Raw genomic sequence first — 70,750 nt, forward strand, 5'->3', positions numbered from 1 at the left:
GCCCCCTTTATTCTTCCCCACAGACCCACCCTTACCCCCCGCACACTCCCCCTAGACACCCATCCCCTCTCCGTCCCCCAGATACCCATGCCCTCTCCCCACTGTGCTCCCCTCCAAAGACCCACCATCCCTCTGTGCCCCACCCAAAACTCATCCCCCTACCCTCCCTCCCCATGGCAGACATGCCCAGCACCTATGCCTCCCAACCCCCAGGGACCCCCTCCGCACTCACCCCGCACTGCCTTGCACCATAGTCACACTGAGAACATCACCAGCTGCTCCAGGAGACAAGACAGCAACTCCAGCCACAGGGCTTTGAGCTTCAGGGTCCCTCTGGTGACCCTGAGCAGAAGGTAGGGAGCCCACCCGCAGGCAGGAGGCTGGGGTAAGCTGGTCTTGGACAAGCACCCCTCAGACGTGGCTACGTCACTCTCCTGGGGGGTCCCCATGCGGGGCACTGGACACTGCCGCTGCCTGAGCCCAGGGGAGGCATGAGCAGTCGAGTTGGCAGTGGAGTCAAAGATCCTGGCCAGCACGGCCAAATTGCACATTCTGCCCAGTTTGGCCCTGAAACTACAGAGCTACAATAAAAACAAGTTCAGGAGCGTGACTTGCTCAGGCAGCCAGACCAGAGGAACGTGGGCCCCGCCGGGCGGCCACTGTGGGCGAGGGTAGAGCAGGGATGCCCAGACAGGCAGGCAGGCGGACATCCACCGGGAGCATCACGCCTGCCTCAAGGGACTCCCAGCTGGTCGGCAGGGATCAGCAGCAGGAGACCAGGAGGAGGGTCCTGCCTCCTCCGGATGGCACCCCAAGGTGCCGGGGCTGCGGACCATGCAGTGTGGTGCGGTGCCACCCAGGGAAGGCAAGGAACAGGGCTGGGGCATGAGGGAGCAAGAGGGAGCAAGTGTGAGCAGGCGGCTTCTGCCGCCCTTCCCTTGTTACCTGGGCTCGGCTTGCACCGCATCCCCTCAGGTCAGCCGGGGCCGCACCAGGGAGCCGGCCACCTCTTGCCACTGCTGCTGAAGCAAAGGGAGAGGAGCTGCTCAGAGAGAGGGATGCTGGAGGGCGGGAGGAGGCTGGGCGGGGGGGGGCCCTGGTGCGCTGCACCCCAACAGGCACTACAGCTATGGCAGGGCAGTCTCTGACCCGCAGCGGCTGGGGTGCCCTGTCCCTGTGGTGTCCCCTATCCCTGTGGTGTCCCCCTGCTGATTAAGCCCGGCAGAGCCATCCACGAGCCCTGCAGTGATGGACCATGTGAACCAAAGATGAGCCACGGAGGGGAACCATCCTGCAGCTACTACTGGCCCCGCTCCCTAAGGAAGATCCCAGAGATGAAGACAATTGATGCGCGCACAAGAACGGGAAGAACAGTGGTGCAGCACAGTCCCTCCCCGTGTCCTGGCAGGGGAGGACAGGGAAGGGCTACCCAGGAATGAGGCGTGAGTGCCCCAGACCCCTCCTGCCAGGGGTGCACATGGACCCCCCAAAACAGGACTGTGCCCCAGCTGCCGAGGGAGCAGGGATGCTCAGGAAAGCGCCCAGGAATCCCCCTCTGGGGAGCCCCTTGAGGGGTGAGGGAGTCCTCTCCCCACCGCATGCACAGCGTAGCCCCACTTGGGTACCCTGCAAGGAAGCCAAGGATGCCAGGGCAGTGGGGACCTGCTGGGGAGACCGGTTGACCTTTGACAATGGAAGAGAAAGCTGGATCCCGTGAGAGTGGCCCTGTGGCCTAAGGGCAGCGGGAGTCCAGCGGGCAGGGGCTCGGTGGCCCCCGGTGTGACCCTGAGACAAAGCTCCTCCTCACAAAGGCAATGGTGGCTTAGAGGCGGATGGGACGGAGGTCGAAGGCATGGCACAGCCGGCCTCATGGGCATCCCCTGCCCTGGAGGAGGCACAAGGAGATGGGCTGAGACACCACAGCCGATGACGACCTCCCTGCCAGCAGAGTTGGACTGAGGGCTTCTCCGGACCCAGCCGGTCCCTTCACTGGGGCCTTCCCCGGACCATGCCAGTCCCTTGACTGGGGGCTTTCCCATCCCTCCTCCACCTGCCGGGCACAGGGCCACCACCAGGGAACCCCCTCCCCCCAAAGCAGACCCCACCTATGGCACCAGGCAGTCCCTAGGGACCCTGCAGCTTGTGGGCACAGTGACAACGTTCAGAAAGAGATCCAGGCTGAAAAATAGCAAAGTCCCTACAGTCCGGCTAGGATGCTGCCTCTCTCTTCCAGCTCCCCAGCTGCTGTTTCAGGGACTGGTCACATCTCTATTTACAATATAGAACATGAGTGTGGGCCGGACGCTGCGCTCCTGCGGGCTCTTCCACGCAGCAAACCATTCAAAGCTGGAACTTGCTCCCTGTGGTTTGTTTCTGTTTTCTTTTTTTTTTGTTTTGTTTGCTTTTCCTTTTTTTTTTTCCTTTTTTTTTTTTGTGTTTTTTGTTTTTGTTTAAACGTCTTTCGTTTCAAGGACAATAAAAAGTTTCGATCAGGCAGGACTTGAATGTCATTCCTAAGATTCGTATTTACAGGAGTCTACAGCAAAGAGACAGGCAGCTCGCTCCCCGTGCGTGGAGACACCCCTTGTCCTATGCCCCAGGAACTCCACCAGCTCTGCGTGGACCTTTGGTACGTAAGCCCTTCTCCCCAGCCATGCCCTCCACACCAGGAGCCTGCCCAGCCCTCCCCAGTAACGCAGCAGTTCGGAGACACGCACCCGCAAGTGCTCAGAAATAGGGGTTCGGATGCTTTCATCCTTCCCACCCACCCCCGGCCCCAGGAAACAATGGGTTAAAAAGACGCTCCTCTCATCCCTGCCTTGCCCTGCTCTGCTGTCCACAGAGCCCACTGCCTGGAGAACTGGCCGCAGGAGTGATAAAGCATTGAAGTTTAAAATGTTCCTCTGGACACTGGCCTCAGAAGCGCATCTGCTCCCTGTCCCTCACACCCAGCCTCACAGGTAAATCTCCCTCTTGGTGGTCTGGGACGAGGGGGTGGTGGCTGGCTGGAAGTCCGAGGTCTGGGTGAGAGGAATTTCCTCCATGGGAGAGTCCTTGCAGGGCTCATGGCTACTATTGGAGAAGGCACTGTACGTGGGGAGCAGGCGGAGGTTGGCCATTTTGGTGCTGCGCTCTTCTGAGAGTCTGGGGCTGCCATTCCCGACTTGCTCTTGACTCCCTCTGTCTTGGTAAGGCACAAAAGTGGAGAGTTTGAGGGCGTTCTTGGGCCTGCGGCTAGGGGAGGACTGGCCGGGCATCCAGCAGGTATCGGAGTGGCCGAACTCTGTGCACTCCCGGGTACAGGTCCCAGTCATGGCTACATCGGGCAGAGGCCGGAGATCTGCAGGGAACCAAGCAAGAGCATCGTTACACACACACAGATACCACCAGCTGGATGGAGCACAAGGACGAGCAGCAAAGCCTGGACACCTCTGTCCTACCCACACCCTCCCACAGTGGGAGGGCACAGCCAGACCCACAGCCACCCAGGGAGCGAAGGCAGATCTGGGAGGGGTACGCAAGGCTCCTGGCAACTGATGCCTCCTGTCCCAGGTCCCCCTGGACAAGCATCCTCCCTGAGGCAGGAGCATGCAGGGAAATGGAAGTCAGAACACAGGGCAGAGCTTGCTGAGCCCACCCCCCCTGGAGACAAGCATTGCACAGGAGGGGCTCCATAGCCTGGATTTGCACAGCAGAAAACAGGCTGTCGCTAGACGCATCAGCCCACAGCTATGGGCACCACCTGGACCCTGCTAGGCTCCATGAACTCCCTTTGTCCAATGCTTCTGGGCACCACTGACAGCTTCACCATGCAGAGATGGGGAAATGCCCTAAATACAGTCAGGTTCCTCACTGCCCTGAGGTACAACCATATTTCCGGAGCACCATCCTTGGGCAGTCCTGCCCTGCTCACCATCAGGCATGCCAGGCCACCTGCAAGCCTCCCCAAGCACCCCATCAGCAGGAACCCCAAAACCAGCCAGAAGTCCTCAGACATCAGCTAGTCTCCCACAGAGCCTGAAATCCCCAAGCGCAGCAAAACACACATGGGCAAAGCCACGTCTAGCCCCAGAGAGGCTGGACGTACCTGATGCTCACGAGTCCCTGCCCCAGGAGCGCCCAAGCCTCTCTGTGCACCAAACACCTGCCCCTGAGAGAACCAGGAATCTGAGGGCATCGATAGCTCCCTGCTCCTGGGGGAAACTGACCACCAGCTACACCAGTTCATGGTCTGGTGTCCTCACACACCAACCACCCTCTACCCTGGACACTACAAGGCCTTCTTGAACCTTGGCCATGTGTCCTTTACACAGGGAGTACCTGTCACAAGTCTTCAAGGGCCAAAATTTGGCATTTCCATGCAGAGGTGAGTGTCCCCCCAAAAGCCATCCCAGACACAAGCCACTCCTTGCCATCTACCCCAGCTTGGGGCACACCACAGCCCCTCCCCCCCCCCCCCCCCCCCCCGCCTGGGATGTATCACTGCCCACTACCACAAGCACCTGCTGGCAGATCAAGCCTGGTGCTGATGCTGAGATGAAAGGAGGGACTGCTCATGACCTTGAGACTGTTCTGACTTGCAGACATCCCTTCTGGTTCACAGAAGTCCCCTCCATCACACAGAAGCTCATTCCACTGCACTGCTGACAAACTGCAGGCTAAAGGAGGGAGATACTGAGGACCTCTGGGCATCTGAGACTTACAGGGCTTTCACCAGCTCAGGGCTTGCCCCTTCCCACCAGATACACACTGGTGCACGTAATCCCTTCCTCCCAAAGGACAGACCCATTGGCAGTCCCTCAGCCCTGGGAAGAAGCAAAGCAGAGCCATTCACACCATGCTGGGGGCTCTGACCTCATCAGCACGACCCTCCTGCCACCACTTTGGGGCTCTCAGACACAGGCATCCCTGAGTCACCCTAGCACAGCTTTCACACACAGGTAAACCCAGGATGGGAGGAAGGTCTCTGCAGGAGAAGGCTCCATACAATGCCGGGAATGGCTAAAGAGACGGGCATGGAAGAAGGGGCAAAGTTAGCAGCAAACCAGTGTGTAAGCATATCTTGCCCTAAAACAGCCCCAGGGACTGTATCCCAAATTCTCAGCTCCTCCAGGTGCTGAGGCACCCTGGGTGTTCCCCGGGGTTCCTGCAGAGGCTCTGGCACCCACACTGCTCCCCATGCTGGGAGCTGCCTTCTGTGTCCCGTCCCCTGGCGCATATGTATGCTGTGATATCCTGGCAGAAGCCATAAGGACATACCTCAGCGCAGACCCCCTTCACAGCCTGCTCCGCTCAGGGGACTCTAATGAGGAGCAGAAAAAGGACGAGAGGGTCACATCATTGCACAGCCCCCAGCCTCCACACCCACCCTTAGGATCCTCCTGGACCCTTCAGCCTCTGCCAGCCCTCCCCATCGCATTGCACTGAGCCCCACAGCATCCCTCTGATACCCGCTCCCTTCAGGAGTCCCTTGGCCTCTCCTAGCTCTGCTCCAGCCTCCTTCAGGCTGCTTGGCCACCACTGCTGATCTCTCACTAGTTTCTCCAGCCTTAACAAAGCCTCACTGGAGCCTACTGGTCCTCACAGGACTCACAAGGGAACTAGAGGCAAAGCCTGAAGCCACCTGGCTTGTGGCACCCTGAGCCCCTCTGTGCAGAGGGGCTGGGGCTGTGCATCACAAGACAACGCGCGCACACACACACGGATACAGCCCGGCTGGATGCATCCTGACGTGCTCATGCACCACAAACGGGCACGCTCCAAGGAACCATGCGCAGGGGACAGCCATGCTCACGCTGCAGGGTGCAAAAGCAGGAGCCCAAGCATCACAGGGGACAAGATGCCCACATAGGCCAGTGTGAGAGCATAGCCTGCAGTGTGTGTCCTTGGGGTCATTCTCAGGGCTGGCCACAGACCAACTGTCCTATTTCCTGAGCACGTGGAAAGTCGCCTTGTTTCTTTCTCCTAGCTACAGATAGAAAGCAAGATACAAAACCAGAGGCAAGACAGTTCAGTTTCCATCTCTGCTCTGTGCAAGTCAAAGTAGAGACTGGAGCCTGTGTCCCAGATGATCCGCCAGGTCTTCCTCCGAGGACAACAGGATGCCCCGGTGGCCACCGGCTCAGTCAGTTTGAGATCGTGTTTCGCTTCATCTGTTCAAGAGCCTGTATTGCTGTCTGTCTCTCATCCACTTTCCTACTGGACAAACGGGACAGCTCATCATCGTTTCCACTTCCAGAAACGCCTTGGTGCTGTGCACTTCCAGGGTGGGGAGTGGATGAGTGCCATCACTTCTTGCTCTGGCAAAAGTGATGCTGAGTCTATGGAGAGTACTGGCAGGACTGAAATAAAAGCTACCTCTCCAGTAAAAAAAGCTATGGTGATTTCCTTGTGCCAATGGCAGCTTAGAAATCGCAGGATCAAGCAGGAACTCTGTGTTCAGGGTCTTTTATTCTGTTTTTCCCATTGTCTGTTTCTGGCACTAAAGTCTTTTTCCAGTGTTGTCCCTTCACTTGCAGTGAGATGCTGGCATCGGAGCTCTGCTGCTAAAGAGCGTATTATGTGCCATGAGCACAACCCACTCCGCTTTAAGAGCCCAGGAACGGGGCAGGGTGTAATTTGTGAATAGCTGTGATTTAGAGCAAACACAACCCTATGGCCTAATTCTCAGCACATGCCGGTGGTTCAGAGACTTCGATGTGCCACCACAGACAAGCAGAAATCTTTCTTTGGGCGTAAACACTGGTGGAAATTTTCCCCACAAAGTGCTGATCCTGAATGCCCTGCAGTGTGGGGAGGAGGCAGACTCCAAGCCTCACCTCAGGGTCACGGTGTCCACTTCACCTTACAAAGTATACTCAGGATTTTGGATCCCTCCTCCACCCCAGGAATGCAGTTTTGTGACTCTGAACCCCTGGAATCTGACAAAGTTCCCAGGTGATGAAGAGGATGGCCATGCCCTCTCCAGCACCTCATGCCTCCACAGCATCCTAGCTGTGCAAAGGAAAAGCGATGTCTGTGCAGCTGCCATGTTTTCCTGAGCTTTGCCCTCTCACTGCGTTCCTTTGGAGGGCTGGCCCATCCTCTTACCAGCATTCCCATGCCAGAAGGCTGTACTTCTCAGCCAGGAGGGTTGCTGTGGCTGTTTGGGCATTCACAGTCCTCACAGTCTTCTAGCTCTCTCCTTCCTACAGCTTTCCATTTCTCTGGCATCCTCTTGTTAGCTGCCTCCAGGCTGCTCTGCCTCAGCACATTGCATGGGAATGAATCCGGGGTAGTAAAAGTCACATCCCTTTGAATATTTCAGATCAAAAGGGGGCACAGCTGGGGCTTTACACCGAGATGCATTCAGAGGTGCATCCTGGGCCCTTGTTCTGGCTGGAGGAAGGGAGCTCTCTCGAGCCATGGCTCTGTTCTCATGCTGGTGTGGCTGTTCTCATCTCCTGACATCCAGGGCACCTCTGCTCTTTGTGAAGGAGACTGTGCCAGGCCGTCTCCTCCGGGAAGAGGCACATATTGGTGCTGCTGCTAATTATTTCTCTCTATAGATCCCCATGCAGGGCAGAAACACATCCTGTTGCAGCCACTTACAAGGGCTCCTCTAATAGTATTATTGCTCTGAGTGGGGGATTTCAACAGTGCACTTGAGTACTGTTAGACAGGAGACAAAAGCAGGCAGCCTCATTCAGCAGACACTTCCATCTCCTGCAGGAGATGTGCAGAGGTTCGCTGCAAGCCAGGTAGCTTCAAGCAGAGGCTGAGAGCCAGCCTTAACCACTGGGTTTTTTTGCCACCATCTGCAACATCCACAGTTTGGTTTGGTTCTCTCCTGTCTTCCATTTGCATTAGGTATCAACACTGTATGTGTGGTGCCGGGTGAGCAGGGATGATGCAGCACAGGAGGCCAGATCTTGTGGGAGAGGGGATGTACTGGAGCAGCTCTGGGAGGAGAGACAGTGGGACTGTGGGGACGTGACACAGCAGAGCATGGCAGAGGATGCAGAGAAGCCTGGAAGGGAGGAAGGGGGAAGCACAGCATGCTAGGAGGGACTGGAGAGGTTCAGTGGTACAAAGAAATGGGGCATAAGATGGTGTGGGGAGAGCAGCTTGGAGGAAAAGCAGGATGCTTTCCCAAAGCATTAGATCAGAATGACTCATCTTTACCCGGTGAAAAAGAGAACATTGGGCACTAATTTCAATCAGCTACCCCCATTCAGAGCCCAAAAGCACTGTACCTCTTCTAGCCTCAGTCAGGGGGTACAAGGGTGGAACATGCCCCACACTGCAAACTGAGGGCTGGGGTACAAGGTATTTCTTTTAAAATGTCAGGCAAGGATGCGGTGTTTCCAGTACAGGCAGCTTCATCACCTCTGTTGTCCTGGTGTGGGCACCTGGAAGCACCCCTTCTCCCACACCGAGCCCTCAGGCTCTGCAGACCACCTCTTGGACATCCCTTATGGTGGTGACCTCCCATGACATCATATCCCAGCAGCAGCGTCCTCTCTGCCTGCCCCTACAGCATCTTTGCAATGGAAACAGCCTTCTCAGTGCTGCTCTTTCCAATGGCTGCCTTCCTGGGGCACAACTCCTGAAAGTAGGCACCATTGCCCCACTCCACCACAGCTTACTAGTGCTGTTCTCCTGCACCACCACCCCCTCCAGGTACCACTCCCCGGAGTGCTCACACCTACAGGTACCATTGCCTACAGCACTGTTCTCTACAGGCACCATTCCCCTACCGCGGTACTGCTGACAGGTACCATTCTCCCATGCCACTGTTCTCTATAGGTACCAGTCCCCTACAGCGCAACTACCTACAGGTATCATTTCCCTACAGCGCTGTTCCCTACAGGTACTGGCCCCCATGGCGCAGTTACCGAAGGTACCACTCTCTCACAGTGTTGCTCTTTATAGGTGCCATTCCCCCGCAGTGCCGTTCCCAGGAAGCACCAGTCCCTCGCAGCGCTGCTACCTACAGGTACTGGTCTCCCATGGTGCCATGTCCTCCAGGTGCCATGTTCTATGCTGCTGCTCCCTCCAGGTATTGCCTTCCCCCGCACCCCCCTCCCCCCCATTGTCTTCCCCCCAGGCACTGCTGCTCTAATGGTGCCATTTCCTCCAGGTACCATGCTTTACAGCACTGTTCCCTCCAGATACCACTCCCCTGCGGTGCTGCTTCCTCCAGGCACTGTTGTTTCATGGTCTGTTCCTTCTTCACTACCCCCTAACAGTACAGCTGTTTGGATAGCATGCCCCAGCATCCTGTTATACCAGCAGCCCCATGGCTATGCAATGCTATGCTGTACTATTCTTCTTTGCATCCTTTGCATCACCTTTGCATCCTGTCACTACTTGCATGAGCGCCTTGCACTATCCAACCCCCCAATTCACTCCTCTCCATGCCTTCCCTGCCCCACAGCAGCATGCCCGACCCAGTAGCCTGGAGAAGTCCCCCTACACTGGCAGCAAGAAATGCTCAACAGTCCATCCCCATGTGGCCAGCTCAGCATGAGGTTCCTTTGGTGGAGAGGAGCTCAGTGGCTCCTTCCCAACACATCATCCCCTTGCAAGGGCTTTTGGGAGAGGGCAGTTGTGCTGTAGGTAGCTGTGGAGCCATGATCTCCTTTGCAAAGCCCAGACACAAGGTCGCCCTTCAAGGTCCCCAGATGAGGTAGCCACGACCACCACATTATCCCCAGCAGGGAACGCCTACCCTCTGGACACTGGGGACCAGAGTGGCAAGCTTGCCTTCTGCACCTCTTCAGTCCATCTTTCCGGCCCCTTTCTTGAGCAGAGCCCTCTACCTCCAGAGCAGCACAAGCACAACACCAATTTAACTTTCCAGGCCTTGGGGAAGGCTGCTGGACTGTTGCCCATTTCCACAGTGATGCTCCAGCGATCAATGAGTACAGAAATACCAGGAGCTGAAAGCACAAGCAGAGAGCTCCCTGCAGTCCACGTCAGTCCCTATTTTTCCTAGACTGAGCTAACATCATCCCTACAACACCCAGGCAGACGGTTTGCAGGACCATTCCTAGCACTACAACACCCAGACAGACGGCTTTGGGGACCAATTCTAGCACTACAACACCCAGACAGATGGCTTTCCAAACTTAACACTGTCACTACAGCACGCAGACAGATGGCTTCTGGTATCTGAGACCAACCCAACACTGCCCATAAAGGTGGTTACTGCAGTTCAACGCCACACCTACAGCTCTCAGGGCAATAACGAGCAACACCCGCTCTTACAATAAATACTGAGAAAGATCCTCAGACTGATGCCAGCACACAGATGGATTTCTCCTAGGCACCAAAGTCAAGAGCTATAACATGCACAGCCTTCTCCCCCAGACCCTACAGCACTGAGCATCTCTCCCTTCATGCTAAACAATAGTATCTAAACACCAGTACAGACAGCTTGCTCCAAAGTTAATGGCCTGTCAGCCCCCAGATGCACACACGGATCAAACCATGGCCTCTGGAGTATATTACAACAGCACACACTAACTGCAGCACCAAAGCAAATGACTTCCCAGATCCTGCTAAGGGTATCACAGCAGAACCAGCACGTAATTAATGTGGACTGATGCACCCACCAGCCTCAGCCTCACCAGGACAGGTAGTGCTAAACCACTTTGTCGGCAGCGAGGGTCTGAGCCCAGGCTCCCAGAGGACATGTTCTTTCCTTGCTTGACATAGCTGGAGCTTGAGGGACCACTTCCCCACTGCCGTTCCTCCTGCAAAGTGCAGGCAGCTGTGCGACAGTGGCAGGCTGGCTGGGACAGTGGCAGGCTGGCTGGGACAGTGGCAGGCTGGCTGGGAAGCGGCAGGCATTCCACCACCACATCACCAGAGTGACAGAAGGCAATCCATACTCCATGCCAGCGGCAGGAGCACCCAGACGGATGGCTCTGAACACTGACCGTGATCCTGCAGGGACCAGGCAGAGGTCACAGGGTTTAGCAACAGACAACAGCACCCACGGGACTCCCAAAACCACCATCTGCCCCCCAGCTTCTCAGCAATATCTGCAATACCCAGTGAAACAAATTCAATCCCTCTATAACAGACTTTGTGCTTGTGGTGCCACTTACATGACCTCCTACCCTGGCACAGTTACATTAAATTACTGAATAATTATGTTAAGAACTATCCTAATAGGATTACAGGGTTCAAAGGTTATGAAATGCCAAAATTAGGATTGCCCATGCAGTCTTAATTTGCTTCATGAAAGTCTGCTTCGTGATGCAGACCAGAATGACGGTCTGCTGTAAAACCTTTTCCTTGGGGTCCCTTTGTGCCTCTGGGGAAGAGGACAGAACCCCCTGGGAGATACATCAGGCTTTTGGGGAAGATGAAGCTTTGCCAGTGAGACTCTGCCCCACAGGCTACAGAAATTGGGAAGGTACAATGAAAGGGTCAAGAGATCACTGAAAATTACTTCTCTAAAGCTTAGGGCTGGAGGACAACAGGATTGCTTTACTACTGAGAAAAACTTAGCAATTTCCTTTCCTACCTCCTTTTGGAAGTGAAATACCTGGACACATTCCACTGCCACTTTTCAAAATATTTGGTAAGTGGCACGTCCAGTGTGAAAAACTGTGTGCTTGCGTTCAAGTTCACCAGAACTTCAAGCAACTGAAAACAAAGTCAGGTAATGAGCATTACTGGGCAATTCTCTTCACCCACGTTGTATAAAATACAGTAACAAGTCTAGCTCCAAAATGAAATCCCAGTTCCTATAATATCCAAACACTATCCTCTGGCCAACCAAGAACTTAAACAAATAACCACCAGAAAGTCACACAATAACCAAACCAAACCATGCAATAACCCAATCACCTTCCCAGCCTCATTACTTGCTGCTGCAATATCAAGCCCCGGTGAGTAACAACTCGGCGGTACCTTCAGTAGCACACAAGAAACAGTGGGCAGCAGAGCTACTGCCCTACTACCTCCCCTGGCCAAGGAGGAGGGGCAGGGAGCACAGGGCTTTTCTGGCTTTGGAGTCCTCCTTTGCAAGGGCTAATGATGATTATGTAAATAGGCAGAGGAACACCACCTGCTATCCCCGGGGCTGTCAGCTCATGCATGCCTTGTATGCGCATTCCTGCTACCCAAATACCTACACAATTGCTCCTTCCACATTCCCACCTTGCCTTTGCTGATGCCCTCCTCCCTGCCCCTCCCCCCCCCCCCCCCCCCCCCCCCCCCCCCCCCCCGTGCACAGGACTCCTCCCAGGCCCTCCCAGTGGGGGTCCCAGCCTGGCTCTCCCTGGGGACACATGCAGAGCCTCCTGCCATGTTCCGGCTACCGGTGTGCTGCCAGTAGATGGGAGGGGGTGACCAGAAGGCGCCAAGCCACCAAGGACCAGCAGTGCCACCCATGGCAGTGAGAGCTCCAGCTACCTCCCAACCTGGATACAGGGTGCCCACAGCCGAGGTGCCCTTGCCCGGCCCTCAGGTGCAATGCACCCTGCAGCCTGGGTCTGCTGCGTCTGGGTGAACAACAGCAGCAGAGCTAAGGTTGGGGCCCTTGTGGCACCAGGTCCTGAGGAGCTCCTGGTCTGTATTATTATGGGTTGCTGACATACAGTGGTCCTCTTACCCTATCTCCCTCCTCCCCTCACCAAGCATCACTGAGACAAATCATGGGTTCTGGAGGGGACTGGAGACCTGTCCCACGGACCCTGCACGAGGACTGTGCCCTGCACTCCTGCCACTGTTCCAGAGGCTGAGGACACTTGTCTACTTGCACTGAAAGCCTTGGGTCAGCAGTGGGGGCAAGTGCCCCAGGCCACCCCACAGCTGCCAGGCGATGTGTTAAAGAAGCAAGGCTTCTTACAGAAGGAACCAAAGCGGCTAATCCTTGAGCTTTACCTTGGCCTGAGCCTGTGGAAGGCAGGGCTCTAATCCTCTGACTCAGCCTCTCTGCCCAGGCCCAGGGAGTTGGGGGGAGCACACGGAGGGGTCCCCTCCAGCCCATGTCCCACACACACTTCTAGGCGAATTGCAGCGCCCCCCGCCCCCCCCCCCCCCCGGGGCTGGCCTCAGCACTCTCCATCTGCTGCAGCCCACCACTCCAGTCAGCCTTCCTGCAAGGGTTAATCTTCCTCTCTAGAGCTTCCCAAAGCTAATTAGAAAGAGCCCGGGCAAGTGTGGTAGTGTGGTGGCAGACACCGCTGCACTTATCTCCCCACTTCTGGGGCTCTGCCCTTATCATTTAATTAAAGCTGCAGCCGTGCTTCCCACCCTGGCAGCAACTAATCAGGGAGGGCACTGGAGCTTGAGGCAGCCTTTGCCAGTTTGCCAGGGAAGAAGCAGGAGAAGGGCAGGGAACATGCCCCAGGAAGGACAGTAAAAGGGAGAAGAAGATAAAGAAAGAGCCCCTTTGTGCTGTCAGCCCGTGGATGGGAGGGCAGTGAGGGATGGAGCCCCAGCCCTAGTCTGCCAGCTGCAGTGCTGTGGGAGGGGGAGATGCAGGGTCCTCTCGTCTCTGGATGGACAACTGCCATGTCAGCCTGGGAGCAAGCCAAGAAAGTGACCTTCACCACAGGCTGGCTGGGAGACACTACAGGCTAGCTCCATCTCCCAGGAGGAACAGAACCCTGGGTCCCCCACCCCGCCCCAAAGCAGCTCTCCCAGCAAGGCACGCTCAGAGGCACCTTGACACCAGAGCCCATGCATGCTACATGCCCCAGTGGCACAGAAAACCAGGCTCAGTCCTCCCACAGGCAAGGAACAACCTATGCCATGCAGTACCCAGCACACCAAAGAAAACTGGGGACCCCCAGAGTACTGGGGAAGGGGCATGTCCAGGAGGGATGACATCAAGCAACAGCAACTGCATCAAGCTCCTGCATCAGGTCTCTGCAGGAGGGCGAGGATGCATAAGCCCTAAGAAATGCTGCTGTTTGAAGGCCACACAACAGTGTGTGGGCACAGGTACACAGGGGTGCATGCTGTCATACGTTCAAAGAGAGACTCAGATATTTTGGGGCAAACAACCCCTAGCCAATGCTGACAGCTTCCGTGCCAAATTCCACACCTCTCTTGCAAAGCATAGTTAAGCTAATGGGTCTTGAAAAGAAACTCTTATAACCACTTTGTTTAGCAGGGCTGAGACAGCATGTCTTGTTCTCAAAAAACAGCTGGAGCACCTCTGCTAAAACTTAAGAAAAAAAGAAATCAACCTGAGGGAAACCCAGCATGGAAAATTTAAGCTTTAGTGTTGGAAATCTGCTGAAGTGATAAGCAATCGAAAATAAGTCTGTATAATACAAAATGTCAAGCAACCTGAGGCTGCGCAGTCTATATAACGATCCCCATTGCAGGTTCCAAAAGCTGCTCTGAAAGTGCAGCTCGGCTGGGAGATGTATGCAAGTGTTTGGCATGCTCCAAGCAGGAGGAATAGAGCAATTGTTTTAGCCTTATGCCATTGCTGTACAGACCTTCCACTGCTCCTGAGAAGGGTGGACCTCTCCCACCACCACTCACCTGCTAGTCACTCAAGTCTCCTAGCATCCTAACCACAGGAGCGAGAACTAATGCACGATACTTTAAATTTTTTAAAATTCATTTTCAGCAAGATCAGTTTTCTCACCTCACCCACAGGCTTGTGTTGGACAGGAGCGAATGGGCAGCCACAGGCGCAGCCTAGGAGTGCGTTGCAAGGTGCACCAGTTCATGTGCACAGGGACTTGGGGATACTGGTCTGGTTTTATGAGCACTCCCTGTGTTTGCTCCTTGGTGGCTGCCTTTCATTGTGTGCTTCTATTAAAGCTCTTGTGTCAAGGAGAAAAGAACTGGCATACGCATGTCTGCCTTTGAACAAAACCATTGTTAAGCTCCATCAACAATTTAATAATCTTTCACCAGCAGGACAATGAATCGGGGGAAATTACTCTTGCAGGGGGGGGCCGGTAGCCACACAGCAAAGCATTGTTCAAGGCCTTTGAAGCCACATAGGTGTTTAACTGACAAAAGAAATCACAACTTTATGAAAAGGGCTTGCCTCAACAAGGGGATCTGGAAACAAAGAAAACCAAGACCACTCAGAGAGAAGCAGAGCAGGGGAGACGGAAGAGCCTTTGGAAGAGAGTCAAGGCAGACCCCAAGGAAACTGGGAGAGGAAATGGCAGCGTGGATGTGCATGCATACGCTTTGTTTTCTTTCCACAGATTTTTCCTGGGCTGTTTAAGAGTAACGTGAGCACATTCCATTGTCATTTCAAATTTTTTTCAGTCTGTTCTGACTGCAGAAACTTGCTGGTTGCCTGAACCATAGCATAGACACTGAGGAAGAAAAGGCCAGATCCTTGCCAGAATTTGTGGTGGATATTTGAAGAATCGGGGGGCCTGCACTAAACTCAGGGCTGATACACTTGGGCTGCCCTGAGGAGGAAAGGTTTGTCTGCTGATGGAGACAGACCACCACACACTGACCCGGCTGCCACACCCAGCCACGGAGAACCAAAGGCAGATGAAATCCAGCACACAGCAGTTTTGTGAGCATTAGACCAGGGGTACAGTCACGAAAATTTGGAGGAATGATCTGACACCAAATGAGGGTGCCTTGACTGCTGATTGCTTAAGATCAAGAGTAGCCCACGCAGGAGAACCTGAACTTCTGAACTACCCAGCCCATTTCTCTGCAGTGAAGAGACGTGCCATAAACACAGCTCCGAATGCATGTTATTGATGCCTCAAACTCCTACAGACTCAGAGGTTGAAAATCCACACTGGAAGCTAGATGGGGAGAGATTTTGTGGCTGGCACATGGCAGAAACAGCATACGCACTGGTCAAACCCTCCTGTGGTGCAGCCAAAACACACACGAAGAAATCAACCCAGGTGGCTAACATTTCTGAATTGAACCACTTGCCATCTTGCTGGCACACGATTCCCCACTGAGGCACTGAAAGGATTCGCAGTGTTGATAGCCACGGCTGGAGAGAAGTCACCTCCTCGTGTAAAAATAGGACATATCAACACCAATGCAGCTTGCTAAAGGTGCAGCTCTGAGCAAACAGGAGGATATCAGCATGCTGATGCAAATGAGGAGGTTTAGGAACGAGGCAAACTGGTTGTGGTTTGTTTGGGAAAACCCAGGGGAAAAAACCCAACCATATCCTGATGAACACTAATCTGCCCCATGTTTGTTATTAGGATGGCAGAAAGACAATCTTGTGGAAGAATAAGAGAAAGAAGGATAATCACTTCCGAGAGGGAATATCAACCTCCAGCTACCCCTGGGTGCTGCGGTTTACAGACTGCTGGAGGTTAGATGCAATAAAGTTTGCACCACTCGAGGGAAACCGGCCAGAGGCAGTCCTAAAGGCACAGAATGAATAAAACACACTTTTAAAAAGGAGTGAGGTTTAAACCTGCTGCCTAATGTCCTAGCAGGACAATGGGGATACATCATCACCTTGCATTAGAAGCAGATTGGCAAAGGGGATTTGCCAGCTCTGTCACCCCCAAAGCACAGCACAAGGGAACAGCAGGATGATCATGAGAAGATTTTGATTTCACGGTCCAACAGAGCTGTATGAAAAACTTCCAGATTCAGTCCAAGGGCATAATTTTTACAGATTGTTTTTCAAAAGGAAGAAGATGGTACTAGCAGGTCTGCTTCTTATGCATAGTCCATAGCAATAGAAAAAATGCGTGTGGCATTGAGCAAAGCAGCAGTGTACCTGTTTGAGAGAGCAGCCCAGAACTGTACAGGTAGAGAGCTCAAAAGAATCTGTGATTTGAGAGGTCTAGGATCAGCAATTGACCCTTTGAAAGAAGCCATTAATCATCATTAAGGAGGTTTATGTCCTAAGGGAACAAGAGGCGAAACAACAGGAGTCCTGTGTCTTATGGTGTGGGTTATCAAAGAGAGAAAACAGGGCTTGGAGAATGAAAAACAAAATGCATGTGGGCAGCAGGGTTTACCTGCGGCGGGGAGCTGCCTGAACATGGGAAATGTTTGGGATTTGGCTGCTGAGGGAAACTGATAGGGTGAACAATAACACCAAAGCAGCATTGTTTTCAGGAAAGACAAGATATTTGCCTTCTCTCACTGATTTATCTGCATCTCTGTGGGTGCCCCTTCCTGTGTGGCTAATAAGCAGCAAGATGCTAGACACAGAATACACAATTTATTTTGCTTTTACTCATTTGCTTTCCAGATATAATAAGTCTTGCTTTTGTCAAGATCCCTGTTGTCTGAGTAATTTCATCTAAAGATCCTTAAGGAACAGAGATCTCTATAGCCCTCAAAGTTTAATATCTTGATTTTAGCTGGCATATTTTCAAGCAATAACTTACACAGCCGAAGAAGAAGAAGAAGAAAAAGATTACTTCTGTCTAATTGGCATTATACTAATTACCAGCAAAATACATCAGGCAAATATCACATCTACTCGCTCTCTGTCATTTTACATTCCCTACTCCATCTTCTCTTTCCTCAGCAGCTATAAAACAACACAACACGCTGTTCTGACACATCCCTGAACAAAGATCATATCCTAACCCTCTCCTCCTCCCTCTTGCTGCCTCTTTGTTTTTTCACTTCCGAGTAAGATTGTTTAAACCAGACACAGACATATAACCGATCAGAACTGCTGGTTTTATGAACTCGTGCCCATGTACGCCAGCATCGTGCTCTTCACTGCCGGACCCCTTCCCCAGCCCCAGCCAGTGTTTCTTGTACAGAGGTTTTATGGCTGCCCATGTAAGAACATTTTACCTTTTATTCCCAAATAAGCATATGAACACAGGTAGACTAAAACAGTGGCACACATCCTCTCACACATGGGCCATCTGAGCTGATTTATTCCCAACTCTTGCCGGTTTACCCTAAATGATTTTTAAAGTTAAATCAGTTAAACCTGATAATGCCAGTCTTAGGCTGGAGTAAGGGTCCTGAGTGTAAATCTAAGCATCTCCAAAATCTGCCACAAGCACTGTCCTCATCGTCCAGCTCGTTTTGAGGTTAGCCTGCTTTCACCTGGTTCAGAGCAGTCCTCTGCCAGACAAGAGCCCTGGTGCAGTTTTGGTGGGGGTGAGTACTGTGGAGGAACCCTTCCCAATGGACAGGATGGATGAAGCAACACTGACTGAAACAGTTTAGCCTAGCAGACATGAGCTGTGCTGGGGCAGTTGGCCTCAAAGCCCAAGAACAAGATCTGGCTCTTATTTTCTAGTGATACAGCAGTGGAAGAAGCACCCATGCAGGACTCAGTATTCATCAGACCCTGGGTGGTCCTGTCCTTCCATCAGTGAGGTGCAGCCCTCCTTTCCCACGAGGAAATCATCCCACAGGGATGAAGCCCGTTGCAGGGATTATCTGGGAAGCCTTGTGCCCGGTGCAAAGGCACAGGCCCCTTCTCCTGTGGTCTGCAGCACCAACAAACATGGACAACTTCTCACTGCATGCCTCTGAGATCTGTCTAGATGTGCCTGTTGGGAAAACAGAGCCCTCCAGCCATGAAGTACTTATACTTCCCCCATTTCTGCTTGTTGAAATCTTCTTGTCCTGTTCAGACCTGATAGAGGGCTGAGGTGTTGGAAAAGGGAGCCCAGGTCCACCCACACTACCCAGGGAAGAGGGAGCTAACCACCACGTGGCTTCTCTACACCGCTGTTGTGTCAGCCCTGGCCCTGAGCAGACTGCATGGTTGCATCAGTTCACATGAAATGAGGCCTGGTTCCTGCTGGGGAACCTCAGCTTTCTGAAAGGCAAGGCAAACGCCGGGGCTGATACGGTTAGATAACCTCTGAGTCAAAGCAGCCTATCCTTGGTATCTCTCGCCAGATGCCATGACTAATGTTAGATTTATGGAGTGTCCTCTCTGCAAGTAAAGCAAAGAGCTAGCGTTACAACCACTTAATGGAGGTGACTTCAAATCAGGATGGATGAGAGCTTCTGGGAAGGAGACAGGAAGAGAGATTCATTAATAGTGAGAGCAGAAAGGATAAAATACTGGGGAAGAGCGAACATCTGAGACTGACATTTGACCTGTCTCAATAGCAAAGCCCGCATTGATTTCACTGGGGATAGGAATGAATCCCTTATCCTCTATCTCATGCCTGTGAGAGGGATTTTCCACCTGAGGGATCTACACCTGACCGATCCTTCAAACTCAGGCACATGCTATTTTTATGAGAAAGAAAATGCAGTGTGAAGTCCTCAAGAAGCTCAAATAGGAAACTTCATAAGCTTCTCTAGCATTAAGTTTAAATCCAACACTAAAGCAGTACCTTTACATGTGAAGATGTACTGCCAAGCAGGAAGTTTTATAGAGACATTCAGGAGCATTCAGAGGCAGATAAAGGGGAAATAACTGAGTTAGATCACACACGAGCTGGAAATGGCATGTCAAATTACTTCAAAAGAAGCTTTCTAAGGAAACAGGTCTTTGAAAACAACAAATTGTCTGGCACTGCTGAGGGATCTTAGTTGTCTACTGCTTTTACACTTGGTCGCTTTTTCTGGTTTAGATGTATTCTAAACCTGAATGCCGACCTCATCTGGCTGCTCACTGCCTTTCTGCAAAATCCCTGCTTTCAACAAGTTCAGCTCTTTGTGGAGCCACAGAGCAGCCAGGTTAGGAAAATTGCTCTGACTGAAGAGTAATATGGCCAAAAAAAGTGATCCAGCAAAACTTCAGCCTGATCAGCTCCCCAGTCCAGTTCATCATGCAGCCAGACAAACAGCTGCGTTGGCACAACAGAGCCTGTGGCACAGGACAAGGATGAGCCAACCAAGACAGAGAGGAGGGGAGTTGCTCATTTTGGCATTCTTGCTAGCAAAATACATGGGGTGCTGGCTGTGGTTAACAGGTTCATCAACAGAAATGCTCATCACTCAGCTGCTGGCTCTCCCCCATGGATGTCACATGGAGCACCTGCAACTGCTCCAGAGCACCTGTCCCAAAGGCAGGACACCAGCTTTCAAGCCCTGTTCAAATGCATATTTTGAATTGTTACAGAAAACACAAAAGAAGAATCCAAAGGAACTTCATCCAGCCCCTCATTCTGAGGAAATGCTCTCTCTGGAGAGCAACATGGTACAAAGAAGGGACCCACCCTCTTGTTCCTGTCGCAGATCTGATCCTGAAAGCTTCTTCCTGTAACACAGTATAGCAAACTTGAGTTGAACGCATGAATAGTTTGAGGATGACAAAAACTATTCTTTGGAAAATAGACTTTATACCAAAGAAGGGGTGTTTAGATTTGGTCCAGATAAGAATACCGTGCATGACCATTTACATGGGCATTTGCAACCATCACAGGCAAAAGCAAAAAAAACCTAAGTCCTGTGAAGACTGAGTGGCAGTAACCTGCACCTCACTTTGCAGCCACCCTATGAAGGTGAAGAGTTCCCTGTTTTAATGTCACTAGGGCTGCAGGAATGCATGTCCTGCCAGGTGAGAGCTATGGTATTGAGGTGAAATGGTGGTGGAAAGTGTTCCTACCCTGGACTGGAGGAGGTATCTGACATTGTTTGGTCTCCCTGGTCTGGGACACTGGGAAATCCTCCTTTCCCTGGGGCAGTAGAAGTCGCCTTCCCTGCATAAGCTCATTTATAGTTCTTAGATAAAAATTCTACTGTCCCATCTGTTTGCAGTTGGATCCTATAAAAGTCTCAAAGTTTGCTGTGGAGCTGACAAAGCCTAGTGAACAGGGAAGAGTGGTTCCAAAAAGCAAGGTGAGTTTTGGGCTAGCTTTCAGCACACTCTCCAAGCCTGGGGTCTCTGCAGTACTGCCCAGTAAATCAGCAAATTTAGAGCAGGGTCACTCCTGGAGATGTGCACTCACGATAGTGCAGGATGAGGATCAAGTTGGGTAGGGCTTTCAAAGGAAGAAAGAATAAAGATCAAGAAAAATGACAGGATTTTCTCCACCCAGTAGGTTCAGAGCAGGAAGAATGTGAAGGACGTAAAAGAAGGGAGATGACACTCGCTAATTTCCATCATCTTGCTACAGAGAGCAAGAGGGAATGGAAGACATCACAGCTCAGACCAGGATCACAAGGAATAGCAGAAAACTCCAAAATCCAATCTCAAATGCAGGAGGCACACATACAACCATAGGGACCTATATATTCTACAAGAGAAGGCACCTTCCTGCTGAAATATGAAGCCTTTTGTCTCTCGAGCATTGACTCAGAATGACTGCCCTGCCTAGATTTTTCATAATCACATAATGCAACCACAGTTCAGGGACAGAAAGAGTGAAAAAAGTAATCAGAATCCAACAGGGAAATCTGGTTCCTTCAAATAACTCCTCTAGAGATGTCCAGGATCTGCCACAGATCTTTGGAGAACTTGAGGACAGTCTTACATGTGCAAGACCACATAATCCTATGAGACAAGAAAGACACTGTCAAATAAGTTATTAAAGCTATTTTGGACAACATCTGAAGCAAGTAGCATCCTTCTTAGAAGGTCTTGAGAGGATTAAAGACATCTCTGTAGCTAGTAGTAATGTACTTGTTACTCAGTCTGGAAAAGAAAAAACAGCTGTACCCTGTTTACCCTGGGATCTTTGGTACAATTAAGGAAGGTGACCTGGTTGATGTGGCATGTCACAACTGCTCTGACCTGAATGGCTCTTTCGTAAGAGACAGTTTACCCAGACACGGGTGCTGGAAAATACGGAAAAGAAGAAATAGTGTGAGAACAAGTTTGAAATTACTGCTCAGGCAGAAATGGCATGTTGAAACCAAGATGGTGTAATCCATGAGCATTTGCAATCTGCTGGATGTTGTCTCTCACGATACAAATCTTTTCCCACATCTCTCTTCAGTAGTGATTAGGAAAATCAGAAGCTGTCTTTGGAGATGAACCAACATTAAGTGAAGAAAGTAGAGAAGCTTACAATTTATTATGAATAAATGCATGCCTGTAGAGCTGAAGACCACTGAGAAACCCAGATGTGATCTGTAGAACTAGATGAGATGCAGAAGATGGTCAGGGAGAGTATGCGTATGCTAAACAAGAGCAGGACTTGGAAACTACTAGTAATGACAAAACATCTGCAACAAGTAATTCCAGCCCTGATGTCAACAGTCATGTTAAAAAAAGAAAGGGTGGCAGATCAGCTAAAAAAAACCGCACAAGATCTCAGCTAGAGAGGAGTCCAGGCACCAGTCAGACCCAAGCCAATGGTCCTCAGCTGGTCAGATGTGTGACTTGCTTGTCCTCAGTCAGCAAAAAAAGGGGAGACTGTGCACAGCACCAGCCAGAGACCATATCTCTTTACTTCACAGGCAGCAGCATTTATCCTGTCCTATGCTATACCCTCCGTTTTCTCCTACAAGGTGTGAGATCTTTAAGCAACAGAAGAGGTCTGTGTACCAGACAACCTATCTGGGCTCACCGTGGTGTTTGAGCAGGAACGGCACAGAGCTAGTTCGAAACCCACATCCCAGACTGGAGCCCAGTAAAAAGCATTCCTCAGCGCTCTGCAACAAAGCAAAAATGCTGCAGGGTATGTTTGAAAAAAAAAAATCTGCAGACTGAACATGTGCCTGGAACACTTTCTGCAAGACAAAAGGGACATTTAAAGATAATGAAAAAAAAAACCCCAACAAAAAAAAAACAAAAAAGAAGAATAGGTTTTAAGATCTAGAGACTTCACTCTGCCAGAGAAAAGACACAAAGTAATTTTTTTTGTCCCATCTGCTGGCTGGAAGGAACTGAACAATAGCACTGAGAACCTTAAAAGGAAGCTAATGGTTGGACTGATACTAAACAGAAGACAGGAGCTAGTAGCTTCCCAGTGCTGCAAATCCATCTCATCACCACGAGTATGAGAAGGGACCGCTGGCTTGGGAGTCCCCTTCTGAGCCACTTGCCTTCTCAAGGTGCTGTGCTATTGCAGGGTGCACACACAGCCCAGTGCTAGCCGGAAGCACCTCTGTTTGCATACGACGGACACACATGCTTGTCATGAGACTATAAAGACAAATCCTAGCAGTCACGTTATCTCTGTGCCTGGTGCTGCTATGGATGCCACTGAGTGCTTCTGCAGAGCTGTGGGCTATCATCTGGACACATCCACACTGCTAAAAGCTTGTTGGCAAATGGGTGATCACGCAGAGAAAAAAATTATATGAAGGAACAGAAGAATTCCAACTATAATCAGGAGTGTAGCAAAGGGGAGCAGGAGGAAAAAATCTCCCCAGGCTGCCTTCACAAGGGTTGCCAAAAAATAGCACATACATCCAAGATGTGCCAGATGTTGCTGCTGCCCAGGAATGGGGCTGCAGGTCTGTGGTGGTGTCATGAGCACATGGCAATGGCTGGGAGGAGCGTGAGGAAGGGTGGGAGGAAAGGAAGAGAGACCCAGCTGCCAAAATGTCTTGCCTTGGCTCTGCTCACAGTAAGGGACTTGACTCAGTTTTTGAGTGTATCAAAAAGAACTTTAGTTGTTGACTTGCTTGCATGTGATCTACAAGCATGCATCAAGCGAGGTGTATTCTAATATCATAAGCTTCAATGGAAAGAAACGGGAGCTAGAGAAGGTCAAGCAGAATTTAAGCATAGGCTTGTGAAACCAGGGGCAGGGAGGATCTACCATTGGCAAGGCTCATCAGAGGCTTCACGTACTTGCCACCATTTGCAATCTGCTGTCAGAATGGGCTCTTTCCAAAGAAGTGCTTCCGTACAGCCATGGTGAGATGAAGAAATCACAGGGTGAAATTTTATGGCCTGTGTCATGCGGGGGGTTAGACAAGCTGCTCCTTCTGGCTTCACAATGCATCAGCCTAGCAGTCTCTCTTGAAACAAAGAAAAATCTGGACCAAAAGGGTTTTATTAAGTCCAGCAGTCAAACCCTGGAAGTGGTATCTCAATTCAGTTGTTCAAGCTGTGCTGAGGTGTACAGAGAAAGTAGGAGTCCGTAAGAAAAAGGCTGGTCTTGTCAGAAAAGCCTATGGCCGTGAACCAGGCAAGAGGGTTTTATATCTAGCGTTGCCACAAAGTCCCAAAACCATGCTGCTCGCATCTCGTACATCACAGCTGCCCGGAGGCAGACGATGCAGCCTTGGCTTCGCCGTCCAGGAGCAGCTGGAGACCTGCCTCATGACTCAGGAGTACTGAGATGCTATGGTGGCTCTCACCTTCCAAGAAGAGCAGACCGAGAAGCTGCCAGCTCTTCCGGGGGTCACCCAAAGCTAGCAGACATCTCAGAAATGCAGATTATAATTTTCTATTTCATTCCCTACCTATGGTGGAATTTCTTCCCTGGAAGGAGAGCTATGAGGATAAACTCATTAACATCTGTGAAGTACAGATACTACTGCATCAAGTGCATTGCAAAAGCTCATGAGATGATTGTTAATTACATATTCAGTGTGGGGTTGTAACGGCATGCATTAAAAATGGCATGGGGTCCTCATTTCAAATAACAGGGATAAAACAGATTAAACATTTGCCCCTGTCCTCTGGGCTGAAGAACATAATTCCGAAATATTTCATCCAATATATCATCATCTCAGGTACCTTTGTACCACACAGGGACAGAGTGAAATGCCTTCATGTAGCATTTCCTAAATTGCACATATTTGGTCCTGTAATCTTACTAAATTCTCTCCATCGTCAACTGAGAGAGACTGGCACTTTCACGATCCAAGCTCTGCATGCATTATGGCAGGGCAGATCCTCTGAAGAGCAGAATCACTCCCAGGTTCCTTCCAACTAAAGCAAATCTGTGATACAGGGGGAGCAGATGTCTTTAGCAAAAGCAACGGGTGGCCTAGTGGGAGACTGAGCTTAGTTCCCAGCTCAGTGTACCCCACAAAAGTAGATAACAGCATGGCAAAATGTTGGGGAGGAAACAGTGGGCAGCTAGGTAAAATACCAGGGATGACAAATGCCTGGGATGACTGAGGAGCTGGCACATCAGTGCCAAGATACTGGAGAAGTCTTCATCAGAAACATCGTAATTCCTCCTGAAAAGGACCTGGCTCAGCCCCTGCAATACAGCATTTTACTGCAGTCTGCACAGTAAAAAGTGTCCAAAAAAGGAGGACACTGATATGTGTGTTAATCAAGTGAAGAACCATCTACAAAGAAAAGGCATGGATCTGTCTTCCAGTTGAAAAGCTATAAATAGCCTTCCATAGTTGCTTATCAGATTGGTTCGGCTGCAGGGATAATCTCCTGGAGAAAGCAATGGAAGCCCTGTTATGTTGGATATTTATAACTAGATGAAAGCCTAGAAAATGCACAGTCGTGTCAGTCTTGCGCTCATGCCGTGAGATAGGGTGTGTGGGATCCAATTCGTCTCTTCGGTTTAATATAAGGTCAAGAATGGCTTAGTCTTCCCAGCTTCACAAAAAACCAAAATCTGATCTCTTTGAGGGGATCGTGCTGCTTGAGCAGCTGCAGAAGCCAAGACAAGGGCATGGTGAGACAGTCCCCAAAAAGGTCATGATGGTCCCACATCACTGGAGACTCTTTGCAGGAAGCAAGACGTGACCCTTCTCTGGACAAACAAGACAGAGAGGTCTTGTTTGCACCACGGAGCGATCTGATGTGCCACATCTCAGGCAGGCAGACCGTGGGAAACACAACTCTGATGAACTGACCTAACACGATCAGTACCTCCTAATCTCCAAATCACCTGGCCTGGTGCCAGTGTCCCCTAATAGTCTGCTTAACAGATCATGACCCTGACCCCAGCCCCTCAAGTTCATTGAACTGCCTTTGCCAGATTATCTGCAGAGCACCAGGACCAACTAGGGTTAATGCCAGTAGATTCCCCAGAGCCTTGGCCTGCCGTGGCCTCTGCACTGCACCTGGTTTATACAGGCCAGGATGACTGCTGGAAGCATTGGAGCCTGACTGCCCAACGACCACCACGTGAAGGGAGTCAGGCCAGGCTGGGGGATAGCGAGCAGAAGAGGGTTATGGTTATCCCCTGCAAACCTCTGTAGAGCTTCGGAAGCTCATGGATGGGTGTGTGGTGAGTTCTGTCCTTCTGGGTTGTGAACATACACAGGGTCTCTTGTGCAAAGGTAGGGAGCTGCCTGATCTATAGGGCAGGTTGGGTTTTGGTGATGCCGTGCCTGGGTGCTCTGTCCCTGTGGGAGCTACTGCTCCAGGCAGTGTCCCCTAGCCTTCCTCAGGTCTGCTCATCCCCACCAGGCAGACAATGAAGATTCCAAGGACTACAGGCAGCCCCCTCTGTCTTCCATCTCCTGCTGCAGATGCTCCAGGTCCTCCTCCTTCTACTTTTAGCCCTGCTCCTCCCTCATCATCTCTGGGTTGCTTGTCACCTTCAGGGGATCAAACTTTCTTATTCCAGGTGTATCATCATCATTGCCCTGCCATATCCTTTAGCACAGCCATGTGGCATCTCCTCACCCACGTGTCCTTCCAGCCTTCCTTGCAGGCACTTGGGAAGTCCAGTACTGTCCATCCTGTGCCAGAACTCCAGGAACCTCTCCATACTACTTTTCCCAGTTGACTGACTAGTACTTTCGGGAAGAAAATGATGTGCACAACAGGGGGATGCCTCATATTGCAAGAGCAACAAATGGATTTGGGAACCCTGCCAGACCTGGCACCACCATGCCTTGCTTCAATGGTTGTAGCATTGTGAACTCCAGTGTCACTCCAGGAACTAACCTGGGAAGAAGGAAGAGATGCTCCACCAGACCTTCAAGACCACAAATCTCCCTGGGACCCATTCGCTCCTTAATAGGGGGACCCAGCAGCTAGACCAGCTCCCTAGACCAGCTGAACACACTCTCAGTCATTTTCACACCACACACAGACCTGCCTCCAAGTCAAGGATGCTCCCAGAAGCAGGAGGAGACTTCAGGAGAACCCTTTGCACCTCTTTTTTTTCCCTCCCAGAGTTTTCTTTGAATTTGCCAGCTCCATGCAACCTCCCCTCAGTACACGAGCACAGAAGGCAGCAGGTACAGGAAAGTAGATGTTATGTGCACAGCCAGAGCCAAGTCCAAGGAAGCAACTTAAGCTGGCCAGAAAAGATAGCTTGGGGAGTGGGCTCATTGAGGGTAGTCAGGCAGGCAGCACAGAGGCAGCACAAGGAGCAGAACTGGGGTTGAAGCTGCGCCAGGGCGGGGGAAAACCAGCTCTCCCACAGTGAGATCACAGACACCTCCGGTGAGGTTCTCAGGTAAAGGTGGACCCGAGCAGGAGGTGACCTGAAGGGCCCAATGAAGGCAAGACACGTCACTCTCGGGTTTGCCACCACCACACTCTCTGACCCTCGACTCCATCTCTCTCCTTGCCCCAGTCTGTGCCACTAAACCTGCTCTCCGGCTCTGCTCCCCGGGCAACTCCCACGGCTCCAACACCCACCACAGCACCAAGAGCTGCATCACGCTCCACCTGCCTCTGCACCCCTGTCCTGCCACAGGGGCAGGTACCCATGGGACCACCTGACTGCGGCATGCAAGCTCTTCATCGGCTGGGCTGCAATGCCCTCCCCATGACCCCTGCACTGCCATCTTGGACCATCCTGCTGGGCCCCCTGGCTACATCATGCCAAACCTACCTGCCCCCTGCCAAACCCATCTGCCTCCTTGACTCTTCCCACTCCCACATCTCCTAGCCTCTCCCAGACCTCCCCTCCCTCACTCCCATCTGCCCTCCCCACCATGTCCTTGCAGCTCTCTTGCTTTGAGCCTCCCCTCTTCTCCAGCCCCCCAGCCCCACCAGACTTAAGCATGACAAGCCTGTCCCAACCAAACTCCTCGCCCCATCTCACCTGCACCAGGGGAGGTGCAGCATTGGGGATGAAGAGCCTCAGGCACAGGGTCCCTGGGGAGGGGGCAGGCACACATGCCGCAAGCACATACCGTTCTCAGGGTGCTCCATCTCCCCGATGCTGCCATCGGGCGTGGTGCGTTCATAGTGATCCTCAGGCAGGGCTAGTGGCCCGATGCGGGGCCCTGATGATGATTTGCTGCTTGGAGTCTCTGATTCCTCCAGCCCGCTGTCGTAGTAGCTGTGCTGGGAGGGATCCTGCAGGTCCTGAGCCTGGCTGGCTGCAGAGAACGTCACTCGGCGATGAGGTAACTGGGAGAGAAGAGAAAAGCTGTTGTATCACCCACCCAGCAGATGAAGGCAAAGGCAGAGGGTCATCAAACCTGATCCCTAAACAGAGGCAGAGGGCTCCTGCCCAGTGCTCCCAACACGAGCAGGGTCCATCATCAGCCCCCTGCAGCCAGACCAACAGACGTGGTGCTGGGCTCTACCCCAACCATAGCACCCTATCAGGCATCACCTCACACAGGGAGCACACCTTGCACAGTCCCTGCGCTCCCTGATCCAGCAGCTCCCTCCATAGCTCATGCTCCAGCCTCCCCTTCCACCCAGAGACAGCCCTGGGCAGGTGGCCCTCTCCCATGACAGGCAGGCTCCAGAAAGGCCACCCATTAGCACAGCATCCTGAATCACCGGCTCACAGCCCACCCTTCATCTGGGGTCTTCACTTTGCACTCAGACACTGCATGCACCCTTGCTGCTCTCAGAGACCTACCTCGCCAAGCCCACCCAATAACCTCTCTAATGGGATCACTGCCCAGCACAGAGCTAAGATGACATCATCCTTCACCTTCCAGCCTCTCACCTGACACCATCTCTCATCCTAAGAGGTTCTGCATCAAGGGTCACCATTGCTCCTTTTGTCTGCTTGTTAAACATTTCAGAGACCCTACCTCACACTTTCTCTCCCCAGCTTTGCCTCGTGCTTGGGAGGAGCTCCCTGCAAACAGCCATTAAGCTACATCATTATCCTCCTCCAAATCCTTCCATAAAATCCTTCTTTGTTGTGATTACCAAGGAGTGGAAAGGGTAGCACAAGTTCACAGGGCAAGAGCAGGCTGATGCGTGCAGAGAATGAAACGCACACACCAAAAGAAGCAAAAGACACAAAATCACCCATAAATGTAGTAAGGAGCCTAAGAAAGGAACTATTCGATGGGGATCTGAAGGTGATCAGTAGAGAGAGGAACCAACGCACCATTTAAGCTTTTTTGCTGATGTCTTTACTAAAACTGAGTGGCAATCAGGCATCCCACACAGCTAGCACCGATGAGGAAGGGGAAGGAATTGAGCCTAACTGAGGGTAAGAACACACAGGGAGCATTTAGATGAGCTAGCTGCTTTTAGGTTGGTTGGACCTGATTAAATTCACCCCAGGTGCTTAGAGACCTGATTTAAGTAACTTCAGAGCTGTTAGGGTTTTTTTTTTTCTTCTTCTTCTTCTTCTTTTTTAATATGTTTTTAAAGAATTTGTAGAGAATCAGGCAGCTTCCAGAAGACTGGAAGTAAGCTAAAATAGCGCCTGTCTCTAAAGATGAGAAAAAAGAAGAGCTAGAGAATTATAAAACAGTTAGCTTAATTTCAGTTCCTGGAAAAATACTGAAACAGATAAAAGATCTCTTTGTAAGTACCTATAAGATAACAAGAAAATGAGTAACAGTCACTGTAGGTTTCTCACAAACAAACATGTCAAGCCATTGAACTTCTTCCTTTGAAAAGGCATCAGGCCTTGTGGATGGAGGAGGAGCAGTAAATGTTATATCTTGACTTTAGGAAGATTTTTGACACTATTCTAGATTATTTTCTCATAAGTAAAACAGGAAAACAGTGTAGGTGGAGCACAGTACTTCTCTGCTCAGGTAATACAGTGCAATCCACTGCAGGGCATTTGGAAAGTTGTATTCAGAAAGTAATTACTGAAGACAGGCCTTTCAGCCAGGACAATGTATCAAATGAAATTCTTTGGTTGTGTCCTGAGTCCATCACTAGCCTGTATTTTCATTAACTGCTTGGATGACAGATGTGGAATATATCTGTCACATTTGCACACTTGCGAAAAATAATCACCGCGCAAGCAGCAGGCTGGCTGAAGGATTGGGGGTTACAGCAGATCACGGGTCGACTATCCATCAGCCGTGTCAATCTCTCACCGAAAAATGCGTCTATATTGGGATGCGTAAACAGGCATTTTGTCTTTAAGTCACTCTGGGATCTGTCTGTGGCTGGGCTCAGCCAGGAATTCGTCAGGAATTCGGAAGCAGAGCTGTGTCCAGTCTGGCCACTGCTTTCAAGAACGTGTGCACCAGTTCAGCAGAGGGGAACAGAAACAGCTGTCAGAAGCCATGACAAAACATAAAAAGACTGAAGAAACTGGTCTGGGGAAGAAAAGGCTAAGGGTGGCAAAGGCAAGCCCCTAAAAGCCTTCTGCAAAGAGAAAGCTGCTGCTTTTGACCATGGACAGGCAAGAGGGATGGCCTTCAGCTGCAGCAGGCAAGACAGAGGTTAGCCGCTATGGAAAAAAACAGTGCTAGATTTAGGCAAGTGCGATAGAATGCCAAAGCGGAAGGTGCAATGTGTGTCATGAAGGGATAGGCAGGCACCTCTCAGGTCTTCATGTGTCTGGAGGAGCTGAGGTGAGGGCAGCCCTGCCTCAGCACAGCTGTGTGCAGATGACTCTCCAGAGTCACTCCCAGCCCACTCTGCAGGCTGTGTCGCTGTGTAAATCTGCAGCAGCCTCCACCGCACAGGTGTCTGCCCACCAGGCCAGGTAATGTGTCCCACAGCTTGCTCCTGCACCCTGCCTGCCTGCCTGAAACCGCTTTCCTCCACCACTGCAGCTTATCCCTAGCTAGAAGCTTCTGCTTTCTCTCTGCATTTGTAAAAACCCCGAAACAACTAGGGCTCCTTGGGGTGCCTGTAATAATACAAACAGCCTCAGAAACCCAGTCTGTGACAGCTACTATCCCTCCCCTGAGTGGTCTCCTTCCAAACAGCATCGGTTTTACCTAAAAAACACCTCCTTTAAATGTCAGATCCTGCCTGGCAGCCCTTGAAAGGGCTCTCCTCACTGCAGGGCAAAGGCAACCCACATTTAACCCCACTCCCCTCCAACCCAGCACGGCACTGGCAGGGGTTAGTGCCCCCCTTGCACCCCGTGCAGTGCTAGTAGCTTGTGCCTGGCTGAAGCTCTCCACCCAAAGAGCCTTGTTCTGGAGTCAGGGAAAGACACTGAAACAATTTGTCTGGCACTGACTTACAGAAATTGGGGTTTGTTTGACCTTTCTCTGCTAGGTTAAAGAGCCTTTCAGCACGCAGTGTTTTCTACACAAGAAGTTGCTTGTACATCAAGGCACACCTCAATCTTTTTTAAGAAGTTAAACAAACTGGGTTCCTTAAGTCTCAGCCTACAAGCCACCAAGTCAGTTTTGTGGTCCTCATCTTTACTTGCCCGTTTTCCCCCATTCCTCAGCAGAGGCAATGCCTGCAGAACTGCTAGTGCCATCTCACCAGGGCTTTCTGCAGAGCCTTGCTTCTCCTCCTGCCTCTCAGTTTTTTTCGTCTGAGGACTGTATTAGCCCTTTGGTGGAAGCACCGCAAGTGCTCACACTGAGCTACTCATGCAGTGTGACCCTTAAATCCATTTTAAAGTCAGTGCTTTCCAGGATATAAACCAGCATTCCCTATTTCTCAATGTACAGCCTTGCATTTGGCTCTGTTAAAATGCACTTTGTTTAAATGGGCCCAGTTTACCAAGCAATCTGGATTGCTCTGCATGACTGCTCTATCCTCATCATGATCTCCCACTCCACCAATCTCCGTGTCAGCTGCAAATTTTATCAGCGGTGATTTTATATTTACTTCCAGATCGTTGATTACAACATTGAATGGCAGCGGGCACAGCACTGCTGCTGAAGAGCTCCTCCGGGAGAACCTCATTCCACGAGGACTCCCAACCAGCGACTGCTTTTCTTTGCTAAGCTCTTGATAAACCAGATCTTCATCTATCTAACAGTGTTTTACTTATAATGAGTAGTGTTAAATAATAATAATAACAACAACAACAACACCACATTATTAACTCAGCATCTTTATCAAACTCCAAGTTGATCAGCTGCATGCTGTAACCTCACACCAACATACAACCAGTTCTGCTGCTTCAGACCCACAGCTATGCCTGGAGCAGATCCTGTTCCCCACAGTGGCAAGGAGCAGATGCATAAGGAAAGGTTTAAGAGCTGGACCTGTCATGTAATGACACTGCCCAGTATCCCTTCCCATCAAAACACATTGACTGACGTCAATGCTATTTCCATCATTGAGTTTCCTGCCTCAGCTATTAATCCAGTTGTTCCCCGGGGCTGGCGAGGACAGCCTGCTCTGCACCCAGCATCCCCATCACTATTCCAGCTGCTCTCCCACTCCTCCTAGCCCATCCTGGGGTCCCCAGCTCCATTAACACCCCTGGATCAGAGAGCTCCTACTCCAGGCCTTTGAAGACTCTTTGGCACAAATTATTTTATTTGATTATTTCAAATATGACTATTTCAAGGAGATGGTATTTTGAATGTCTTTGCTGGTTACCAATGCATTGGCAGGTACTGCATTCTATGTTGTTATGTCTCAGTCCAAATTAGTAGACCTATTTATTGAATACTTTTGCATTTTTCTACATAATTAACAATTTTGCAATTTCCATTTGGAAATTACAGTTACTGGATTCCACCTCTTGCTAGCACATTTTTTAAAGTGCTCCTTATTGTGTTTGGCTTGTCAAAATTGATTTTCCTCCAATGTCTTTGGCTTTCCTTGTCAATGTTCTGCACTCCATAACTACTCATTTCTACTAATTGCTATACACTGCCTCCCTTTCCCCCCCCACTATTTACTGTTTTTCTATTTCTAACTGCTGTCTCCACCTTGCCACTGCACTAGAATGGGATCTGGGGCAACGCTGTCTATTTTCTTAGCTGAGGAACTGTGGCTCTGAAAAATCTCCTTCCAAGGGCTCCCCAGTACTTGCTCTGATACTCCTGATGGGGAGACCCGTGTGTGCCAGCGGGCATACCAGAGGGGCATGCTGAGCCCCCGTCCCCCGCTTTCCGCAGCGAGCACTGGCCCCGGCGGCTTCCCCAGCACACCGCGGTGTATGCTCTGATGAAAACATTCGTCCCCTGCTAAGTCCTGCGGGTTTCTGTGGTACTGCAGCTCAGGTTTTTTTCCTGAGCAAGGAATCGTTTGTAGCTCATACGTTTAATGACCCCCATCCTCTGTGAAGTGCTCTCACACCTTTTTGAGTCCACACCTGCTTCTGGCCTCCATGGCATCCTGCAGCAATGAACTCTACATGGAAAAAGCACTTCCCTTTGGTTTTACATCTGCTGCCTGGTAATTTTTCCTTGAACTTCTCCTACCTGCAGGGTTATGAGAAAACATGAGTAATTGCTTCTCGCTCTACCCCTTTCCAATTTCACAGATCCGCACTGCATCCTGCTCCACTGTGTCCTCTGCGAGCTGCAGCGTGCGAGTACGTGCAGCCTGTCCTCCTGCAGACACTGGGCAGGTCAGACCAGCTTTGCTGCCCTTCTTTCCACCCAGGCCAGCTCTGCCACTGCCTTTCTGCAATGGGGAAGTCAGGGTCACACCCACGGTTCCAGTTTTGGGGTTCATCTGACAGTAGCAGGGACTTGTTTTAATGAGAAATTCTCTCAGGCTTTCCCCAGCAGCCTTCCCCAGCCTGCCTGGTCCTGGCAGCACACCCCAAACCCCCCCAATACCAGCCCCTGCCAAGGGGCTTCTCTATCCTGATGTCCTTTACCATGAGGGTCCTCACCCACAGATGCTGGAGGGGGACTAAGGAGACCCCCTCCCTTCTCAGTCCCACTCTGCTCCCTCCTGCCTGTTCCCTTCATCACAAACCTCTCATTTGGACCCTGCTCCAAGCTGATTCTCCTGGCTAAACCTGGGGAAAACAAACCCAGCCAAAGTGAGAGCAGTGCTACGAGGGAAGAGGGCTGCAGGGTGCTACACCAGCTCCCCGCAAATGTGCAGCATCACCCCCTGCACAGAAGGCATGGACCAAGCGGCAGGAGATGCGGTCCCATCTGACAGACCAGAAATTGCACTGTTCACAAAGGAAACCTTAAAATCCACCCCAGGCACCCTTTTCCTGCCAACAGGAATGGTGCAGTGCAACAGCCCCCACAGAGGTGAGCCACCCTGCTCCCCCTCCCTTCCCCAAGCGCCGAGTAATGCTGGAGTGGTGGAAATATCAAAATTGTTAACTACCTCGCTGCTGATCCAAAAGCAGGATCCGCGGCTAATGGGCTCATCTGGCAGCCTCCAATTGCTCCTGCGCCTCCCCACATGCCAGAAGCCTCAACGGCCTTTCAGCCAGCTGCCAAAGGAGCTTGCTTCCCCAACAGCCACCACAATGCAGCAACTCACAGGGCTGAAAGTGAAAGGCAATGTCAGACCCAATGCCCAGAATATAAAAATAAGTGACAAGGGAGCCATTGTAGCACATGAGTCAGTCAACTTCAGATTAATTCATGAACCCCTCTCTTTTACAAACCAACCTGGAGCTATGCAACATCCCTGGTTACTGAAAAAATGAAAAGATAAGACCAGGGACCATGCTCCAAACTACACAGATCCAGCTTTTCATGTATGGAGGCTTTGCTGCATGTGGGAATTATTTTATTTGCTAGTGTCATGTCTGCAGATGAGTACAGCTCCAGCGCAATGCAACACAAGCTTCGGAGCAGGAGGCTGAGGGGAATATTATGCCCATGGAAACCAGGGCAAGCCTCAAGGAAAGCTGGACCTGAATTGCCAAGAACCATCCAGGGCAACGCTCTAGCTCTAGGAAACAGGACACAAGCTCAGCTCATGGCTGTAAGCAGTCGACCATTTTATGGCTTGTCTGAGCAACAGCACGTGCTTATGCCGGTGTTCTGGGGTGAGGATGGAATCAGAGCAGATAGCTCTTCCCATCCTTTCCCATGCAGCACACCATCCAGCCTCTGCACTGATTTTTGGAGATGAAAGCCTGCAAAGGCATCTCCCACTCCTCCTGCACCCACCCCGATGCCCAGGGCTGTCATACCTGCACATGATGTGAAGAGCTCACAACATGATGTGGCACCAGGTAGAGCAGCACAGTGAGGGAGAGTGTTTGCATACAAGCAGCAAAGGCAAATGCTGCCCTGGCTTGGTGTCAGCCTCCTAGAACCCATGGTAACCCTCCACTCCTCACGGACTGCACTTCTGCCCCCTGTGCCCCTCTGGTAACCTTCATGGTCTGGGGGTTCTGTCTGCCCCAGAGGTCCCTTTCTGCCCTGCCACAGCATCTCCAGGTCCAGATTTTCAGAGTCTCAAGGGCTAACTGTCACTTTGTAAAGTGGGCCAAAGCATGCCAGGGCTGCAGTTCCCAGCAGTACTGGGTTGCCCCCTTTTAGCACAACACAAAGGAATTGAGGAAAGAGCTGGTGCAGTGCAAGGGAACAGGTCCCAGGGGCTCTGCTTGCTTTGGACAAAGGAGGGATGGAGCAATCAGACAGCACAACTGCCTGCGTGCAGCTCCAGCTGTCCCAGAAACAAAGGATGGAGATAGACGGACCGGACCCAGCTCAAGCAAAGGTGTGGTCTATTCACAGGGCTAAGTCCCCTCCTGCATTCAAAAATCATTCAGGCCTTGCCAAAGTTTTGTCATGGAAGGTGGTGTCTCCGAACAAGCACTGGCTATTCTGAACAGGACTACTAGCAGACTGAAAGGGCCGCTTTTCTGATCTACCAGTCTGACGATTTGCTGGGGTCACCTCCATCACAGATGCTGTGGTTGCACAAGGCACATTAGCAATGGGGCTGACAGTTCTGGTCCACCTGATGTTCATGAGATCTCATTTGACGGCTGTGCTCTACCCACAAATCCTTGTGTCCATCCCCGGTGTCTGAAGTCAGGGCTGTTCCCAACAACCCTTCAGCTCCTTCGCTGTTGGCAAATGAAGCTGCAGAAGGAATCCACAACTGGAGGAAAGACTCACAGGAATTCATGTGAATTACACCTCCCAAAACCAGGTATTACTTTGGGATTATCTGAAAAGCAACTGCTCACCCTTCTAAGTGGCTGTTCGCATGGCTTCCATTGCTGACAATTAGCAGGTGCTGACCTTGCAGTCAGAAAAGAGGTGCCACAAGTCCTGCTGAAATAATGATAGCAGAACAGCCATCCTAAAATGGACATCAGATCCCAAGGCACCATTTAATGAATAAATCTGGGTAAAATGTGGGCTGACTCCACACAGGTGCCCTGAAGCCTCCTGAAATTTGCATGCTGCTTAAAGAAGCCGCCAAAGCCCCGTGCCAACCTGCCTGGTCAGATCGAATTTATCTAAGTCATAGCAAGATCTAACGCAATTAGAAACCCATTTAGACAGCCTCAGGACAGAGATTGCCTAACCTCTCAGCCTATCAGAGCTCTGAGCCCATCAAGGATGTGCAATTTGGCTTTTCTTTGGTTGAAACGAAGACTGGAAAGGAAAATATGGAAATAAATCATCTGAGGAGTCATAAAATCTAAAGGGGTCATAATCTTTACGGAATAATGTCTAAATTGGACTGACCATGGTGTCCTGAAATGTCTATCACCTTCAAGCTGATAATAGAGCCATTTTGTAGATAGTTGGTGCACAGCGGAAATTGCTCGGGACACAGAAGGAGGTCTCATAATCACGTTAAAACCATCTGAAAATCCCAGGGAGGAAAAGGTTCCAGGACTGGGAGCAACACTTGAATAAAGCCCTCGAGGAATCCAACAGCTGTAGAGTGGGAAAATAATGCTGGGAAAATAATGAGCTAATCTGGCTCCCAGTTGCACCCAGCAGAGCTGACAGATAGTACTGAAAGCTCTGGGGAAAGCAGGTGGTCCCAAGCCATAGACTCGGGACTCTAAAAAAAGAGACATAACCACAAATGCTTCAAGGGAAGACTTGCATGAAAAAAACGTCAATTTGTTAAAATCAGATAATTTTTCAAGTGAGTTTCTTGTTTCAAAGTTGGGGCAGGAGGGATATCTTTGCTGACATGTAAAAATGAAAAAAATGCTCTTGCAAAGGGAACTTTCCCTTCAGAATTCAAGCCAAGTATTAATTACAAAGCTAAATTCAAAAAGGTCAGTCAGAATCACAGCTTTAGAAATTACTAGGAAATATATATATATTTATACCTCTATATCCGTTGATTGACTTGAGCCAAATTAGGGGAAAAAATTATCTTTTTTTGCAGGTTGTTTTTTTTAAATTGAAAATTTTCCTCTGTTTTCTAACCACCTCCATTTCCATAGGCAAAGGGTAGAAGCTTTTCCTGCTTGGTCACAGAATTGGTCAAGTGTCTATTCCAGGAGTCTGTGCACCAACACGCTCTAGCCATTGGCAGAGCCTTCACTTTAGTGGTCTGCAACCAACCCGCACCTAATGATGAATGATGGGACTGGGTAAGACAAGCCTTCATTTGGAGAGATCAAACAGGTAAGGCAAGTAATATTGTAAGCAATATTGTTAAGGCCACCCATCTTGCCTGCACGGGTCTAGCTTTACTACTCTTACTGGCACAAGCCCCCCAGTACGAAGGAGCTGAGGACAGCTTGCTTTTACCTTGCCCTCAAATTCTGGGTGAGCTGTCAAGTCCTTGGGCCAGACTTTGCAGATCGTGGCTCAAAAAAATTACCTGAGCGTTAGAGGTTTCTGAGCTCTCTTCTCTAGGCATCACATCCCGAGAGTCCCTAGTAAGCTATGATCTACTTTAAATCCTTAGAAAAAACAGCCCAAACTCCTTCAGGCACTCCCAGAGTCTTGAATCACAACACCCCAAAAGGTCTTGCCCAGCCTGAATGATAACGAAGGGCTCTTCAAACATCTGAAATACTGATTTTGCTTTCTGCTGGGCTTGAGTGCTTTTGATGAAGAAGCAGAAAGATTAACAGATTAGTGTAAGAGGAACATCAGACTACATCAGCAAGACATTTAGAGCACGAACTCAGTCCTGAGCTCAGACAAGAAGTTCCCCCCCCAGCAGGGATGAATAACTGTCAGTCTCCCTGGCAGCAGCTTTGCAGCTGCTCAGGAGCATCAGGGAGTTTGGAGCATGTGAGAACCCAGCCATGTGGGAGCTAAATAGCTCCAGGCTTTCAGGTTTTTCAGGCCTTTAGAGATGTCTCAGAGGAGCTGAATCAGGGCACTCTGCTCCGACAGCTTCGCTGCAGAGCAGGATCAGTTCCAAGGGAGAGGAGGTGATGCGCTGCCCTCCCAACATGATGGCTCTAAAGACAGCTTTGATGAAACCTGCCAAGATCAGCAGCTGCCCAGCCATGCCATCTTTAGATAGTGGATCAGGAGGCAGGTATTTTGCAAGTGAAGAGGTGCTCTGAAGGATGTTTACCTCCCAGGGCAGGGTCGTCTTTAGGATCTTTGGGCAGGATCCACAAGGCATTGCTGTGAATGCCAAAATGGATGTAAACGATGAGATAACATATGGGCTTTCTCCTGCCCTCCTAGCAGGCCACTGCCACAAACCTACTCTCCCACCCACTCTTTCCTGTGAGCATCTGAAGAACTGAGGCAGTAAACAGATTACAGCACAGGAAGACATTGCTGCAAAACAGTCAAGAGATATTTTTAAGGGATCTTGAGGAATTGTTTTCTTTCTGTTCCTTTGTGTGACCTCTTCCTCTTGTGCTCTCAACCCTTGGGAAAGCCACTAGGAAAAGAAGCCTATACTACTGGTGGGAAGTGAAAAGAAGGTCCTCAAGGCTGCAGACTAAGACCTCCATAAAAGTCCAGAAAGTCAGAGAGAAGACAAGATCAACAGGGGACCTAATGGGGCGGAGGCTGAGCGGGTCTGAGTCGCAAGAGACCCTGGCTCCCAGAGGTGAAACCAAGACCAAGCTTCATACAGATTGGACCGATGGATGTTAAAGCCAGTGTCAGAGGTGAGAAGAGCGTGACCAAGGTGCCAGAGGTGGCACATGCCCCTGCAGACAGGCTCCTCCTCACCCCCTTTCAATCCTTCTCTGCCTCAGGCGAGCAGACTGTGCTTCTTGGGGCACTGAAGGAGCAGGGGACTGTGGGAAGAGCCCCTTTTGGAGTAATCTATATTGACCATCTTGGTTTCTCCCAAGAGCAGAGCTTGGGTTGTGTAACTGCAGCTTGGATGGAAGGGCTTGCAGGTCAGTACATAGGAGCAGAGCTCTTCCACAGAGATGGGTTGTGCCTGGGGTTTCATGGGCAGGTGCTCTCATGCAACAGGTATGTGTGGGGATGGAGGGTGGAGGGGGGGAAAAGTGCTTTGGGCTTGGCACAGGGCTCAGCTCCAGGGGCAGCATTCAAATGAACATGCTGGTAAGAGATTTGGCAGGGTACTGCAGGGGCTGAATGTCCATCATCCCACAAACCATGAAGGGGAGCTCCTCCTCTTTGCCACCCACCCCAGCACAGCCCCACATGAGTCAGTCTGTGCACAGCTGCCAGGCTCTTGCTCATGATTCACTCCAGTGGTCCTGGGTGGACACCAGCTGTGGAGACACAGGCGCTCAGCATCCACCTCTTTGCTGCTGCCCCACGCCCTCCTAGGGCTGCCCTCCCCACCTTGAGCTGACACAGTTCCCAGGGGCAGAGCTGCTCTGTGCCCCTTCCCTCCAACACATCCTTTAGCTCTCGCTCTCCCCTGCCACCACCCCACCCCATCCTGCCCTACATCATCCACCCTCTCATTACCCCAGCTTCCTCTCCATCCCGTCCCAGAACATCCCAGCTCTGTCCTCACCTGGGTGCACCCCACCCTCCACCCCCTTCAGCTGCATCCCACCCTCCGCCCTTCACCCCACCACAGCCTCCTGGCTGCTCCCTGGCGGAGGGACCACAAGGTGCCCAGGGACACACCCTGTGGCATCATCAGGTTTTGCCTCAGGATTTGGGTGACTGATTAAGCAGGCTGCAGGGCTGGGCCCTGCTCCAGGCTGGTCTGTGCTCACAGGGAACAGCACTGCAGCTGAGAGCCCGGCCGAGCGGGCAGAGCAGTGCTGGGAATATCAATCAGTGCGGCTTGGACCAGGCGGCTGCCCACACAGCCAACGCTTTCATCGCACAGAGGATCCACAGCTCGGCTGTCAGAGCCAGCCGGGGACTTGGCCCTGCGCTGCAGAGGGCTCAGCATCCCTGTGTACCGGGGCCAGCAGACAGCCGGTCAGGAGAGACCAATGGGGAGGGAAAAGTGACAGGGAGCAGGGGGGGCGGGTGTCACTGCCCCAGCAGAGCAGGGGGAGACATCAGAAGACAGGGACAGAGAGGGAGCAGACACAACTGAGAAAGAAACGAGGGGGGTGAGGTGGGAAGAAGTCCCACACATGCAGGCTAGGGAAGCCTGTGTTCACCGCAGACCAACACTGGCTGCAAGGGCATCAAGCAGGGGAGAGAGCCTGGGGGTCTGAGAAGTGAGAGGAAGAGGAGGGCAAGGAGGAATGAGCAGCATCTGGCTCACAGGGTGGAAAGAGGAGAACTAGCCAGAGCTGCCAGACACCCAGGCAGCCCAGCCTGATGTGAGGAGCCCCGGGCGGGTAGCACAGGCTGGATGAGCCTTCAAGGGTGCAAAGTACAAGGTCCCAAGTGCTGGTGCAGCCGGGGACTGTCAGGCAGGGGAGAACCAATGCTCTCCTTGATGGGATAGGGACATTAAGCACCACTGCCTCTTTGCAGACACACTAACAGGAGTGGTCACTTGCCCAAGGCTGGATGTTAGGTACACTCCAGTGTCACCTCCCACCGCATACAGGCTGTGTACACCCCGCTGCCACCACTCCACACAGTACAGCTTGTGCATAGCCCTGTGCCACTTCTCCCTGTGGTACCAGCTGTGTACCCCTCATGCCCACTCCGCCTGCAGCACAGGCTGTGCTGCCACCTCCCCTGGGGACAGAAGTTGCACCTCCCTGTGCCACCTCCTCCCACAGGAGACACAGGCTGCACTCCCTGCATCACCTACCCTCAGCGCACAACCTGTACACATGCCTCTGCCACGCCCCACCACCGAGACCATGCACCCCTCTGTGCCACCCCTCTGTGGAGCAAGGGCCGTGAGAGCCCTGCTGTCAACTCCCACACAGGGCACGCAGGCTGAGCACACCCCACTGTCACCTCCCTCCACAGCACAGCCTGCGCACACCCACACTGTCTCTGGCTGTACACACCAGACTGTACCATGGGGTTGTTCATCCCTCATGGCTGAAACTCTTCATTTTGAGGTCCCAAATGCCCCATGGTGCTCCCCCAAGCTTAGGCACCCCTCCCTGCCATAAACCAAAGTCCCCCAGCACAGACCTGCCAGGAGCCACTGCACATTCCTGCCTTGTTCACAGGGCTCTCAGCATCCTCACCGACAGCCCAGAAGCCAGCACAGTGTACAACCCACTCCTCGCCCCCTCTTGTGCTCCCCCACCTCCACAAGCACGCCACTGATGGTCACAAGCCGCTGTGGATTCACAGTTTTGCAGAACCCAGTCATCCTTCCCTGCACAGCTAGGGCTCAGGCCCCCACACTACAGCCTCTGGGACCTCACCGACACTCTCCTTCATTTGGTCTCCGCACACCAGAGCCAAATCTGAACGAAATCCAATTGATCCTGGGAGCAGGAGCTGATTTGCAGTGCCTGGGAACTGCTCCCAGCACAATGCCTTTCTGAAACTGGGGAAAAACAGGGCAGGTCCCCCATGAACTCTCAGCTCCATCTGCAGCTCATTGCTGGATCCATTTATCAGCTCACTCCACATGAACGACCTTGAGAAAATCCACTGACCCAGGACAGTAGGGGACTTTCCCAGACATCTGCCAACACCTAAACCTGCAATTTATGAAGACTCTAAGCTAAATTCTAAAACAAGACAATTTCATTTCTGTCCATTACAGTTACAATATTCCTCTTATCCCCACCCTGCAGAGAGTAATTAATACTGCACCGTGCTCCTGAGCCTGCAGGCAGGTGCAGGCACCTCTGCTGAGCTCGCAGTAACATGCTGAAGTTAACACCACTCCAGCCAGCTTCTCAGATGGTAGGGGGCTCTGTGAGGACCTGGGGCGGTCTTCAGCTTTGCAGCCAGGAAAGGATGGAGCATAGCCCCCTCTGGTATCGAAAGGGCCCAAAGCATGGAGCCTGGGAGACGGGCAGAAGAAAGAGACACTCCCCACACCAGCATCTGGGAGGCTGTGTTCTCGCCCCGGGGTTCATCAAAGAGCTGCCGAGGACAAGGAAAGAAGGGAAACTTCTTTCAGAAAGTTCCCAAAGGGAAGCAGATAGCAGCGCTGAGCCAAGCCCCCAGACTGCCCTGCCCAGCCCTGCAGGGACTACTTATTTAGGTGGTTGCTGGTGTCTCCTTTCCTCCTCTGCAGCCATCGCATCTCCCCGCAGGTCCCAGCCCTGCCTGCCTAGGAGGCCCAGACACTTCCTGGATGGTTCAAGATAAAACCTTACGCTGTTAGCAAAACAAACTAGGAGGCTGTGAGAGCCAAGGCTGGCACAGGGCTGAAACCACCGAAGCCAGAACCACTGGTTTCCCCAGATAATCTAATCTCTCCCAGCGCCAGAGCTCCTCTCCTCCAGCAGCCTGGTGAGGCCAGCTGGAGCCCCTGGGGAATAGGTGAAGCTGGTGTGACGGCAGGGATGTCTGCCCCAGTTTTCCCCCAAAGAAAAATCATGAGAAAGATTTTCTCTTTCTCTCAGGGGGGGCCCTGAGATGTGATGTTTGGCTGGAGGGAGGGGGTACAGGATGGCCCCATCCAGGGCCTGGGGAAGGGATGCTACACTGCTCCAGCCTGCCAGGACCCATCCTCTCTCCAGCCTGCTGGAGACATGAGCCTGAGCAAGCCCCATGGCAGCAGCATCACCCCCCACCTGCCTGGCAGGAGAGGCTGAGCCATCTTTGCTGGGAGTATGGCTGCCTGGTTCCATTGCCTTCCCCCAGCCCCACTGCCACAAGCAAGCCTCCCTGGGAGGACCTCTCCTTTGCTGCAAGGGTGCCCATCACATCCTGGGTTGGGGGGAGCACCTTGCTTCGGGTGTTTCTACCCAGCGCTGCTGACACACAAGGCTCCATCTGCAACCGCATGCATCCTCATTTCAGCACTGCGGCGGGTGAGAGGCATCTTCCAGCCCTTGCTGACAGGATTTGGGTCATGCTAGCCAGGCACCGCGCAGCCAGGATATCTGTTCCTCCATGTGCTGGCTTGGGACATGGGTGGGTCTCAAAAGGATGTGGGGGTGAACCAGGAGAAGATATGCAGGGGGATGTTGGGGTGGAAGAAAGCTGGGCTGGCTGGTCTATGGCTCAGACTGCCTCCACGTCCACACATGTACATGTATGTGCATAGGTACATGCATGTTTTGAACCATGTCCTGGAGGAAGCTGTCTCCTCAGAGGGCCAGGCAGTGGCTGGAGATGGAAGATGTCAATCTGGGGAAAGTGGTCAGTACCATGAGACCTCTGGACTGGCCACGCTGGGGCACAGTGGAGGGCTTGTGGAGATGGCTGGCCCGTGTGAGCATCGCTTCTGGCTGCTGCAGGACCTGGGTGCTCCAATGGCCAAGGACGTCGAAAATATGCCTGGGAATTGCTGGGAGCAAGAGCATCTTCAGGGGCATCAGGGAAAATAAGGCACAACTGGTCAAAAATAGAAAACTTTATTGAAGTCAAATCCAACAGGGCAGCTGAGCCCAGCCCCACGGCAGGAGCCCAGCCTGCCGCTCACCGGGATACAAAGAAGGGAGCAGGGGTCTCCACAGGGCGCAGAGGGTACAGCACGGTGCGGAAGTTGGTGGTCCTTACCCATGGGGCCCCAGGAAGAAGGCAAAGCCACAGGCACTTGTCCCCCCTCTCCCTCCCTAGCTAGTTAAGGATAGACCCGACAGGCGCCAAAGCAGAAACGTGGTGCAAGCTAACTGGCCAGACAGCCGAAGGAAAGAGGGTCCTGCAAGCTCTGGGCTCATCCCACAACCTCCTGGGACACCTCCAAGCTCCAGTGCACACTAGCGAGCAGCCCTTCCCAGTCCACAGCCAAGACCTGCCTCTGCCTTGCCCTGCGCACAGCAGAAACCCCCAGCTAGACCATGAGCAGTGACCTGACCACAGCACGCAGCAGAGACCCCAGTGCCCCGCTCCTCCAGCCCGAGCATGAGAACCCAGCCCCAGCCCCGGCTCACAGCCGGTCCCGTGCCACCTGGGGGAAGCGCCCCGGCCACTGGGATCCGCTCTCCCTCTCCACAGTGGCTGCAGCATGGCTCCCGCAGCTCTGGGCCTGATGCTCACGCTAAGGGAAGCCCAGTTTCCACCGTGCTGGCTATGGCAGAGGGCCCAAGCCTGGGGGAAGCCAGAGTCTGAGCCTGGGAAAAGGCAGAGCTTTGCTCCTCCACCCAGCTCCACCTGCATGGGCAGCCACAGTGCGTGCAAAACTCCTTTTCAGGCGGCTTTGCACAGGGATGGTGAGCACCAGGAGAGCTGGGCTGGCAACAGCAAGGCTAGGACCTTTGCTGGAAACTAGCTGCCCAGAGCTGCACCAGGAGCTGCACCAGTCTCTCCTCCCCACAAAGTAGAGGGATGGATGGGAGGGTGGGCATTGCCCTCCTCCTCAGTGCTCTTAAAGCCAGTCCCCAAAAGGGACCCAGGTGGGTGGGATTCCCTCCCCGGAGCTCCACATGCAGAGGCACACGCATGCAGCGCCCTTCGTATCACCATCACCCAGGCAGCGCCACCAGGACCCAGCCCCGGGCGCTCTGGCAAGGGCTCCAACAGTTTTTGGTCTCCCCCCAACCCCCGTCCCATCCCCTCCCCACCCCACAACCAGGCTCCGTGGCTCGGCTCCGGGGCAGTCCTCTGCCAGCCCCCAGGTCACACATGCAGGGCTGGGGGCCAGTCCACGCTCACTCCCACACCTCTGTCCAGATGGCTCCCCGGTGCAGGGGGGGGGCCGCTGCCGGCCTCAGGATGAGCTCTCCTACCTGCTTATTGGTGTATTTCTGGGGATTGGTGCGGTAGCTGTAGTCCGAGTACTGCTCGGAGCCCGTTGAGTTGTTGTCCCCGGTGCCAACAAAGGTGTTAGTGGCTGGCAGGTCCTGCACCACTTGGTGCTTCTTGGAGGCAGAGGGCGACTGAGGCTGCAGCTGGATGGAGGGCAGCGGTGAGTTGGAGCGGTAGTGGCGACCCAGGTCTGGGCTGCCCGGCGGGTAGTTGAGGGGCAGGTGGATTCGGGGGCTGTCGCTGACAGAGTCATTCATGAGGTTGAACTTGAGTGATTTCTGCAGCCCCGTCTCCTCCTCATCCTCCGTGGGCTTGGGCGGCTTCGGAGACTTGCTCTTCTTCACCTTGCTCTTGCTCTTACCGCTCTTGCTGGCCTGCTTGGGTGCATACAGGTCCTTGGTCTCCTTCTTGCCTGCCTGGTAGCCGCTCTTGGCCTCCCGCTGCCGGCAGTAGCGCACCAGGACGACCAGCACGATGACCAGGGTGACGGCCACAATGCCAGCGATGACTCCAAAGAGGATGTTGCTTCGCTGCTTGCTGCGCTCATATTCGGGGTCTCCGGCAATGTCTATGTCGAGTGGTGTGTCCAGGCTGTGCCCCACCAGTGTGTCCAGCAGTGTGCGGTTGGCCAGTGTCTCGTTGACATAGAAGTGCACCAGTGCTGTGCCGTGACGTGAAGGCTTGCCCTTGTCATTGACACGCACTACCAAGCGGTGCAGGCCATGGTGCTTGCGCAGGATCTCCTTCTCCAGGGTGATGTCTCCACTGTGCGGGGAGATCTGGAAGAGCTCGAAGGGGTTGCCTCCTGTGATGCTGTAGGTCAGCTCTGCATTGACACCAGAGTCAATGTCCTCCGCCTTGACCTTGCTCACCTGCTGGCCAGGGCTGGTGTGGGGCAGGATGTGTTTGTAGGTAGCATTGGAGGGTGAAGTGATGAAGGGAGCATTATCATTCTCATCCAAGACGTTGATGGTCACCCCCACATAGGCAGACCTGGGAGGATCCCCACCATCTACTGCCTTGAGTCGGAAAGTGTATGTGCTCTGCTGCTCCCGGTCAAAAGAGATGCTGGAGAGGATGGTGCCAGTGCCATTTTGGATGACAAAATCCCCATTGTCTTGTTCCACTGACAGCTGAATGCGGGCGTTTTCTCCTTTGTCAGCATCGATCACCGTCACCATGCCCACAGGGCTGAGGGGCGGCATGTTCTCCATCACTGAGAAGTTGTAGCCACTCAGCATGAACTTGGGGTCATTGTCATTCCTGTCCATGACGTTGATGGCCACAGATGCTGTGCCCTTGAGGCTGGGGCTGCCCTTGTCTGCCGCCACCACCAAAAACTCATAGCGCTCCCGCTGCTCTCGGTCCAGCACGGCCTTCACCCGGATCTCCCCAGAGTCAGGGTCAATGGTGAAGGAGCCCTTGGAGGAGGGGTCCGTCACCAGGGAGTAAACTAGCTTGGCATTGGAGCCACTGTCAGCGTCGCTGGCACTCACCTCCATCACCAGGTCATCAGGCTCATTGTTCTCAGGGAATGCCACCTCGGTGAAGCTCTGGCTGAAGACAGGAGCATTGTCATTCACGTCCACCACCTGCACCTTCAAAGAGTTGGTGCTGGAGAGGGGCGGGTTCCCCGAGTCCACTGCTACAATCTCAATAGTGTAGTCCTTCACTGACTCGTAGTCCAGTGGCGTGGTGGTCTGTAGGAAGTATTTCTTCTTGCTGTCACTCCCTGTTTCACTAGCCTGCCGCAGCTGGAATGGGACGTCACCAGCCACCACACACGTCACCACAGCATTTTCACCTTCATCTCGGTCGGACACCTGCACCAGAGCCACTGCTGTCTCTACTGGCACATCCTCCGAGATGTTTGCCATGCCATCCTGGTGGGTGACAAGCCCAATGCCCCGAATCTCTATGGAGGGTGCATTGTCATTCATGTCCTTGATGGTGACCACCACCTGGGTACGGGCGCTCTTGGGGTTGGCCCCCTTGTCTTTGGCCATGACAGAGAACTTGAGGATGTTGACGTCCTCACGGTCAATGGGCCCCTGCACAGTGATGAGCCCCGTGGCGCGGTCCAGGCGCAGCAGCCGACGCACCATGTCTGAGGCTTGGTGGAAGGAGTACTCAATTTCAGCGTTGGCACCCTGGTCTGAGTCGTTGGCTTTCACCTGTGGGATGGAGGGAGAAACGGTGAGCAGGAGGGCAAGGCAGCGAGAGCCCCTCCACAAACTGCCACGCTGCCCATCATAGACTCCTCTGGGTACAGCTTGGGGGGAAAAACCAGGATTTCCTCTTCTGGGGCCAAGACTATGGGGCAAAGAGCCTGAGACCAGCAGAGCAGCTGGGAGCGGCCCTCTGGCACAGAGGCTTTTCTTTGCTCTTCCAGCAAAACTGGCTGGGCCGGTTGGCCCCACTCCTGTCCCGGCCAGCTCCGGCATGCAGGGAATCCTCCAGGAACACTTGCCGCTGCGACCCAGGCAGCAGCAGGGAGGGAAGCCTCTGGCTGTTCCTGCTCCACAAAACCCTCCCCAAGGAGAAGTTGCAGCAGCTGCCTGGCTGAGGTGAGGATGAGGAAGTGGGAGCTGAGGATTTGTGGAGCTGCAGCAGCTCCATCCCGGCATTCAGGGATGCATCCAAGAGGGGACCAGGGCTGCCTAAGCTCTGCACAGCACCAGCCATCCCTGCCCACCCATCAGGAGTTCTTCATTCACATAAACCTGCCTCTACGCCTATTATTTGCTTTCTAAAGAAGATGAGGTTTGTCTAACATTTGCCTCCCTAATCGGCTCTCCGAGCAGCCTCTTCTCTGCACCATTTGCTGCTCCGCCGTTATCTTGCTCAGCAGATTTGGATGGAGAACGAAAGTTGTTAAATGTAAATTCCACCTTTTACCTCCACTCACAAAAAAGGCGGAAGTCATTTTCCCCCTGAAAGATAAAAGCTGAGCAATGGCAGCATCGGCGTCTCAGCCCATTCTCCTCCCGGCCATGCAGCTCCCTTATCTGCTTCCAACTTCCATTCTTTTAACAGTGAAAAATGAATTCTTAAAAATTTCACATCAGAATTAGCAAGCAGATGAGAGCTGGCTGCGCACCGCTTATTAAGATGGCAGCTGCAGATAAACAGATGTCGGCTACTATCATCTCAATGCCCCCTCCAAGCCAAATCCACCAAGATCCATCCCCTTGGGCTCTGCGGGCCAGTTTGCACTGCTGCCCAAGATGGGGCAGAGCCCCTGGCCCCTGCAGACACCAAGGCACCCCCAGAGTCATGGGCAGCCCCCCTAGACAGGCAGCAGGGATGCTGCCTGCCCCCCATCTCCTGTGCAAGCCTGAGTTTCCATGGAGCGGCCAAGGGAATGCAACTTATGAAAGGGTCTATGTCTTGTCTGCGGGCAGCATTGAGACTGGCCTGGCATGAAGCCAGACTCCCCGTGGACCTCGGGTCCCCGCCCTCTCCATAACCCAGAGCCTTGCTCCCATGTACCCGCCAGCCCTGCTGCCACCCCACAGTCATGTCCTGCAGCCCCTGATCTGGCTGCACCTTCCCACCTATCCTTTCCAACATTGTTTTAGCAGATGTGATGTCCCTGGGACCTGCCTGCCTGCTGGCCCCAGGTGACACTGTGGGGTCCTATGCCTTGCAACCCTTCTGGGCTCACTCCTCCCTTGAGGAACTGTGGCAAGTGGCCGTATAAATGCTCCCCCGTTGTCCCTGTTGCAGCCAGGTAAGAGAGATGGGGAGGAGAAGAAAGCCCACACACTCACCTGAAGGACAGAGTGCCCCACAGGGCTGTTTTCAGAGAGCTCCGCTTCATACAGAGCCTTCTCGAACTTAGGTGCATTGTCGTTCATGTCCAGGATGGTGATGCGAAGCAGGGCGCTGCTTGCCCGTGGCGGGTTGCCTCCATCCTGCACCTTGATGGTCAGATCATAGGAGTCCCACTGCTCCCGGTCCAGGTTCCCCATGACAATCAGTTGCGGCTGCTTCTCATCCTGATCCTCCGCCACCTGCAGTCCAAAGAGCTCCTGTGCCTCCGGACCAGCCGTCAGCTCATAGGAGGCAACACCGTTGGGGCCTGAGTCCCGGTCCATGGCTAAGGGGATGGGGAAGAGTGCCCCAATGTTGGTGTTTTCAGGGATGGAGAGGGTGAGAACAGGTGAGGCAAAGTTGGGGGTGTTGTCATTGATATCAAGCACCTCTATCTGACCCTCAAGCAGGCGCGGGCTGCTGTTCAAGATCAGGTCAGTGATGGACACTTCAAACTCCAGGAAGCAGGGCTCTCCAGGCAGGAGGTGCTGGCACTCACGCAAGCTCTCCCGGTCAATGGAGGTCTCTGTGGTGTAGATGTCCCCAGTTTTGCCGTCCACACGTAGGTACGGGGCCCCCACCTCCAGCTTGTAGAGGTGCCCCACATCTGGGAAGCCATAGTCGGAGGCCAGGCTCCCTATGAGGGTGTTGGGAGGTTGCTCCTCCTGCACTTTGTAGACCACACGTGTCCCAGAGACCAGGGCAGGGAGCTGCAAGAGGAGCCACAGGCCCATGCAGGATGCCAGCTGTTTCATCCTGCGCTGCAGGGGAGCTGCAAGGAGACACAGACACTGGAGGTTAGGCAGCCCCAGGCCCCCAGGACCACTCTGCTCCAGCCCACTTCCCTGGTGCATCCTTTTTGGTCCATCCCCTGTGCCATGCAGGGCTGCACATGGTCCCAAAGCAGCCCCCCAAAAGGATGGGGCTTCAGGGGCTCACCTGGCAGAACTGGCCCCAGCCGTGGTTTCCTGGCAGCCTCCGCAAGCAAGTGCCCAGGAGGACCAGTCCCAGCTTGCAAAGTGCCTGCAACGCTCTGCTTGAGTGAGCAACCCAGTCATTGAAACCTCGGCCCTGGCTTCCTCTCACTTGCAGGAAGCCACTCCTGCCACTGTCCACCCTCTTTGTCACCATGCAAACTGTAATTAGACCCAAGGAAGCACACTAACAGGGTGGACTGCACACAGCCTGCTGTCAGCGACCCAATGGGAGCCAGCCAGGCTCAGAGACAGCTTCTCACCACAGAAACACAGGAGCATTGTGTGTCACGCACTGCAGGGGCACTGCCTGCCACGCACGGCAGGGACACAGAGGCACTGCATGCATCTGCCAGCACTGCAGAAACAGGAGCACCAAAAGGGGGGCAGGGGCTCTGCCTGCTCTGCAGGGATACAGGGCTGCCACCCACCCAGCCCTGCAGGAACACAAGGCAGCACAGGGATGCCACCCATCCAGGACTGCAGGGACATGGGGCACTGCCAGGATACAGAGCTACCTCCCATCCATCACTGCAGGGATTCAGAGCACTGCCTGTGCTGCCGGAGTAACACCCATCCAATCACTGCAGGGACACAGGGCACTGCCATTGCAGGGACAGAGCAGCACTGCCCTCCCTGCACTGCCGACACAGCAGCACTGCCAGCCTCCCACTGCGAGATACGAAGGCACCACCCATCCAGCACTGCAGGGATGCTGAAGCCCCGTGCACCATCCAGCCTGCACTGCATGCGGGGCACTGCCATCCCCCTGTGCCCCTCTCAGACAGAGGGGTACTGCCCAGCTCCGTGTTAGGGGGACACTGACTCACCGCCCACCTTGCACTGCACTGCAGGCAGACCCCGCAGGGCAGACCCCGTGCCTCCCCGCAGAGCAGCGGCACTGCACAGCCCCAGCAACACTGCAATGGTAGGCACAGCATCTCCCCTCTGCTGCAGTCACTAGGCAACCCCACACCCTGCACCAGCAAATACTGTTCCCTTCACTCACTGCAGACACACTGTTCCACCATTCCCTACCACTCCAAACTGGGACACTGCACACACACACTGGGTGCCCACCCTGCCTGCAGGGACAGCCCCGCGCTGCCCACCCAGCACCAGTGTCCACCCCACCCGCTGCAGAGGCAGTGACAGAAGTACTGCCCCCCTGCATTGCAGAGACACACACTGCACACGCTGTAGCGCAGGCACCCAGCCACTGGAAACCTCCTCCCAGTACGCACACACTGCAGAGGCAGTGCCAGGCGCACTGCCAGCCCCATAGAGACTGTCCGCTTCTGCGTCAAGCCACATGCCCTGTCACCAAGCCTCTGCCTGTTGCTCTTCTCAGCCACCAGCTTTCCTATCCCCAGCTTTCTCTGAGAACACACCCTCCTCCAGGGTCAAGGTGCACCCTTGCAGCTACTGCTGAGCCATGAACATGAAGGGGTGCAGCCCAGCTCACCGGCACCCAGGAAGCCCAGTGGCTGGGTACCCTAAAATCAACACCCACAAGGATCTGCCATGGCCTCACAGCCACAACCCTCTCTCACCACTCCCATCGCTCCCTCTCTCCATACTCTGCACCCAGCCTGTGGGACGGAAGGGCACTCCTCCACCATCTCCCCTCCACGGTGCCACATAGCAAATGCCTAATTCCTCATTACCCCGACGTTTTACAGATCCTCAACAAGTGGAGCATCCTGCACTGTCTACCCTGGCACTTCCTGCAAGCCAGCAGCTCCCAGTCCCTCCACTCTGCTTGCCCATGGGCAAGTGCCCCATCAGTGGCAGGGAAGAAAGGAGCTCTCCTGCCGCAGGTGAAAATACACCTCTGTTTCAGGAGATGAAACTATGGTCCTGAAGCCTAGCCTGACCCTTGTTCCATAAGCATCCTTCATGCTGAGGGCATGCATAACTGTCCAGAGTGGTGCTGCATGCAGATACCTCCGAGATGCACATCCCCAGGAGGAAGGGAAGAGGCAAACAAGACTTGTTCCCTCCCTGCATGGTGCTGACGATGGAAGTGAGAAGTTGAGCAGAAACACAGCACGTCTCTGCATCAATACAGGCAGAACCCAGCAACGCATGTATGTGCACATGCGTGTGTCTGCACTGAGTGCGTGCATACCCGTGTGCACACTACGAACATATGGCTATATGTACAACAGAGCACGACTGCTTATCTGTAGGAGAAAGCATACCTGTGCATGCATGCACGCTAGCACGGTGTGCAGGTGTGCCACACGCATGCACGCACAGCGAGGAGCACATCTGTGCCTGCACCAGGAGAGCCTGTGCACCAGACACAAGTTTGCATTCCTGCACCAAGCGCACGTGTGTGTGCACCGGGTGACGCGTGTGCCTGTGCAGGGGGAGCATGTGCGCATGCCCCTGTCACTGCCGGGTGTGCATCTGTGTGATGTCACCCTGTGCAGGGGTACTTGCACCTTGTGCATGTGCATACCCCGGCTGGGTGACACACGTGTTTGCCTGCTGCATGCGTGTGCACTCACACCAGATCCCCCACGCATGTCCACCAGCCTTCACAGGGTGTCCAAACCCACACTGACCATCATCATCCCGTTGCTCTGTGCTCCCTTTGGAAATGGCTGTGCGGTGAGGACAAGCGGAAGAGGAAGGAGCCCCGGCCACTGGGAAGGGGCTCCCAGAGGATGACCCAGCCGGGAGAGGCACCCGCACTCACTGGCAAACTGTTTGCACAAGGCTGTTTGCACTAGGCTGGGCCATGACTGCCGATGACGTAGTGCCATCCTGACTAAGCCTTGTTGTGAGGTGGAAGATCACAGGTAATGGTGAAAGTCTCAACGCGGTGCGATGCCTCACATGGCCCTGACTGAGCCAGGAGGGAGGGCCCCAGAGCCGGAAACGTCAGGAGCCCTGTGCCAGCTGGAGGAGGAAGGGAGTCACCCAAGGGTGCCCAGAAACAGTGCTTTCTGCTCCAGAAAAGGGGTTGGAGCCTGAACCCAAGTCCCTTTCCAGCAGGTGAAGGAAACTCCCAAAGCAGGGAGGCTGGAAGAAGAGATGGGCTGGGAACCTGAGTGGGACCACCACCCCACAAGGGACTGCTGATGGGGCCTTGGGTTCACCAGGGTAAGGGATCCTGCTTGGCACCAGTGAATGACACAGCGCAGACATGAGAGCCCAGAGCTGGGTGTGAGGAGGAGGAAGAGGAGGAAGCCTCTACCACCAGGGAAAAGCACGTCTGTGCAGGAGACAGGCTTCCCAGGGGCCAGTCCAAGGCATCGGACTATTTTCCCATGGGATCTAAGGACCATCCCACACTTTCTTCTCCGGTGCCAGGCACCTTTTTCCGACCTGCTGGCAGAGCACAGAGCACTTAAAAATAAAAACCCCTCCCAAAACAACTATTCCTCCGCACACACAATTCTCCCTACGGGGAGAGTGTGAGGGAGACTGAACCACATGAGAGAGGCGTTAGTCACGCTGCTTAATGCATGACTGGGAAGCTCTCGGAGGACAGTGGCATGCAAAATCCTACCGAATTCAGCCATCCCCCCCCCCCAAAAAAACAAAACCAAAAAAACCCAAAAAAAACCCCAACCAACAACCCAAGCTCTAATGAGAGAGGTTACAAAGCACCAAGAATTTCAGCATCTGCTTGAACAAGCCTGTGCTCCCTGTGATTCCCACAGCCCCTTGGCCCGGTTCCACAGAAGGCAGCACCACTCCGGGAACGGGCACCAAAGTCCACCCTCTTTATTGCTCCCAACGGCTGATTGCGTGGCTCGGAGCCACACTTACAAGTCTATCCAAACCCTGCACTAAGCACACAAGTACTAATCCGCTCCCCCCCCTGTCGTCCCCCCCCCCCTCTGCCCAAGCTGTACTCTGATGCTCGAAGCTGGAGCAACATCCAAGCAAGCAGCAAATGCTAATCATGGCTCCACTCTGTGTGAGGGGCTGAGATCAAGGACCATATTGTCCAAAAAGCGGCCCCTGATGTTCAGTCTTGCATAGAAGGCACGGATGGGCTGAATCCCGGGCATTTTGTGGCAAGTCCCACAGTCTCCTTCGGCTCTGGCTGCCACTGCGGCTGCTCTGCATTTATGCAGGCAGGGCCCAAGCACCCCGAGCCGAAGCACCCCATGATGAGGAACCCCACTTGCCTGTGAACAGCTTTACCCCCAAATCATCTCTTAGAGCTGCACGGTGATGAAAAGAGGGTGAAGCCCAGGGCCCTCCCTCCTTTTCCACATCATTACCAATTGGCAGCCAGCGAGGCAGAGACCTGTCAGAGCCTCCCAAGGGTGGCAGCCCCCATCCTCCCACCCCAGGGGTCCCCCATAGCCCCTGCGGGATTCTGTGGGCTCCTGTCCCCTCCTGCCACCGTCCCACCCACCGTCCAGACCTGGAGGAGGGGTGTTGGGGGAAAGGCAAAAATAATCGCGGGCCTGAAGCACCCGGGCAGGGCCGCAGGGAGCCGGCTGGGACTGCGGCCCTGAGGGGGCTCGGGGAGGGGTGGGGGGCTAGGGGACCCCCTGCCGCTCAGGATGCGGGGGAGCGCCCTGCTTCCCGCCGGTACCTTCCCCGGGAAGGGGAATGGAGGCTTCGCTGCCGGCCCCTGGCGGGGCTGCCCGGGCTGAGGCTCCCGCAGCCGGCGAAGCCCCGGCAAAGCGCTCCGCTCCCCGGCGAGCGCCGGGGGATGAACGCGGACCCTCCCGCCAGCCCCGCGCACACACACACGCACACACATATATACACACACACGCAGACACCCGTGGAAAACACGCGGGAGCCGCTCTCCCAGCCCCAGCTTCCCACTCAGCCTCGCATACAGGCAGGGAAACAGATTTTCGAAGGCGCAGGCATGCACATCCCGCTGACACACTCGCACACACACACACCCCGCTCCCATAACACACACCAGCACACACCTCCCTCCCCGCACGCCAGCGCAGCCCGCTCCTCGACACGCACACCGCCCCCGCAGCCCCCCAGCCCGGCGGCACAGGCACAGGCAGGGACCCCCGCGACGGCCAGGGGCGCGCACACCTGCCGGCCTCCGCACCCCGCGCCCCTCGCACAGGCACAGCCCCGCTCCCAGCACCCAGCGCCCGCCCCGGTTCCCAGCTCACCCGCAACTTCTCTCGCTCCCACGCATCGCGCACCCCGAGCACCCGCCCCGAGCGCACACACCCAGGGGTGGAAAGGACACACACACCCAGAGCCACCCCCGACGGGAAGCGGAGGGGGCGGAAAAACACGAGCTCCCCCCGACACAGCCGCGCACCCACAGTCACCCCACGCCGCCCACCCTGCCCGGGCCGGAGCTGGCTCCGCTCCCGCGCCGCACAACAAGTGGCAGCGCCGGGCGAGACCGGTAACCGGGAGCCGCCCGGCCGCTGCTGCCCGCGAGCCCCGCGCCCCCGGTGCCGCCGCCCGCGCATCCCGGCGCGGAGGGCAGCAGGATGCTCGCCAGCGCCGCTCCCGCCGCCGCCCGGCCCCGAGCTCCCGCACAGCGGCGGGTTCCCGCCCGGGGCACCCCGCACCGCCCCGCACCGCTCCGCACAGCTCCGCAGCTCTCCGCGGCTGCGGGCTCCCGGCCCTGCCGCAGCTCTTACTTGGATGCGGACAGCGCTGCGCTCCGTGCCGGCCCTTTGCGCGCTGATCCAGCGGCGTCTGCATCGCCTCCTCCCCACCGGGACCGGGCTCCCCCCAACCCCCCGGCTCCTCTCGATCGTTATTCACGGATGAAAACCCAATTAAAAAAAAAAAAAAAGAAAAAGAAAAAGGGGGGGGGGCAAAAAAAAATTGTCCCGTGGGAACCGCCCCCCTCCCCCGGGCCGGGGCTGCGGTTCCTCCGGCGGAGCGGCGGCGGCAGGGCTGGCGGCAGCCCCGGTGGGCAGCTCCGTCCGTGCCCGCCTCCGTCCCTCGGTGTGTGTGAGGATGTGCAAGGGAAGCGCAGCGCAGGCACGGCCCCTTCCCCCCCGCCCCCCCCGCTGCCTCCGCCTCTCGCCGCCACCACGGGGAGGTGGAGCTCCGGCTCCTTATCAGATCCCCAGCCCAGCCGGGCCGGGCCGAGCGGGCACCGGCTGCCGGGCAGAGCCGCCTGCCCCTCGCACCGCCCGGCTCCGGGCTGCAGGCACCGCGCCAAGCCCCGTGGCGGTAGCGAGGGGGGGATCCTCGGAGCCACCCAGGACCCCTTCACCCCCGGGGGCCCCTCCACTCCTGGCCCGCACACGTGTGGGATGAGTCTCTTCTTTCACTCCCCTCTTGATGTTTTTAATTTATTCATTCATTGATTTTTCCACCTGGTGCTTTGCACTTCCACAGCCCCGCCGCGCGGGGAAGGGGGCCCGGAGAGCAGCGCACCCGCTCTGCTAAGGAGAGGGCCCCTTCGTGGGAGCGAGCCCACCGGGGGGCTGCGCCCACCCCTCCTCAGATCCCCCCAGCCGAGCAGGGCTCCTGGCAGGCAGCCAGCAAGCAATGGCTCCTGCAGCCCTGTCGGGGTGAGGTAGTGGGGCCTGGAAAAGCAATTGTCCCCTCCCGTCACACCGTGGTGAATCCTGCTTGTGTTGCAGGATGCTGGGAACAGCGAGCACCTGCCAGCTCCCCAGAGCACCTGCAAGCTCCCGGCTGCCCTCACAATGCCTTCGCAAGCTGTGCTACCTCAGCCGGGTCCTCACTGCCCAGATGGCCCCCGTGGGACCTCAGGTGGGCAAGTGCAAGACCCGGGGGACCAGGGGACATCGTGCTCCAGGGGGACCCCTTCCCTCCAGGCCTCCACTGGCCTCTGTGCTCCTGCGAGGAGAGCCGGTGCTCCCTGCCCACGGCCTGGCTCTGCAGCCTGGCCCTGCCTAAGGCCTCAGCGCTCTCGGATGGAAATGCTTGGGTGGCTCCTGGCACCCTGCGGGGGCTGGGCACCCCACAGGGCTGCAGCCCCCCCCCTCACCAATCTGCCCCCGCCTTCTCGGACGGTTGCAGCGCAGGTTTGTCGCCAGGGTGCTGGACGGTCCCCCCCGCTCCCCCGCAGCGGGAGGACAGGAGCGCTGCCTCCCGCGGAGCTTCGCCAACCTGTTGCGCAGCTCCCTCGGCTGCACACATGCTCAGCTCGGCTGCGATCGCTGCACCATCTAGAGGCTGCGCCGGCTTCTCGGAGCAGCCCTGGCTCCGGCTCAGCCCGGAGCAACCCTGCTTTTCCCGGCAAGAAGGGAGCTCAGCCCCTGGCAGGGCTTCTTGCTGCCGGGTGGAAGAGGGGCTGGAGAGTCATCCCCTCTGGGTGAAAAATCCAGGTCTCTGAGACTTTCCTGTGGCAGGGCCATCTCTGTTCCTGCAGAGACGTCCGCTTCTCCATGTCGGCGTCTTCTTCTGCGTGTTGTTTTTTCAGGGTGTCAATTCTTGTGAAGCCAATTTAGCAGGAGATGAGAAGTGAGAACCCGGGGAAGGTCAAAGCCCACCACAGAAGGGCAGAGAAAGGAGCTGCGGGGTTTGTCAGGGTTTACCCTGCTGATACAGTGTGAGCTGGGGAGCTGGACAGAGAGAAGGAATTAAACTCTCTGGAAACAACGTGAGATTTAATCTGTCAGTCACTGGCAGCCCTCTTTGAAGGGCTGTAGCAAAGGGAAGAACCGAGGAAGTGACACTGTGGATCCAAGGCTGTCTGTGGAGCAGTAAAGGCAACCGTAAGAGATCGCTGGTGACCAGAGCTTTCCATTTGGCAAGAGACACAGCTAGTTGAGAGGCTGCGCTGGGAGCACCCAGGGAAGCTGAGCATGCACGAAGGTTACTAGATGCTGCCTATGTGTGTGGGACCAGTGACTGCCATCTGCAGCCTTTGCTCAGGCATGTTTCTGAGAGGCAGGTCCAGGCTCTAAGGTTATGGAGGGAAAAAGTGCCCCAGTCTCAGGAGCTGCCTCTCTGCAACCCATAGGAGCTGCCTGGCAAAGCCCTTTGCAGTGCCAACACTTGCTGGCCACGGGACATGGTGGAAGGCCAAAGACGTGGCATCCCAGGGCTGATTTGTCTGTCTCCACCTTCGTCCTGTGCCTGCTGCCTTTGAAAGAAACTGGGCTCCTCCCAGAGTGCCTGTTGCCGTCTGGCAGCAAGGAAAGCCTGATGCTGGCATTGCCTATCCTCCCTTTGCTTGGGTCTTACAGTATAAGTCACCAGTCCTTACCTTGTCTTGGCCATTTCCCAGAAAGCAGGGCTAGTCTAAGCAATGGGAAACCATCAAACCACAGCCTTGGTCACAGAGTTTTTTTGTGAGACCCTCCAGACCCTTCCCACACACCTGCCCCAGTGCTAACAGTGCCACCAACCCTGGAGATGCTGCTGGAGGCGCTGGCTTGCCCTGTGCAGTGGGTACCCCGTGCTGGGATGCTCCAGCATCACGCAGAGACAGCTGCTTCGTGGTGCCGGTGGGGCCTTGTCAGAAGAACAAAGCCTGCGAGGGACGAGCATCCAGCTAAATCTCTGGGAAAGCGAGAAGAAAGGGAAACACGGAGAGCAAATGAACCTTACAAGAGAATAAATACCCCCTCCCCAACACACACACGCAGCAACCTGGCTGCCGTCTGCTGCAAGGAGTTCAAAGGCTCTTCTGTTCTCTCTCTCATCAGCTCTGGGCTCCACAGGAGAAGCAGCAGCGCGGATTTGGGCAGCAAATGCTAATAACACAGATGTTCTGACAATTCGCTTGTTTCTACAATTAAAAACAAAAAGATCCTCAAAACCCAAATGCAAGGAAATGAGCACTTTAAAGAACTTCTCCTCCGCATGCCTACCACGTAATGAAGGGCTGCAGATTTGCGGGGGAAGGGGCTGGGCGGCTTCAGCCCGATCCAGAGCGTAAGCGGGATGCTGTGGGAGAGGTGCGTCTCTTGGACCATGCCGTGCTGGCGGGCATAGCCAGGAGATGTGCTGGCCATGGGATGCAGGTGGCCAACCCCTGTGCCGGGATCGATGGAGGGCCTGAACGGCTCGGATGGTCACTGCCTGTCTTGCCTGTGGGACGCTTGCTGCCAAATTATTGGGAGATTGTTTTTATTACTGTTTTAACTCTTTTTTTAACCTTGTTTTTCTCTTGGCTGCACTTTCACTCACTCATTAATTTTGGTATTTTTCTCACGGTATATAACCCCTGTCATGGCTGCCATGGCAACAGGAGGGAATGTGCTCAGCGCTAAAATATCCTCTCAAAAATAACAAAAATAAGACAACAGAGGCAGCTTCTGTGGGCTGCTGCAAATGCAGATCTGGCCCAGCTTTGTGGTGACGGAGGATGAAAGATCCTGCAAGCCGGGGAAGCCCCTGAGCTCTGGTCCTCCCACGGTGCTCAGCCCGCCTCGCATCTCAGGGCCACAAGGGCCCCACCACTGCCACGCTGGAAGCTCCTACTGGGCTGGACCCTTGGGGCTGAACATCACAGAACTCTTTGTCCAACCTTGAAAGCTCACCCTTTTCCTCAGGGACCACCGTCCCCAAAACATCACTGCAAATGAGGAAGAAACATGGATAATAAGCTAGGAGAAGGGGGTGAGGTTATTACTCAGTGGGGTTTGCTGGTGTCCAGTGGGTGTTCGGTCCACACGTGGATCCCTGGCTGGAGGAACAAATGGTAATGTGAGGCCCCCAGAATCAGGAGCTACAGCCAGCGTGGTGGCATGGATGGTGGGGCTTATCACACAAACCTGTTGTCTTTTTCTGACAGGATTACTGGTTTGGTTGAGAAAGGCAATTGTGTTGATATAGTACACTCGGATCTCTCCGAGGCATTTGACTTACTTCCACCTGACATTTTGATTAAAACTTGCATTATAAGGAATTAACAGGGCACATATTAGATGGATTAAAAATGCTTCCCTGGCAGATCTCAGAGGTAGTTGCTAATGGGTAGATATCAGTAAGTAGCACTATTTCTACCTCCCTCCCTCTGGGGACCCGTTCTTTGTCCACTGCTATTAAACATTTTTATCAATGATGTAGATGAAGATACGAAATCTTTGCTGGTAAAGCTTGAAAATGACACCAAGAATGATGAGATAGAAAGGAGCGAGGATGGTTTCATGCTGAATCACCTGGTTAAATGGTCAGGGTGTATTTGAATACAGATAAACACAGGAATATATCTGGAAATGAAGCTTGCATGTTAAGCCTGCAGGCTAGATCTTGGAAAGCAGTGACTCTCGGCATGCCTATACGGGGTGGAGATATGAACACTGCCTTTTAACCAGCAACCAAGGGAGCTCATTTGAAGTCGTCTCAGGAGTATCTGCCTCTTCCAGTGAAGCAGATCTGTTTGTGGAAAAGGAATTAGGGAAGAACAGGTACCCCAAAATGAACTTGGTGCACCCTGCTGTGGGTGTCTGAAAGGGGAGAGTGAGTAAATGGCTCGCTGCCGGCGTGCTGCATCGGGCACCCACACTGGGAGGAAGGCAGGGAAGTACCGGGGGAGCTTGGAGGAGCACTGCAGACCTGACCATGGGCTGGAAAGCCAGGTCTAATGATGTTATGCGTGTTAAAAAGTATGTTGTCAGGTGATCTGAGGACCTGGCCTATGTTCTGCCACGTGGAAAAGATAGTGGGGAACTGTTAAATCCCACAGAAAGGCATACAAGAGTGGGCTGGGAGCTGAAGAGAGGCAGATTCAGTCTTGAATTGAAAGCCAGTGTCCTAGTGGTGAAAGCATTTGAAGGTTGGAAGAGCTTGTCTCAGGGAGCTGATGGGCTCACAGCATTGCTCAAGATTTTGTAAAGAGATAGATCTCTTTTTTAAAAAGAAACCTTTTAATCCTGCTTCTGGGAGTAACTCTGAGGCTGATGTGCGAATGGGCTGGGGTGAGTGACCTCCCCTGGCCTCTCAGGGCCCAATCGTCCAACTCATCCCTTCCCTTCACAGGCCGTTGGGAACAGATTGTCTGCAGTGCCCTGCAATTATTCAAGCAATGATTAATCAATCTCTTGCTTCAGGGTTCAGGCAGACTTCTGCAGAGAACCGGAAGGTTTCTCCAATCTCCACCCATCTGCTGCCGCACCAGAGATTTCTTCAAGTAGAAACAGCAGAGCACCAAAACTGAAACCCTGCTGGAAAATTGAGCTTTGGTGCCCAAAGCCCGAGCTGGTCTTGGGATTCAGACTTGACAGGAGCTTCCCAGAGATTATCAGACTATCAGAAGCCCATGGGGATGCTTTACTTCCCTGGACTGTGAGCCACTCGCAAGGGGCAGCTCCTGCTGTTCCCAGCACCATGCCCATGCCAGGGACTTGGGCTGTGGTGGCCTCCCTCCCATCCCCTGCCTCTGGCACTCCGTTTGTTACCCTACAGACTCAAATTTTTGCTCCTGGGGCTTAGCACGGGGTCCAGCAGAGTTGGCCCAAAGAGAGGACAAGCTGCACAGGAGCAGAAAGAGGGAAGATGTCTGGAAGCACAGCTTTGCAAGCAATTAGCTGAATCTGCCACATCTCTGCTGCTCTTTAAGCTGGCCTCACCTCCTCTGGGGGATCTGCTACTCATACTTCCTCCACAAGGAGAATTACATCCATTTCCTGCTTTTGTTAGGCTCCAATATTCTCCTGCTTGTAAGCTCACCTCCAGACATCCTCCAGCTGCTGTTGGTAGATGGTCCAGCCCTGGAGACAGTCTCTATGAGCAAGCACTGGTGAAAAGAGGTTTCCACATCCTCAGAACAGGAGTCGTCAGCTGTCAAGGCAGCCGTGACCTCTCCCCACAGATCCTGCCTCTTAGCTGGTCTAAGGGAGGAAGGAGGAAGCTTGGGAAGAGGAGACCAGATCAGACCTGCCCTGCCCAGTGTGACTTACATGGGCAACAGGAGACACAGGAGCAGAAAACTCACGTTCTGACTTGCCCACACAGGTTGGGCAGGAGAGGAGCTGCTCTGTGTATGGAGAAAGGGAGAGTTTGGGCTCCCCTCAGCCCCACTCCTGGCAGGACAGGCACATCTCAGGGAGCCCTGGCTAGCTGTGCTGTCAAATGTGCTTCTGCAGGGCTCAGGGTCACATCAGGAGCAGGCATCATGGCAGGGAGGGTGCTGGGTACCAACCATGCCCCAGGCACCACGGTAGGGGCAGGCAGACCACGTGCATGGACACTAGAAGATGGAGAACTCAGGGTCAGCATGGACTTGGCAGGAGATGGTGGGAACAGGCTGAGAGGTGGGGGCCCAAGGCAAGATTAGTGGATGGAGACAGCAGAGGAGAAGAGGTGGAGGACAGGGACCCCAAGGTGCCATGAGCACCAGCAGGGTGGAAACAAGATCACTGTGGGCACGGAAGTCAGGAACAGGCAGCCCTGACACTAGGACCTCATGGATAGGGAAGACCAGGAGAGCATGGGGCTGGAAATGGAGAAATACTGAGGGCATGTGGCAGTATCTGGTGGGAGGTTGGTGTGCTGCCTGCTGGAGAAGGCACGTGGCTCCCCTTGCACCACCAGGCAGGAGCACAGGCAGAGGCCTGGGGCCAGCAAGGGGCTGGAGTGGGAGGTGATGGCAGTAGTGGACCTGTGTGGCCTTTGCAATCACTGGCATGGAGGTTGGAGAGTTGTTTTCGCTCTGACAGGATGATGCTGTCCCTTTATCTCTGCTTGTTTGCTCTCCAGTATCCCAGAGCCAACACTCTTCCAGGGCAAAATCCAGAGACACTTGAATGAGATTCCAAGGGGAATGCAGTGCTAAACAAGTGACAAACTCTGCTGAAAAGTCTAACTGAGACTCTCACAAGGGATGCAGTTCCCAGCAGTGGGATCCCTGCACAGCAGGGCTGTCCACAGGGCCCTTGATTGAGCCCATGAAGGAACAGCATATCCCTAGGGAGAGAATGAGCCTGAACTGGGAGGTCTGGAGACCTGCAGTGTGGTGGGATCCTTGTGTAGGGATCTTCATGCGAGGCTGGGGCGCATGAGGCTGATGGATGTGCCAGGGTATCTGTGCTGGTGTGGGGATCAGCTGGACCCGGGATGCAGTGGGTAGCATACTGCATATGGGATGCATGTGGTGAGTGTTTCTGTGCTCTGTACGCTCCCTGCTTGTGCCCAGGTGCCGGGGTGATGGACTCATGGGTAACACAGCGCACAACACATCCTGCTTCCTCTTGTCCCTGAGCATCACCACCCCAGGCTGGGATCCAGTGTGGGCCTTCGCCTCTCCTGCTCCTTGACAAAGTCTTTCTGTCCCCAAAGCCCAGGAGACCCCCTGACCTGTGCAGCAGCCTGTCAGCTGATTTGCGTGGTGCCATGCAGCTGAGTGGGCTCTTCCCACAAGCAGGAAGACCAGGGAGGCAGAGGAGAGCGGGCAGGGTTGTGTGGGCAGGGTGACAAGACAGCTTTGGGGCAGGCTTATGAGGAGCTGTGAGCAAGACATGCCCAGGGAGACTAGACTTTGCCCATCCTAGTAAACAAATAGCATCGATTGCTCCAAAGCAATAACTGACTCAGTCATCCGTTTCTCTTGCTAACAGACACAACCTGCAGGGCCCTGAACTTTTGTATGTTTATTTTAGGACAAAAGCATTAAAGGGAAAATATCAAACAACAAATAATCTACATGCATACTGGCTTCCCAGGCATTCTCTGGTCCCCAGGGCATGCTGGCAGGTACAGCCTGTGCTGGGGAGCCCCAGATCAAGCCCACAGCAAGATTGTCTCTGGTCTGTCCACTTCTACTGTTCATCCAGCATCTCAAAGCAGAACAGCCCAGTCTGGGTAGTTTCCTCCAGGAGGCGAAGCTTTCTTCAGACTGATTTGCTGCACTGGCCCTTGCATTTATTTTTCCCTTCCAGATGGGCCCTGTGGGTCCTGGAGACTTGAGGATTTGTGCAGCACATTATTGTGCAGGGTGCCCTTTGAACATCTATAGCATCTCCACATAATCCTCTAAAATGTTCCTTTGTTAGTTGTCTTTCATGCCACACAATTGCCAGCATGCGGCCAGTTAGAAAGGAATTAGAAAAGCCCTGTGTTGGTGGGCACTGTCTGAGGGGGGGAGTTTCAGCCTGGAGGATGGCTCCCTTGGCCTCAAGCCTGCTGAGGTCACCAAAGTGCCCAGCTTGGGGTAGCAGCAGGACCACTGACCTGGCCCAGAGCTCACCAGCAGCCCACTGTCCCACCAGGAGCTCCAGCTTCAGCAGCAATTGCTCACGCTTGCAAACAGCCTTATTTCGTCTCCAGAGGAAACTCTTCAAAGCCACCCAAGCACTTTGATTTTGGAAAGGTTTTAATTCCTGTGAAGATAAGAAAAGCTCCCTTGGCATGGTGCAAGGGCCCCTGAGGGGCACTGCAGCCCACATGCGTGTGAGCCTGGCAAGTGAGGGGGTGAGAGAGCAAGGCAGGCAAACAAGTCCACGGCCACCGCCTGCAGCATGCGTCACTGGTGGCCTGGCACAGGGCGTGAGCTGGCCCTGCACTGCTAGAACTGGACCCTGCCCTCTGCTAGGGCTAGCAATGATGTGGGGTGACCCAGAGACAAGCTTAGCCCCTGGAAAATAGGGTGGCTACCTCCAGGCCAGAGCTTGCAAAGGGTGACAGGGAGATGTTTCCTTGCTGGAGTCTGGGAGGGGGGCAAGCAGCATGCCTGGCGTGCCCTCTTGCAGAGGCGATGGTGCATTGGCCCAGGTGCTGTGCCCAGCTCTGGACTCCGCTGCCCAGGGGCTAGTTTTGGAAATGGGTGGAGTGTGCCTGGATTTAAGAGCTGTGAAATGAGAAAGTGCAAGGTGGGCACATCGATGGGATGGACTGAGAGCAAGGAGTGATGGGGTGTAAAGAGACACACAGGGACTGGAGAAGATAGGGACTAGGCTTTTGAGGCAGTCTGTGTCTTTCTAGGGAGTGATGGGGACAGTCACCAACATGGGGGGGATGTTTTTCCTGTTACCCCTCTCATGGCCAGAGCCTTGCCCTGGCCCTCCAACTCCATCCTGGCCCACAGTAATCAAAGCTTTAATGACAAAAGGCTTTGAGCTGTAGGATCTAGGGGCCAAAGAAGAAAAGGCAACCTTGGTGTCTGGGTCTTCTCCATAGCAAGAAGTAAAACCAATGTCCTTAGACAATCTGGAGGGGAGGTTTGGATAATGAGATCCCATCCATCCATCCAAGGTCCCTGGCAAAACCACCATGACCTGGCCAGCAGGCAGCAAGGAAAGCCTTTCTGAAGTCATGGCATCCCAAGCCAGAGTATGGAGATGGCTCTCTGAGTCAGAGAGGTGTCACAGGCAGCTTTGGTAAGAGCCAGAGGAAAGTGAATTTGGTGCTGTGTGGCAAGAAACTGATCTCTCCCACCCAGCAAGCTCAGTGGCACTGTGCATGAGACGTGAAAGCAATGTAAGTGGAACCAAGCATGGGAAGCGCCACTGGGGTTTGAGAGGGCTCTGTGTGCTGGACACATTTTGAAGGAGAAGGGTAGAAGAGCAGAGAGAGGAAAAACACTGGAGAGTGTTGACCTGGGTCTCAGCGAGACGTTTTTAGTGAACTTGATCGCATTATGTTGTGCTCACAAAATTAAATCTCTTGGCGTGATTACAGCAGTGTCACTTGGACCTGGAGTGGGCTGAAAAGCTGCAGACAAAGGGTGTTGTGAAGTGGCGCAGGGAGCTGCTCAGTCCCTTGTAAGTGGCGAAAGGTGAAGGGGGCAGCATGCTGGTGTCACCAGGGTGCTCCATGAGGAGAGATAGCAGATGGGGGACAGAGGATGCAAGATACACCCAGCACACAGGCTGCTGAAACACAAGGGGGAAGGGGACACTGCACTCCACCTCCTGCTCCCCTACTCTGTGTAGGGGCTGCCCTGTGGGTTCAAAACCCATCAAGCTGAAGCAGGGCTGGTCCCAAGTGAAAGCCCAGCTGTTGGCCCTTGTACAAAACACACTCCACCTCAGTGGGGCCCCACAGACGGTTGTGATGGTGCAATTATGGAAGGTGTAGGAGATATAGGGAGGACAGGGCAATTGTAACACCACTGCTCCACCACGTCAATACTGCAGGGACACCAGCACCAGATCCAGTGGTGATGTGCATGGTGCTTATCACCTTCTGGTCCATCTTGGGGATGTCAGAGAGTGCAAGTGCCTCATCAAGCACCAAGAGGCTCCTGAGCTGTCTGCGGCGGCAGTTTTAGTTGGGCTGAAGGGGCAGTTCCCAGGCTGGGCAGTGTGCTCCTCTTCCCTGCCCTTCCCTAGCAAAAGCTCTTTGTGACTCCATGCCTGCAGTATTAGTGCCCTGTGAGACACCAGGCAGACCCAGCTAAAGGGGTGCAGTTAAATCAGGGACTATTGAGTTTACGGATTGCATTGGTGGAGCAAAAGAGGGCAGGGTTAGGCAGGAGTGAACTGGAGAGATGCTGGGAGTGATGGAAGGAGCACAGGAGAGCCTGGGAGACCTGTCCTACTTTCTCAACAGTTAAGAGCCAGGGCGGGGGTCCCTCCTGATTTCTTGTCCTCAGGCCCCTTGGCATATGTTGTGGGAAGCTGCAGCAGGGATTTCTAGACCAGCATCCCTCCAGACTAGCCTGCAGTCTCTGTGGTGCCCTGTGCAAATGCTCTAGAGAAAGGTGCATGAACGCCCCAGGGCACAAGGCAGGCAGAGGAGGCCCTTGAGGGAGGTGCTTGCTCTTCGTTCTGCCAAGAAAAGCCCAGGGCAGAAACATTCATCTGTGCTGGCTGGCTGCCTGTACCCCCATCTCTTAACAACTAGGGGTTCAGCAGGGCTGGTTTGGGGGTATGGTGAGCTCCAAAGGACTGGAGCAGGCAAAGAGGTACTCTCTGAGCATCAGGACCTCTGGTCCCAAGGGCCTGAAGTTCCTTGCAGGAGCTTTGTCACAAAAGGTATTAAAGAAAAGTCTTTCTGAGCTGGTTTGGGGTTTTTTTGGGGTGTTTTTTTTTCAGTCTGAGTCAGGTATTTAAAACCCTATGAACCTTTCCATGCCCCACCACCTATTTAGGAAAGTGGGAGGGGAGGAAGTGATACAACAGATCCCATAATATGTTTTTGTTTTGCAATTGCTATTGTTAGCATGGAAAAATTATAACCCAAACCAGCATCAATGGAAGGCAGCATGCCCAATCCCCACCGGTGCAACCAGCCCACTCACAGACATGCTGGCTGGCTGCAGGGGACTGATGGCTATTTGGTCATTTCGGTGTTTTGCTTATGTTCCTTGTATTTCAGCCTGGTTTTCTAAGGAAATGAAGCAATTTTACCTCTTGGCTGATTTCACTAATGGGAGCAAGCTCTGCAGGATTTATGTTCTTTGTGGTGACCCCATAACTGGCGGGTGGCTGTGGGGAGGTGCAGAAGGTACCCTGGAAGAGGAAGAGGCACGACATGAGCAAATGGCAACCTCCTGCATGGCTTCCAGCATCTTCCCAGCACTGCAGTACCTCTGAGCCACGGTGCTGGTGGCAGGGGCCAGTTCTCAGTTAGGGGCCAGATCCTGATGTGCAGACATGCAGAAACACCAGGGATGGAGCTGCCCAGTGCTCCCACGGCAACTTCCTTGTCTGTGCACTAACAGCAGGTTCCCTTCCATACTTGAATGTGCTCCTTCCTCACAGCAATCCCCTCCTTGTTTATGGAGAGCATCCATGCCAGATGCAGCATCTTGGGGAAATGAAGAGGAAAGTGACTTTTTGGAGCGCAGGGACAAAGCTGCATGCCCTGGGCTGTTCTGGGTCTGACCTGCTGCTGTTAGTGTAGGTACCAGCAACCTGGCAGAGTCTATACCCCTCTGTCTGATAAGGGTCCTGCTGGCCCCGAGCCCCTGGGGTCTGCCCACAGCTTCATGGCAGCCCTGCTTGCTGCCAGCCCCTCCACCCTGGCTCCAAACTGTGCCTCCTGTTGCATGGGCAACAGAACTTGTGTGCCCATGAGGGGACCAGACCTACAAATAACCTGGCCTAGAAAAGGGAGCTGCTCAGGCGATGTGCACTCGTTTGAAGTGGCTGGATACAGCAGCTCAGGAACCCCTGCTCTATGAGATTTCTAATTACGTTTCTGCATAATTGTTTCAACCGTTTCCTTGCGCTGAAGCAAAGCTTATTGGTTTGTAATCCCTAGCACACCCCGGGGCCTTCTTTAAAATGTAGGCCCAGCATTTACTGCCCCCGGTCCAATAGTTGGAGGATGTGAATTTGTGTGTTATTGCTAAGAGCTTAGTCACTTTGTTTTTAGCTCTTTGAGGACTCCAGATGTGTCACCCGGGCTCGGGGATTTGCTACCTTTTGTGCATTCCAGCATCGTGGCTTTGAATCCTTCATCTCTGTCTTTTGCTTCCTTGCCTGAGGAAGATGAGCTCAGGAACATGGCTCCCTGCTCCTGCACGAGGATTTCATTTTGGGATGCCTCAGTTTGGCCATGTGGTCCCACAGCTTCACCAACTTTCCTCCACAGCCCCATTCCCAGCAGGCTCCCCTGCGCATGCATCACATCGGCTCTGTGTGCTCTCAGCCATCTCTGCCTCCCAATTTCCATCCCACGTTTTACCCGCTGCGTTTTCTCTTTCTTTTTGTTAGCTCTCTGGAGGTTAATATCTATTTCCTCAACAGCATTTGGCTCAAACAATTTCATGCATCTGCCATAAAAGCAATATGAACCTTCCCTGTTTCTCTTCCCAGTTGTCCCCAAAGCACTGCTAAGCAGGCGTGAGCCCGAGTCCCATCACATTGCACACTGGCACATTCAGGTCTCTGCCTTTCCCGCAGCTCTGCAGGGCCACGGTTTAGCCTCCGTCACCTCCACCCACCACTTCTAGGAGGTGTGCTGCAGTGAGAACTGCCCTTCCTTCATTCCCAGGTGGGGCAGCTTTAATCACCTGCCTCCATGTCTGCGGGCTTGCCGTGTGGGAATCACAGCATCCCCGCGAGGCAACATCGGGCAAAGTCACAAGCAGGGACTGAGATTAAGCCCAGCTCTGGTTTGTGCCAGATTTACAGGGCAGGACAGCCTAAACAGGGACCTCCATGGGAAGGGAAAGGGCATGCCACTCTGCTTAGGGCGAGGGCTTGGGTTCATGTTGATGCTAGGGCAAGCGTGAGCTTTGGGTATGCATAAATTATGTGCTCTGTGTGCTGAGGTGGCACGGCAAGGCTTGGGAAGTGGATGTGCAGGGGTGCATAGGTGGGGAAGGTAGTACCACCCGGTGTGGACAGCATTGGAGCAGCGAGCTGATACCCCAGCAGGAACAGCTCCCGCAGCTGCTGTTTTTCTCCCACCTCAACCTTCATTTCACAGGTGCTGCCTCCTGCTCCACATGCCCTTCTGCAGACACCATGCCACGTACCCAGGGGACTACTCCCAGCAGGATTTTGTGATCTTTCCTTATGACTTCCCTATTTCTGTAAGCTTTTGTGGAGGGATGGGAAGTGCTGAGCTTCAGGACAATCTGCCAGCAGGCAGGAACCTGGGCAGGGTGGAGGGCTCCCAGGAAGAGAGACTGGCATATTGCTTGCAGACCACTGGCATCCTCAGCCAGAGGAGAGGGACTTTGCGGACCATCAGTGTCTTGCCATGATTTGTGCTGATGAGCACCTGAGGGCCTGGCCCCACCTGCACAGTCCAGGTCAGCAATGAACTGTTGAACACATGAGCTTCATGCAGCCTCCCAGCCAGGATTTAGGAAAGCATCCCTGGCAGCCACCTGTGCCCTGGGGCATCACACCTGAGGAGACACAATATGTGATGGAGAAACAGAAAACTGGGAACGCATCTCCACCAAAGTCCCAATGAGGCTTGGGAAATCAGTGTCAAGAAGCCATGTGTGAAGTCCTGCAGCATCTTCCAAATGGCTTCTTCCACAAACCCCAAATTCTGGTGCTGCTGTCCACATTGGGATGGAGAAAGGCTATCTTGTGTTAGACCTGCTGTGGTTCTTGAGAAAAGAGAATGGAGCAGTTCTGAGGTCCAAGCAGCATCAGATCCAACAGGGCAGGAGCACCAAGGAAAGATTTGTGCCAACGCTACCAGCTTCACTGGCTCAGAGATGCTTCACGGTACTTGGTCTGGGGATTCAGGTACCTGGGCTGGAGCTCCTGGTGCACTCCACCATGGATAAAGCCTCTTGAGTGGCTCTGAAGTTGCTGATTTCCCCAGAGGAGCACTGAGCACCCCTGCCAGGATGCAGTCTTCCTTCGGTTGTGCTTGTAGCATCTCCAGACAGGGATCTCTTCTAAGAGACGAGGCCACCATGGGGTCCTTGGCGAGCTCCCAGGGCAGGACACACACGGCTGTGCCATGATGCTGCCCAGGCAAAGAAGAATAGCAGCAGCAGGCCTGTGCACAGTTATGCAGTAATATCCAAATCTGCTTACTGTCTGCCGCTGTGATTGAAGGAGTTTCTGTAATAATGTATTAGCTAAAGCTTCCAGATTATCCCCAAAACATCAGCCTTAACAAAGGGGTAATGCCTCTTTAATCCCCACATGATCCTGGTTCCCAGTCTCTGCAGGACATTAATTCACGGCTAATACACAGACTCCAGGCAGGCTGCTAATGTGGGCTGCATCTGAGGCCGGGTCCAGCCGGCCACACGCTGCTTCTGCCTCGCCAGGCCACCACTCTGCTCCCCCTGCTCCCTGGGAGCAGTGGATATCTCCAGCCTGGCCCTGGTTTCTGAGCAGGGCTCCTGGCTTTGGCTGGCTGTGGCAGGTCTTAGGTGATATGGGATGCTCCTCTCTTCCCTGCACAGTGAGACAGCCAGGCACTCCACGCTGGATGTTGGACATTTGCTCCTCACCGCCACGTCCCTGAAGGAGGACAAGCCAGTGTAATCAGCTGCAGCTGGTTTTGTTGTATTTGGCAAACAGCTTCCTAGAGGCTTGCTGGCTGGAAATGCCATGGCCAAAGCTGCAGGGGGCTGCTGGGTGAGCATGGAAGGGTACATCCCTTCCTTGCAAGCACCAAGACTTCAGGGGGGCTTAGCCCTGGCCCCATCCCTTGTGCCAGAGAAGCTGCCCTGGGAGCTGATTTTTGGAATAGGACAGTGGAGGCTGCTGGCAGTCAACAGCCTCCTGATAGCCCAGCGAAGGCAGGGCTGCAGGTCCAAAACCCAATATGTGTGGATACCATCCAGGAAACAAGAGAAGACAGGAGCTGGATGGACAAACATATTAGCAGATGGT

At 53.7% G+C, this 70,750-nt stretch overlaps 1 protein-coding gene across 2 annotated transcripts; it reads right to left on the reverse strand.

The window, feature by feature from the left end:
• Nucleotides 1-2,432: 2,432 nt before the first annotated feature.
• PCDH1 (protocadherin 1) lies at nt 2,433-55,573 on the reverse strand. 2 transcript variants are annotated; one of them, XM_037397104.1, is made up of 6 exons: nt 55,253-55,573; nt 48,630-49,444; nt 44,838-47,030; nt 27,835-28,054; nt 5,260-5,302; nt 3,233-3,340 (listed from the first exon to the last, which is right to left on the reverse strand). In XM_037397104.1, exons 1-5 carry the CDS (start codon nt 55,314-55,316, stop codon nt 5,277-5,279), a joined length of 3,318 nt encoding a protein of 1,105 aa, XP_037253001.1. In that variant the 5' UTR covers nt 55,317-55,573; the 3' UTR covers nt 3,233-3,340; nt 5,260-5,276. The 2 variants fall into 2 exon arrangements, with proteins under 2 accessions (XP_037253000.1, XP_037253001.1); XM_037397103.1 differs by lacking the exon at nt 5,260-5,302 and having other exon boundaries at nt 2,433-3,340.
• Between the last annotated feature and the right edge of the window lie 15,177 nt (nt 55,574-70,750).

Source organism: Falco rusticolus, chromosome 8 (genome assembly GCF_015220075.1).
Source record: "Falco rusticolus isolate bFalRus1 chromosome 8, bFalRus1.pri, whole genome shotgun sequence".
Lineage (NCBI taxonomy): Eukaryota > Metazoa > Chordata > Aves > Falconiformes > Falconidae > Falco > Falco rusticolus.

Coding starts and splice junctions, on each gene's coding strand:
- PCDH1 (XM_037397103.1), bottom strand. CDS start 55,316: ATGCAGACGCCGCTGGATCAGCGCGCAAAGGGCCGGCACGGAGCGCAG. Junction 49,445..55,252: donor GCAGCGCTGTCCGCATCCAA/GTAAGAGCTGCG, acceptor GTCTCCTTGCAG/CTCCCCTGCAGCGCAGGATG. Junction 3,341..27,834: donor GATGGAGCACCCTGAGAACG/GTATGTGCTTGC, acceptor GGTTCCCTGCAG/ATCTCCGGCCTCTGCCCGAT.